Source organism: Chamaea fasciata, unplaced genomic scaffold, assembly GCF_029207755.1.
Source record: "Chamaea fasciata isolate MVZ Bird 193981 ecotype frontalis unplaced genomic scaffold, bChaFas1.0.hap1 SCAF_4, whole genome shotgun sequence".
Lineage (NCBI taxonomy): Eukaryota > Metazoa > Chordata > Aves > Passeriformes > Sylviidae > Chamaea > Chamaea fasciata.
The window spans coordinates 83,744,878-83,815,483 of record NW_027094089.1 but is presented as its reverse complement, the minus strand read 5'-3'; the positions used below and the strand labels follow the sequence as shown (position 1 = coordinate 83,815,483).

Here is a 70,606-nt window from a genome sequence, read left to right as displayed (position 1 = left end):
ACAGGAGGAAGCTAATTTACATGTCCCAGCCTGGCTGCTGTCCTTAATAGTCCCTCTGCCAGTTGTCCTGACTGGGAGAGGAACACAAACAAAAGTCAGGATTACTAGCTCCAAGAGTGACTGCACTTCTTTACAAACCACATGAGGAATGATAGGCTGGTAAGTAAAAAATAGTAACCCCTCCCTTCAACATGTTTAAAACCACATGAGCAGGACAATTTAGTACAAGTCATGAACATGACATCTTTCTGAATCATGTAAGGACACACCCAGACTGTGCTAGGCACTGCAGAATATGTAACTTTCTAGTTTTAACTTTTAAATTCCTCAATTTTACACTTATGTTTGAAGCCACTAATTCTAAATACTTTGATTACATTTCAACTGGAGTAATAAAACTCAAAGCAGTCTGTAAATATTCAAAGTATTCATTTGAATATTTTCTTTTGAATCAAGCTTGTTGTCTATAGCCAGCACCTTTCTGATTAGTTTTCAACAGAGGTGGTAGATTATTCTTTCACTTTAAAAACAGAATAAAATAAAATAAAATAAAATAAAATAAAATAAAATAAAATAAAATAAAATAAAATAAAATAAAATAAAATAAAATAAAATAATCTCTTTTTAAAAAAACAGCACAATAAACAAATTTCCAAATATCAAAATACATGTTTGGAATTTGTAATGCAGCATGAAACAGTTTCCCAAAACTGGGATTATAGCACTGAGAAATACAATCACACATTTTTAGGGAGTTTCCCCACCTTGTCTTCACAGCATCTTTTTAATACATGGTGCAGGGACTTTTCTTAACTTTTAGCTTGCTGTTCCTTTCAGTTTCCTAACTTTTACCTTGTATTACTTCCATCCCTTTGAAATTGGTGGACTGAAATTGATGGTTAAATATGACCTAGAATTTAGAAATAGCCCCCCACTCTGAGGTAGATCTCATGAACTGAAAGAGATGCGTAATAGACAATTGGTTGGTGATTGTAAATGGTTTTGAGCTATTATGTTTATTTTATGGTCCACTGTTTTTGGATATTCATCTCAGTAGGCAGAACTGATCATTGTGACAGACAAAAAACTGTGAAATGTCCCTTTTCCTCCCCTCTTTCCTCTTCCATGTCCTCCAAACCTGTTCATTCATTTCAACAAAGATGTGCTGGAAGGAAGCTTGGACTGCCAGGAGAATTTTGCCAGAATTCTCCCCAACTTCTAGGAAAGCTTGTCTTGTCCCTTTTCAGCAGTGAAAACTAGAGTTTAGAAAACTACTGCTCAGCAATCTTCCAGGATAAATTAGAAAGGATCAGTGGCAAATACCTTCAAAATCAAGGGATGCAGCTTCCACATCATTGCATAAAAGAAAGATGTGATTTATTCAATAGCAGACAAAGGCAGAGCGGATGACCTCAGTTCACTCAGTAAAAGGGCAGCTCTTCACATGTACTTTTTCAGAAGGTAGTTGTATGTGGAAAGTACATGTAAGAGAGTGTAAATAGTGGAATGTATGTTCCTTATTTTCCTCTTGAAAGAAAAGAACTTCAGAAGAACAAAAATTCAACTAAATTTATTTCTTGCATAGAAGTAGAAGAAAAAAATTTTCCTGCATATTAGTCCTTGTGTTTTTTAATCCCATAGTATATTAGTTCATACAGAGTGTAATATCAACTACAATAAAAAATTCCTATTGGAGGGTATGACTTTATTTTAAATGAATGATGGAACTTTTGAGGAGGGAGATAAAAGGGAAGCCTTGTAGATATTAGATTTGGGCATGGATCTGTTTTCAAAATGATAGGCAAAAGTATATGTTAATGAAGATCTTTTCATTAGATCATTTCAAATTTCAGAAACAATCTGGTGACATACAAACCCTCAAAAATCTGTATTATTAACCACTAGCTGTTTGAGCAACAAAGTCAGAGTTGAGTGTGCTGAAAATAGAATGCCCCACTAGCATGCTTATAATATGTACAGCATTATATACATGAAGTATGCAATATATAAAAGAATCAGTTGCTTTATACCAACTTTCATTTCAAAGTCTATATTTTGCAGCTGAGTTCTGCAAAGCTTTCAAAAGCTGTCTTCCAAATGGAAGTACATCTATATCTTCATATGGAAAGCAATAAAGGCACATTTTCTTATGTAAAGAATGTGGAAACAGGTTTCATATTCTGGGTTGTCTGTTTTGACTAATTTTATTTTCCTTTCTTTACTACCTTTATATATGCAAAGCATAGAGAATTGGCAGAATATTTAGAGACAGCCTCATTTCTAATGGTGAACTCCCACTAGGCTTACCCTCTCCCTAAAAAATACACAGAGAAGATTCCTGAGGTCACAAGTGCTATCCAACAGAAAGGGGACAAATGGACACTCTAAGGAATCCTTGGCAATGGCAGCAGTAAATTGTAGTTACAATTAAAACTTCATTTTATTAAGAGAATACATGGTTAGTAGAGCACAGAATTTATGTTTATGGCACTAGTTCCCTACAAACAGATAGAATATAGTACAACTTATAACATTACTGGGTTTCAAGCTGGGGAAGCATGTCACAGGCAGGTGCCACTCATGCAGATGAGGTCAGTGCTTTGAAGACACATCCCAGAGACTCCTGAAACCTCCTTGGCTGTGATCCAATCTTACCTGTGAGCCTCTGTAAGAGCTAGGCTGAGCAGATGTGAAGTACCATGGATGTCCTCTCCAAAGGAGTGTAAAGGACTTCTCTACATTTTTCATCCTTAAAAAAAAAAGGAGAAACATCCTATGCATGGGATACAGTGACAGAACACCACCTAGTGCACTCAACCGGTTCAGTTTTACCTCCATTAGCTCTTCCCTCTCTTTCAGAAAAAGAAAATACAGTACATGAAAATACAGCAACCCTTCATCAAGGAGTATCTACTCCACATCCCCTGAGTTTCTGGCACACACAGCAGGACCTAGGGAAGGAGTTCCAATCCAGAATGTGCGATTGCACAACTGAATTTGGGACAAGGCTAAACAATCAGAGGTTTCAGTTTCAAAAAAGCGGTTTCATCATTTTCTCAAGGCAGAGAGAATACTCAAATTGCCCTTCCCGATAGTTTCAGTAGTTTTTTGATTTATTAAGGTCCTTAGACAAAAATGAGATTCTAGAAAGCGCTTACCTTTGTGTCTCACCATCTTACAGTGTCCACAATACTGACAACAAAGGAGCAAGGAAAACAGCAAATTTTGATTGATTTACTAGCTATCTTTCAAGTTACCTGAGTGCTCCTTTTCTGTTTGGCTTGACATACATGATCATTGAGCATAATATAAAGGCAAAACATTAACCTCTTTTGCCTTGTGCATGTCAAGAATCAAAGTTAATAGGACTAGAACCAACGCCAAATAGCTGTTCTGATACGTAAAAACATTATTGGCACAAAGAATTGACCAATATGAATATTTCTGGGTTTTATTTGCTGAATACAATCCTCCTCAAAGAAGAGATCTTCTTGGCAAGAATTCCCTTAATAAATAATCACACTTCTAGAGCTTGACATTTTTGGCTTCAGTTGCAGGAGACATTTTTCCATTTTTGAGGGGGAAAAGTCACCCAGCCCCCATATTTTCTCAGTCAGCAATGTTTTCTCAGACTCCTAGTAAATCAGCCTTCCCATGTTCATGTGGTTCTTACAGACAGTATCTCATTGTGTCCTGATTGCAGACAATTTATACTAATTTTTTCATAGATTCTGGAAAGAAACCCTTGTGTGACTGTGTAACAGGAGCAGTGGAAAAGGACTGGAATTTGCAGGAATTGTGAACAATTCTCTTCCAATTACACTCATGTAATTAAGAGTGTAATTTGAGGCACAGCTATTATGACCCAGAGCAGCAGGTTTGCTTTCTTACCTGCTTAGGTCATTTCCATCCCTCACTGTGTTTTGAAGGTTTATGTCAGAACATCGAGTGCACGCATAGACAACCATTATCACCATGCTACTTGAGGATATTTTGCTGCATCCCACAACCCCCAGGTACAAAATGATGATGCCCAGGTTGCTTCTGCAGACCCAGTTGCACTTTTGGAAGCATGTAATATTAAAACAGATCCCACTGTCCTGCTAGGCTGCACTGTCCAGCTTGCAGAGTACATAGCAACAAGTGGCCTGTTAAATGATGAAAAATCCTTTAGCTCCTGGCTTTAGATCTCTGGCCTCCCTGCCTGTACCCAGGGAGCAGTCTGGGGGGAAGTCTGGGAAAAGAAATTACATCAAAACCAGCTGTTACATTAAAGCTATTACCATTAAAGATGGACAACATGTTAACCAAAATAGGGTCTTTTTACAGTGTGGGCTTTTGCAATCACTGAGAGTCCAGAGCTGCTTCCTCCCCGTGCACACCAGCCGTCCCCCGCCCCCCCCCCTCCCCCCCGGTCCCCGCTTTCCCACTTTATGGAAACAGCAGTAAATGTCATTCTAAGATGTCCTATTGTCCCTCAAATTATGAGTACATCGTGTTTTATTGAAATCTCTTCTTTCTTCTTTTAATTTACTATGTTTCTCAGCTCTGAGCATTATGTCTTCCCAGCTTCACAGCACAGAAGTGATTCAGCACATAAGTCCTGCTTTTCAGTTGCTCTGACTGACATTTAGAGTTTGCTTGTATTGTAATTATGAATGATAATAAAATCTCTGATTTTCTTCTGGAAATTTATACACAGGAACATAGGAAATAATGTCTACATTTGCCTTGCTAGTTTCAGTGCTGGCACCTGAAATTATCTTAGGCACAAGTTAAAGTGGATTGTGCCCAACAGAGGATGTCAAATTTTACCATGGGAGGTTTCAAACACCCACTGTGCTGTTCATACACACCTGCATCCAAAACAGAGAAAACCAGCAAGCATCTCAGAATTGTAGAATTACTGACTCATTTATGTCGGACAAGACCTCTAACATCATAGAGTCTGTGCATTTACGCAGAGCTCACAAGCCCATCACTAAACTGTGTCCCCAAACAACACATCTACACATTTAGATCACTCTGGGGATGGTGACTTCAACATTGCCCTGAGCAGTCTGTGCCAGGGCTTGACAACCTTTCCAGTAAAGAAATTTTACTTGATTTCCTATCTAAACCTATTGTGGCCCAACTTGAGGCCATTTCCTCTTGTTCTATCACTTGCTGCTTCAGGGATTTGGCTGTCGTGCATAGAGGAGAAAACAAGGGAAGGAGCATGATGGTGGTGGAGAAGCTCAGAGAAGAATGCACGCTGAGAAGCACCTCTTAAGAGTCCTTCAAACCCAAAATAGTTGTCTGTAGAATATTTGAACGAGAGTAGAGATGGAAAGGACAGCTCCTGAGAAGGAAGTTCAAATTTTTTTCACCACTTCTATTTTCCTCACTTTCACCACTATCATCTCAAGGTTTTTCATCAAATCTCCACTTGTTGCTGTTTCCTCTAATACTCTGTGCGCTTTCTATGCCATTCCCTATCGAACCCAATTCTCCCTCTAATCAAATTCTATGCGGTAAACTAAAGGAAAAGAACAGTATTGGAAGTTCAACCAGAAATTTCAGTGAAGACATCGATTTATGGCCTTGTAAATAATCATTTTAAAAAGGTATTACTTTAGGTGACAGAGAAGAGTTGTTTTCAGCGAATGTTTGTCTAAAACCACCAACTGTGTCAGCTGTTGACGTTTGTGAAAAGTAGTTAAAAGTTGAGGAAATCTGGCAAGAGGAGGCAGCTACAACAGTTCATGTGAAGTCACATGATATTCCCAAAACACAGAAGAGACTGCCTCCTGCTGGTGAAGAAGAGATGGAGAGCAACATTTAGTCTGGAGTAAATATAACTGTTAATATAACTAGAGACCAAAATTAAGCCTATCTGTAGGTGTCTAGTAGCTGTCTCAGCAGTCTACTTACTTTTCCAAACCTGTCTAAGCTTACAATACAGCAATGTGCTCAGAGGAGCTTGATCTGTAAGAAACAGGCTCTTACTTTTTGTTATTCATTAGAATACAGGACTAAAGAGAATACTGTTTAACAGGACTTTGTGGTACTCCACTTGAGTAGCTGATGGGTCCTTCACTGAGATAGCGCAGGTCCACTTTTAGGAAGGATGACAGCCTACATTCAAAGAGAGATTTCTCATTCCTAGGTAAGCTGGGTGAAACTCCTCCTCTTCCAAATCATGATACTAAATTTCGAAAAATGAATATGTGAGTGGAGGATAGACAGTTTGATGGCTTTACGGACCAGTTGTGGTGGGTACGTTTTTGGAATTGCACTGGCCTGAGATCCTGCCCCTCATTTTTGTGAGTTCTATGCAAGCCAGTTCACTGGCCTAGGGCCAAATCTCTGCTACGTGTCACCCAAAAGTTGCCTATCCTCCTGTCCTCTTTCTTACTAATCCTAAGGATCTTCCTTTTCTGCCGTTCTACTAGGATAGAAAAGGAAGGGGCTAGGGGGCTCTATTACAACGAGTAACCAGGAAGATGGCTTTCAAAAAAAGTGGTCAGACACCAGTTTCTGTTACTGTTTCTATTTTTCCCATCCTTAAAGGAGATGAGTTCTCAGATCATTGGTATTTCCTCTGACTCTCTCAGTAGGCTAACTGGAGCCTCACTTAAATACAGTTAAGCCCATTCCACACGCTTACTTGGAAATTTGGTATTTTGTTGGGAGGAATGGATGAGCTCTGAGTGTATGCACTAACATTTAGGCAAAGCAATGCACTATGGCTCACTCAACAAACAGAAAAGAGTTGGGCAAGAGAACAGAATTAAATTTTAGGGTTTGAAATGTATATATTATTGAGCTTTACAGATCTGAGTAGAAACAAAAGGTGTTTAGGTACCCAAAATTATTTTCTTACATTTCAAATCTCCTTGTAGGATCCAACTGAGCTGCCTTCACAAAGGACTCTTATTCTGTGTTTAGGATGACACTTCAGTAGGTATATGCATACATGGATTTTTCTCACTTTGTGAGAAAATGGATAAGAATACTTTCAACTTTTCTACCTACCAAGGAAACAGTTCTATCTGTAACAGCTAAAAGATATGCAGCTCCAGCTGGTTTGCAAAGTTACAAAGTGTGAAGGGAAGTTGAAAAACCCTATATGAGTTACATGTGGAAGAGCAGAAAGAAAGAAATGGCAACTTGTGTTCATTTAAGAGAAACTTTAACAGCAAAAGGATAATTGTCTTGAGGTTTTCCTTCCCCAAGCTCGACATTTAACCGATTCTCTTCCCTTTTTTTAATTTTATTTTTTTCTTTTTTTTTTTTTTTTTTTTTTTTTTTTTTTTTTTTTTTTTTGTGGTTTTTTTTTTTTAATCATAGAAACCAAGACTGAGAAATATGCTTTCAGGAGTATATGTGCATATTTCCCAACAAATCAGGTAGTAGTGTCACTCCATTTTTTATTTGTTTTCAATCGTTGTAAAAAATACCTTCCTTCTGGAAATGTGAAGGATAGCAAAATGATTGGCCAGGGAGACCAAATGCCCCTGTTTTGGTTTAGATCATTTATTTGAGGTTCGTTTTTGGGTACAGGAAGGTTTGTGAGCCATCTTCATTGTCACACCTCATAGAATCATGGAATCATCATGCAATCACTGAAACACAGAATAGTGTGGACTGAAAGGAACTATAATCATCACCTCTATCCAACCCCTCTGTCATGGGCAGGGTCACCTTCCACTAGACCAGGATGCTCTAAGCCCCTTCCAACCTGAATTTAAACATTTCCAGATGTATAAATTCCCTGTGCCAATGTCCCACCCTCCTCACAGAAACAAATTTCTTCCTAAAACTCCCCTCTATTATTTCAAAACCATTCCCTCCTTATTCTATCACTATTTTCCCATGTAAAAAGTTGCTTTTCACCTTTTTTAGAAACTCTCTTTAATAACTGAAAGACCATATCTATCTTACTTCCAGTTTGCTTCAAAACTCTCCGTCAGCCCTCAGAGTCCAGCTACCTGGTGCATCACTAAAAATGATGCAATCACAAGACCAGCAGGTAAGACCTGCTTTCTTCCCCCAAAGACCTGTGATGACCTCTGACACAATGTCGGGCTCACAGCTGAAACTGAAGGCCGAAACAATTTCATTCTGTAAGAGGACAATGGGCACAAGCACTGCTTCAGAGAAATGCTTCTGCCTAGATGCCAAAACTGTGAGAACCTGTGAAGAAGCAATGTCAAGGCCAAGATGTATTGCTCTGCTGAAGCTAAACAGGCCCATTAATACTACTCCTGAAGTAATAATTAATAATAATTAATATTTATTACTACTCCTGAAGTCTTCTAGCACCTCTTTTCGTCCACAAACCTGTCCACTTTCAGAATGTGCTAAATAATACGAAAGACAGAATTTTCCAGTGGCCTCCTTGGTGATGCACCGGCTAGAGAAATACTCATCACAAAATTCTTAATTGTTCCGTGGACGTTGTTTTTGCAAAGCAATATTGGCAAATCTTTGATTTTCTTTTCTGTGCTGAACGACCTCTGTGATTTCCCTATATAGTTTCTAATCATCTAAGCAAAATATTCCCAGTGTTGCTCCTCTTCCTCATAGGAAATTTAACTTTCTGAGGTGGATTAAAAAGTCAGTAGTCCGTGGAAGTCTAAAGTGGTCAGCTAAGCATTAGCATACACAAGTGGCAGAAAAATAATTAAGTAATCCATTGCAGAAAAAAGTCAACTAGGATTCTCTAGTTGAAAAGCAGAAAAAACCCCAGTTCTGACTCAGTACACTGAAAGTACTGAGTTTTTCTATTGATGCCACCAGATAAGAGCTCTAACTTATTTATTTAGCAAGGTCATGGGGTAATTGCATATTTCAGACTGATGTCAGCAAAGTCAATATCTGTCTTCTGAATTCACCATTGTTTCAATTCACTCCTGTCTAATTCATCTCAGAATTGCCCACACATTGTTCCCAACTCGTCAAGAAATGCAATTAACAATTAAAAGGGGAGTAGCCTCTCGACAAATAATTCCACTTAACCATGTTAGACATAAGCTATTAATCGTATTTGCAAAATAGTGGGTGATGAACTAATGAAATACTTCATTCTGTCATGTAAGACAAAATTTCATCCCAGTTCAAGACAGGAATATCGTCTCAGAGACCGTGCTGCCAAAATGGAACTTTTCCTGATACGTAATGATTCTGTGACAGTTCTGTGTTTCCAGTTAAGGTACTGATGCTTTGGAGTGGCTACCTGGAACAGAGTAGGGGCCCAGAACTGGCACAGCACTCCAGCTGTGCCCGCAGCGCTGCCCAGCACAGGGGGACGGTCACTGCCCTGCTCCTGCTCTTCCCCTATTGCTGACACAGGCCAGGATGCCCTTGGCCTTCCTGGCACGCTGGGCTCACATTCTGCTGCTCTTGACCCGCACCCCTGCCTCCTTTTGTCCCACCCACCTCTCCTGGCACACAGGTGCACGTTTGCTATAAAATACAGCCTACAGGATTTCAACGTGTCCTTCCTGTTCTTAGCAACACAAGACAACAGGCAAGGACCTGCAGCTTCATCCCCGCTCCAGGCTCCAATGCACTTTTCAATGCTGTAAGACTTCACCACAAAATGGAGCAACAGAGACTTGCTGCTTCTGCCTTTTGCCTTACGAGAAGGATTCAGAGCCATATGGTTGCTTTCTTTTGTCACACGGGACAAAAGTGGCCCCACAGCTTCATGGACAACACAATCACCTCCTTGCAGCTTATCAAAAGCCAGAAGACTCTGTAGAAGTGAAGAACGACTCGAGAAAACTGCAGAACACTTCCACAAGTCAAACACAGGTCCCAAATGGGAAAACAAGCAAACAAAACCTTGTGACCTCCAGAAGGAGCCCCTGCACCCTTGGGCTGTTGCGCTGCAGAAGACATGACACAGAGCTTCACTGAGCCAGATGCTCACATGGAGCACCAGCCCTTTGGTGCCTCAACATGGCAGATCAAAGCCCATTGCCCAGCTGTCACTGGCTGGGGCAAATGCTAGGTCCTGGCAGGAGTGCAGCACTCAGCATCCTTAGCCAGCAGCAGCAAGTGCTGGCTGGGCAGAAACTTGCACCTCTGCCTTGCACTAAAGACAGCACCCTCCAGAACTGGCATTTACTATCTCAGGAAAATCTGACTCTGCTGTCACCACAGCTGTAGGGTTGTGGTAACTTTGCTCATTTTGCTCCTCTTTGGCCTCTTCTCCAGCAGAAGGGAGAGCCATCAGCACAGCAGGTGGCTGAGGAGCTACCAGTAACTGTAGCAATGGATCTGCAGCAATGGATCCGCACAACTTGGAATACAAAGTGCTCCAGCCCAACTACCACCTAGAGATATTAGTTACAAGTATCAGCTCTTTGGGAATATATCAAGGCCACAGAGACACAAACTGTTCTAAAAAGAAGAGGAGCCTGGGAAATTGAATACCAGGACAAGAAGAATGAGATAGAGGCCATGAAGGCTCGGAATTATAGCCAATCAAATTGCCTAAGGGACGTGTGCTGAGCAAACAAAGCAGACGAACCGATCAAGAAAGGCATGAAGGTGTGAACAGTGGTCTTACAATCTATAAACATAGTGTAATGTAAATATGAAATGGCTTCTGCAGAAATCTAATTGGTTCTGTTGTTCAGAGGTACCGAGCTCCCACAAGTATCATTCAGATGTATTTGCTGGCAGCCAGAAATGAAAATTCAGAACTCAAGCTGAAGCCCCAAAGAGCAGGGAGATGCTCGAGGAGGCACCACCTTTGTTTCAGCAATTCAGCAAGTGAGCAAGTCCTTCAGTGAAAGGAGCCACTCCCCTCCTTGCCTTCCTTCTGGCAGCTGAGAAGGACAAAGACTGTCCCAAATGCAACTGGCAGGCTGCCACAAGTCTGTGCTTCTTGTGTCTTTTCAACACAGCTCTAGCCAAAGCTGCAGCTACAGCTGACACAGAGAGGAAAGCCCCCGAGAGCAGCAGAGTCTGTGGGGGCTGTTGACATTTACCTCTCCTCCTGTGGCAGTGTCGAGTGCTCTACAAACCTCTCCAAAAGTCCTAGAAACAAAAGAGCAGCAAAGAAAGGAGAAACCGTTTAGACCTTGGAGTGAAAGCCAGCCCAGACTGGAGATCTCTGCTGGAAATGCCTAGAACCTGCAGGATGCAGAAGGGCTCTGTCAGAAGGCAGATGATGCATTTTGCTCTCAAGTGCATGGCCACTGGGCCTGAAGCATTGAGGATTACTGCCTCAGCTCAGAAAGAGGGTTTCTTCTTTCTTCTCAGGTTTCAGTCTCTAACTTATGCAGTTCTAATCCTGACCATGGAGGATTTCCTTCAGCAAACTCTTGGAAAGAAGGCTATGGCAGAGGGTAGGTTTCTCTTTCAGGCAAGCAAGATCCTTCTCCCTCTGGTATTGTGGCCAGCTGATTATAGATATACAAAAATGCAAAGGAAATTAACACAGAGCTGTCCCATGCTTGAGAGACCAGGAGATCAACCAGGTCATATTCCTTGCTCCAGGCAAGGCCTTGGCAGTGTGACAATTTGACAATTTGACAATGTCTTCTGGTCATGCTTACAAACTCTGACTGATTCTGAGAGATGGGACAATATATCCTCAGTGTCTGAACATTTTTGCAGCTTGCCTGACTTCAGACTTGATAGATATTCTACCAGGAAAACACCTGGCCCATGGTTTTGTGGTTGGACTCATCCACTGCTGATATTTTTGACTTTGATTTATTCTGTCATAGGATTTTCCATGCTCACAATTGTCACTGAGGAAAACAAAACTCAAGATGCTGACTTTCAAGCAGAGATCCCAGCTTCCAGGAGACACCTAAAAAGGCAGCCCCATTGCTGGGGCTCTGAACCCTTTGTGGTGAGCTGGGTAACAACAACCAAAGAACAAGACAGACAGATCTGAAGCAAAAATGGCCAGCAGAGACTGATTTTCTACACAGGTTCCTATGGGGAATCCTAAATGTCCCTGTGATATCAGACTGAGGAGGAACATTTGGTCCAGCTACGCTGCCACGTGCACACAAGACACCGTCCCTCAGACAAGAAATACACAAGACGTACTCAGTAGCTCCAGGGAGTCCTCCTCGATCTGCTGTTGCTGAGCAGCAGCTGTGTCAGCGCTGCAGATGAACCGACTGCCCGGGCTCACCTTCTCGGCTTGGGGAGCAAAGGCTCCTTGACACAATGCTCCTGCTGCAGCAGGTTTGCTGCAAGAGCCTGTGTAGATCTGGGAGAAGAAATGAGTTTGGTTCAGAAAGGTGGCTGGCAGAGATGACCCTGAGATGCCGTTCCAAATGCAAGCCCTTAGGAAGATGCTGTCAGCCTGCCACACGCAGGGCTCTTAAAATGGATTTTTTGCACGTCCACTTCCCTTTGACTGGATGGCTCAAAGTCAAAGACTGGTTTTACTGGAGTTCATGGCCAGATTCATCTTCCATTTTCAGAGATCTTCTGAAGGACGACTGCCACAAGGACCATTCCACTTCATCCCAAGGGCTCTTTCCCCCCTCCAAGGGCTGCAGACACACTTGCAGCTCCCGGTTCAAATGTTCTACCTCCCCCCACGGAGTGCTCTTGTCCTCCAACACGTTCAGGTCATTCTCAACCGGCAGCACTTCTGGTGGAGGCAGTTCCTGCGGCTCACGCCGATCCTAGGGCTCCTCCTTGTCACTCATTTGCAGGAGGCCTTTGCAGGCTGCCTGGCCAGATGACAACACTTCCACCTCGAGTCAAAGAGAACAAAGCAGTCAGAGACTACAGCTTGTCCCTCTTAGCCAAGAGTCATCAGCTGTGAGCAAAGGGAAAGAAGAGATTTACAAGGGCTACAGACAGCTTGTTTCCATCCTCCATCGTGGGCACCATGTTCTACTGTTAAAACACCACAAGAAACGAGGAGAGCGAGAAGAGGCCAGCAGGAGTCAGTTTGGATGACTGCTGGCCAAAAGGCCAAAGGACTACTTCCATTGTCCAAGGCAGCAGTCGAGATTCAAGATACCAGGAAATGTCCTTCAGAATGGCTGCCACAGACACTACAGCAGGATGGCCCTCAGAGGCATCACCCCAACCCCCTGCACATAGTTTCATATATTTAAATCACTTCCACAAAATTAATTGCATCAGAATAGAGGTCGCTTTAAAAGTCTCTGGTGGTCATTTGGGAAAGATCTCATGCCTCAAATTCTCCTTTGATGGTCAAGAGCCTCTGAAAACAAATTTCTTCCCCTTAAATACATTGAAGCTATCTTTTCAGCAGGCCCACTCTCTTTATTCTCCCACCTCAGATAACCACTTGCACTGCTAAGAGGGAATACAGGACTAAGAACTGTCTGGTAAAGCTTAAGGAATTCACAGTTTGTTATGGTCAAACATTTCCCCAATCTTTTCCACTGCACTCTCTTGCCAGCAGACATAACCAACCTGTTCCATTCTCCTTGCAGAACCCTGTACCTGCTATCCATGGGCAGCCAGGAGCAGAGGCAGTCACAGAGGAGACGCACCTGCCACAGCAGGCAGCAACCAAAACCCTCTCGAGTCACAGCTGCAGGCCTGTAACTGCACAGAATGCTCTGGCTGCCCCACTCCTTGTGGGCTTTTGGCTGGAAATGTGTTTTCTGCCTCATGTAGAAGGACCAGAGCTGTGCAAACAAGGGCGGATGGGCCATATTCCAAAGGCACCGCAGTGTGGAGGAAGTGGTGCCCTAATGACTGAAAAATAAAACAACCCACTTTTGCCACATTACTATAGCAGGTAATATCAAATCTGGCCTTTAACTGGAGGCCTCCAGGGGCAGGTATGGAAAAACACCCGCCCCACATAGGGCAAATGTGGTTTTACAAGTGTGGAACATTAGCATAATTGACAAGAATTCTCAATTAGCAGCACAAGAAATGAGGAAATATCCCTGCTTTGTTCCCACCTCCTCTGGAGCCCCTCTTTCTTGCTACTAGCTGTACTGCCTATCAGTACTGCTGTTTCAACCTTTGCTCCTAGAGGAGGCAAGATCAGATAGGAGACTTTGGAATGTGTTTTGTCTTTCTGCCTATCAGAGGAGGAAAAGTACTGAAGTTACCTAGGAACTATATAACTATACAACAGTAGTCGGCAGAGGTAGGAATATATATGAAGGAAATAGAAAAGCAGAAATCGTGTTGGCATTAGAAGGAGACCATTCCACAATTCCTAACTGAACCAAAATCACCATCAACAGGATTTTCCATCTTGAAAAGACAATGGACAATTCAGAAAGGTCATGTAGACCTTATTCACAGGGTGACAAGGAAGGGAATCTTCCAATGGAGTTGAGGTTTGATAGAGTTTTTATTCTGACTCCCACTCAGGTCTTGAACTGGAGAGAGTCATCCTGAAATGGTCGTCACCACCTACTGAACTGCCTGCATTGCTTCACTGCAATGATCAGAGATGCCCATCTGGAGAGAGGCTCGGCTGGCATCAAATAGGGATGCAGCACAAAGGGAAAACAACAAGAACAACAACAGCAGCAGCAACAACAACAGCAACAATGGAACCATTACTTTGCAAACTCAGTGCCTCATAGGATCAAGAGGGATTCCCTGGTTCCCAGAAATACGCTGAAATAGGACTGGCAGGACACTCTGCACCTCTGCCTTCATGTCCAGGACCTTGCTATCACAGGCTCATATGGCCCACAACCCCACTAATCCATTCATTGAGGTGTCTTGAGCAGCAGCAGTGGCGCAGCTGAAAAACGTCAGGCAGCAGTTCCCATTTCCTGTGCATGCATGGCAGTAGGGCCAGCACTGCCACGGCCAGGGCCAGGGCCAGGGCAGAGAGCACAGGCAGCACCAATGCCGAGGAGCCGCTGCTCTGACACTGCCGGTGGGACTTCCACTGAGATGAGGCATCTGGGCGTGCCATGAGCACTGAGATGGATTTTGCAGTGCGGCGAGGCAGCTCAGGTGCCTACCTGAGCCTTGAGTAGGCAGCAGCTAGCTCAGCCAGCAGCACCGAAAGGCCAGAGAGCTGCTGTGTTTCAGACTCACAGCAAAGCCCACGCAGCAGGACAATTTCCATGTCAGAACTGCAGAAGCGCTTTCCTCTTGTTACCTTGGTGCATCCCAGAGCAGAATTTTGGACTCCGTGACAGAGAATCTGCTCACCCAAGAGACTGACGACTCCGCTCACAAGGAGTGCAGCACAACCAGAGTGTTGGCAATCCCTGTGGGACCAGCTGAAGATGCCATTGCAGCCGAGGGGACAGCACCACTGCCTGTAAAAAGACAATTCTGGTGAAGTACTAAAAACTCAACAACAGGCCCTAAGCCAAAGCTAACCTCCGGACGACCCTTCCAACCAAACATTGTATTTATATTGGCTCATAAACAAAACAGGCAGGACCGTTACCGGGATGATAGATGAATCCGGTTGGTAGTGCAACAGGTATTTACCTTTCCGCACTTAGAAGCCAGACAAGGCCACGGAATCAGATCTGTGTGGTCTTGTTTGAAGATATATGGTCAAAGCAAACTGCCTTGGTTCCTCTCTGAGCCCGGGCCAAGAGAAGGATGAAATCAGATGTTCCTGCACTAAAAGTTTTGGTAGCTTGTTTATTCAACAGAATAAAATCTGGGGTCTCTAACAGCAAAGTCTGCGGCCTGGCCTGTGGGTGGGCCAGCTGCATAGGAATCCCTGGCTACTGGGAGTGCATTTCCAATCCTTTGGTGTGACAGGGGCTCGCCAGCTGACGAGTGTGTCAGGAGGATGGCAAAGCATATGGGTAACTGTCGATGTACCTTTCTTAATCCCTACGGGCAGTCTTCTGCTGTAATAATCAGGTGCATTGCTTAGCTTATCCTCTGGTACTCCTTTGCTGCTTTGCACTCCAGTAAAAGCCGCTTACTCCTTACGCTGGTGTTGGCGTCTCTGGTGCTGACTGCTGGCAAAACAGCGACACGTTTGTTTCAGAGTTGGACTAGGTGGATGCACAAGATGGCAGCCAGGGCTGAGGCAGCCAAGAACAACATGGCGGCCGGGGCTGGAGCAGCCACGCCCAAGATGGAGGCCAGAGAGCAGAGGCAGCCACGCACAAGATGGCGGCTGGGGCAGGCCGAGCCCTCAGCCGTCTGCTGAAATGGACATTAACAGACACCCGGGAAACGGAGACGGCGTGGCACCTCTGCTCTGCGCACACCAACACAGACCAGCCAGTTTGGAACGGCGGCTGGCAGTATTTGGATGTCGAGGCAATTCAAATAGGTGAACAGAGGAAGAAACTCCGGGGTTTGAATGTTTTCAAATAAAAACTTTTCTTTTTTTTCCAGGAGAGGGCCAAAAGCATTTCCTGTGCAGATGGACTTGGTTTAGCATCAAGAAGCATCACAAGTGGTTTCGTCCAGGCAGGAGTCACAGTGACTGTGAGGTGATGAAAACGGAGATGGGATCCGCTTGGGGCGGATGGTGCAGTGGCTGCTCACCTGCCATGTGTATCCCTCGGGGTACCTCTTTATTTAGAACACTGTGAAGACCCTATAGAATTGAAACACTAATCAAAACTGCAGCAGGAAGTGCAGTGCAGCTGAGGTTGTTCTTAATGGGATTCTTCAAGCTGAGCAGCGACATTCTGTTCAGCAGACGCACAGGCAGCGGCTTCTTGGAGCGCTGCTCTGGCGCCCATTATTTGGAGTAGGGGATGACAGGAGGAAAGAAGAGAAGCCCCTCAGCTTCTGAAGAGGAACAGTCACTGACAGGAAGCAGTGGCTTAAGAAATGTGAGGGGAAAAAAAGGCAGCAAACGTGAGGTGACAAGTGTGAGAAATGTGAATGAAAAAAGGAGGGAAGTGTGAGGGAAGAAAAGGGAAGGAAACCTGAGTGGGAAATGGTGAAAAATGTGAGCGAAAACAGGAGAGGAAGGTGAGAGGAGGAAAAGGCAGGAAATACAATGGGAAAATTCTAAAAACATGAGGGGAAAAGCGTGAGAACTCTCGGGGGAAAACATGGAAGGAAATGTGGGGGGAAAAGAGGGAGAAACTTGACTGGCAAAGAGAGAGAAAGGGGCAGAAAACGTGAGGGGAACATGGTGAGAATCCTGCGGGGAAAAGAGTGAGAAACCAGAGGGCAGAAAAAGGCAGAAAACATGAGGGGAAAGAAAGGTGGGAAGTTTGATGGGAAAAGTGGCAGAAAACAGGAGTGAATAAAGGGCACAAAATGCAAGAGGAGAAGTAAAAGGAACGTGACGGGGAAAGAATGCTAAACGTGAGGGGAAAAGTGTGAGAAATGTGAGAGGAAAAGGGCGAGAAACCGGAGGGTGAAAGTGAGAAACGAGAAGAGAAAATACTGAGAAATATGACGGAGAAAAGAAGGGAAACGTGAGGGGAGAAAAGGGCAGGGTAAGTGAGGGAAAAACGGTGAGAAGCATGAGGGAAGAAAAAACCAGGCAAGAGTGGGAAGGTGGGAAAAGATGAGAGATAAAGCAGGAGGAAAGTGAGCTGAACAGGGTGGGGGAAATGAGAAAACTGGGAGGGAAACACGACAGGAAAACTGTGAGAATTGTGAGTGGGAAGGGGGGGAAATGTGAGATGGAAAAGAAGAGGAAATGTGAAGAGAGAAAAGGAGAGCAGGCAGTGTTGGCACAACAGTTGAAATGATTCCTAACACATTCCCCCATACATTTGCCCACTTCTTGGACAAGCCCGGGCTTTCTCTGTATGTATGTCTCTGTCTCCACCTGGATTCCCACTTGGAAGCGATACAAGGGGCCAGGTCTGCCCCCCACCAGCAGCAGCTGCTCCAAGCCGGGAACGCGACATGTGGTGCTGCTTTCCAGAGGCTTCTGTGTCCCAGGCGAAGCCAAGGCAGGAGTGGTTTGAAAGGTGCTGGCACTGCTGCTGCTCTGTGCCAGAGTGCCCCGGCCGGGCAGGGCACGGCGCCCACTGCGCTGCGGGCTCTTTCTCCTGCCACAGCTGGGCACACCTGGCAAGAAATCATGATGGCTTGTGGGGAAACCAAGGGCTTTGTGGAGGCTGCATTGCTCTGCACACACCCGGGCCACCTGCAGCACAGAGCTTTGGCCCCCAAGAATGGAAACCAGAGGGAAACGGCTGGAAGAAGTTTCATTCTCACCTTTCAATAGAAGGGACTAAAATGGAAGTTCCCAAGCAGGGCCCGGTCCCCGGTGCCAGCTCAGTGTGAGAAAGGAGGCATGACTTTATTTCAGTGCTGCCTGTGTGGGGAATCACTTCTCTAACATGTGCTCACTCAGAAATCTCACCTACTGATTTGTAACCATGGAAATAAGACCTACTCATTACTTTTGCAGAAACTCACAGGCTAAATATTCCCTCAAATTATTGGACAAATTTAAATCACGTCTCAGAAGTGAAGAACGAGAGAGTAGGGCTCTCTTAAGGATCTCTGGTGGTCATTCGGGGAACATCCCATTCCTCAAATTCTCCTCTGATGCTCAAGAGCCTCCTAGAACCACTTGCTTCCCCTTGAATGCATTCCCGCTACCTTCTTAGGAGGACTACTCCATTCTCAAGGCTAAGGTAGCCACTTGCACACATTAATCAGTGCACTGGAGGAAATAGACAGCTCAACTCTCTCTGTTAATGCTAAGGGAATTCATGATTTCTTTCAGTTCAAGATTTTCTCAGCACCTTCCTTCTCTGGGAATTGCTCCCAAGCATTTTGTCACTGCACCTTGAAAAGCTGTTTGCTGACTGAAGCCACGCTGTGTCTTTCCTTCAGAAATTAATCAAGAAAACACCAGTCACCTACTGAAAGCCTTCTGCTCCCATCCAAATCAGTTCCCTGCTCAAGCGCAAGCCACAGGCTCATCCCCGATTCCCTCTGTGAGATACAGGGTAATATTTTGCTGCAGCCGGAAGATGATTACAAAAATGAATGAAAATTGTTGGTTCTAGGTACTGTTATTTATGGCTTGGATTTGTTCTAGTTAATTTGTTGGCTTTTGCTGGGAGCTGGGAGAGGGGCCAGCTTGAAGCCCAGACCAAAAGGGAAGTAGTAGAAGAGGGGAGGGGACAGAAAGGTAGGCAGTCAGGAGAGAATAAAAGTTCCCCAGTACCCAGCCAAAGGGAAAGGGCACATGGTTCACCCTGGGCTGGGAAAGGCAATAAAAAGCAGCATTCCATTGCAGTGGGTGTGTGTGTTTGGCCCTTGGGGCAAGCTGTCCCTGCCGCCCGCCAACCTCGGTTCCCTCGGCAGAAGCGCCGTGCCTGGAGGACACTACTCTGTGCTGGAGCCTGCGGAGCAGCCCGGCTCCCTCCCCTGTGCCCGGAGTGCTGCACACACTGCTCCCCTTTGCCAGGAGTTCCAGGGCAGCCGGCACAAGAGTGGGAATCCTCAGCCAGGCCTGCAGCCCTCGGCTGCCGTTTGCCTTTCTCTGCTCCTGTGCAGACTGCAGACGGCCGATGCCACCCATCTGTGCTGTGCCCAGCTGGGCTACGCTTCCTCTCGGGAGCGACCGGCTGCCAGCCGGGCTCTGAGAGCGGAGCATTCGCCTGCTCCCAGGCTACAAGGGCCTCCTTGCAGCCTGCCTCTGCCCAGGCTCAGGCTGCTCCGGGCTCTGCCAGGGGCCTCCGCCCTGGGCGAGACTGCGTCCGCTCTCACCTCACAGACGCTGACAGCTCTGCACCAGAGGAAACCTCTCAGAGCACTCTCACTGATCTTGCTGATTTCTCACTTGAGCAAGACTCTCCTGCAGCCAAAGAGATTGCACTTCGGGATACAAATCCAAATGGCACGAACCCAAACGCTCTTGAGTCACAGCTGAAGACCTGCATGTGCACAGGATCTTTTGGCTGCCCCACTCCTCCTTTGGTTTTGCCTGCCAATGCCACTGTCCTTTCTGCCTCAAATTGAAGTACCACAGGTGTGCAAAATACGGTCAGTGGGCCGTATTCCAAAGGCACTGTGGTCTGGAGAGGATGACTGAAGCGGAGCCTTCCCCACTTTCAAGGCACACCTAAGAAGCTGTCAATGTCACTCTGCACCTTCAACAGACAACGGAACACTCAGACAGAAAAGCTGCACTTATTGACAGGGTGAGAAAGAACGGAATCTTCCAGATGAGCTTACGTTTCAGCAATTTTATTTCCTCATAACCCTATTCTATATAGATAATATAGAATATCAAACCTATAATCCTACTCTACAAGCCTTCTCTAAGGTGGTTATTGAGATAACCAGTCATTACATGAATGTCACATTCATGTCTACTCCTTCTTCTTTATCTTCTTCACTGCCATGATCAGCGGTGTCAGGGTGAATGCTGAATTTCCTGATCTTACAAACGGATGCTGTCCACAGGAAAGAAAATAAAAAACACAAACCAAAAATCAATGAACCATGACTTTCCAAGCTTAGTGCTTCACAGGCTCAATCAGGGTCCCTCTGGTTTCTAGAAAGAGCCAGAAACACGACCAGTGGGACAATCTGCACCTACAGCTTCGTATGAGGACCTTGGCATCATAGGCAAACCTGGCCCAGAATCCCACTCATCTGTTTATTCTGGTGTCTTCATCTTGATGGGACTTTTGCCCTGCCGCTGCTCTAGAAATTTCCCTGGGGTTTCCTCTTTCCAGGATACCTCTATGACTCACATAGGTCCCTCTCTTTGAAAGACAGGCACTGTGCTGATTTCCACAGGGACACGGAACAGTGCCTACCTTTCCATGCCCTGCCCCTCCTGTGCTGGCTGGCACCTTGCTTCCCAGCAGGGACAGCCGAGCGGCACTGGATCCTGCACTTCCCTCTCTGCCACACAAGCTGGCAGTAAACCCTGGGGCAGTTGCCATCGGCTTGACTGTGCCAGGCAGCAGATGGGGCTGGGACCAGTCACCCTCAGCTGTCCCTGTCTGCGTGGCAGAAACATCCAAGAGTGGAGGGGGGGTACAAACCAGAACCCCTCAGAGGCTCCCAGTGAGCCCTCCACAGCCCCTTCTGCCCACGGCCAAATGCCTGACTGCTTGGCTGGGACTGGTTTCCCATGCTTCCTCCACCACTATTTCATGCCTCTGTTCTCCACATTGCTCTGCTTCAACTCTTTTGCCATTTGATAGAACTGAGCACCCCACCAAATTACAAAACAGGGCAACAGAAACAGTCAGAGGACAGAGCACCTGTCCTCTGAAGACAGGCTGAGAGACCTGGACTTATACAGCCTGAAGAAAGAAGAATGGACCCCAGGGAGACATTATTGCCACCTTCTAAAACTTCAAAGTGGCTTCTGAGGGAAAATAGAAGATTTTTTTACATAGGTCCACTTCCAATAGCAAGTGGGCTAATACTTTTAAACAAAATGGGGATGGAGTCAGAGCAGGTCTAACAACAAACCTGTTTACTCAAAGCATGGTGCAGCACTGGCACAGGTTGCCCTGAGAGCTGGTAGGTGCATTGTCCCTGGAACCATTCAAGGTCAGATGGGACAGGCCTCTGAGCAACCCGATCTCTTCAAAGATGTCCCTGCTCATTGCAGGCCACTTGGACCAGATGAACTTTACAGGTCCCTGCCAGCCCAGGCCACTCTAGGATTCCTCAGCGTTCTCATTTGAAAGCACCAAGTGTGGAAGTGAGGAGGAGGGGAGCTCATCTGATGCCTTGCACTTCAGTGCAGGAGGAGCCCGTCCCTGGGACACTGTTTCCCCTGCGGCCCCTTGGCATTTTACCTGCAGCAGCTCCTTGGCAGACCAGCGCCGTGCCTCGTCTGTCTGCAGGCAGCAGCTCAGGAAGTGACGTGTGCGCGGCAAGAACAGGTTGGGCTGCCACAGCCTTGGTCTCCCTCCAGTGGCTATCAGCAGTTGAGGCTGGAGAAAATGGAAACACCCGGCTCCACCTGCTTCTTTCCCTGGAACTGCAACTGCCCTCCCAGATCCCATTGTTTAAGCTCCACTCTGCAGCGACAGTTTGTGCCCTGGCCGAGAGGCAGAGCTGACTTTCCTGTACCAACAAAAACCCCAATGCCCATGCAGCCACAGATTTCCAACATCCAGCAGATCTTGCTTTGGCAGCTATTTCATTGACTGACGTAGTTAGTGGGAACTCCATCAGCAAAAGCATGTTTCCTTCTCTGAGGATTCACAGCAGCCTGACAGGCTTTTTAGAAGAGGCACTTTGCTAGTCTAACTAACCCTACTATTTCCAAGGATTATTACATGAAAGGCACCTCTGCACTGCTTGTTGGTCCCTTCCGCACAGCTGCCATAAAACAAAACTCATCAGGCCTTTTGTCCTGTTCCAGAAAACAATGGGAATTGGAAGAAATGAAAGGAAATCCACCAGGCGTTCCTCGGGGAAGGAAACAAACATTTGGAATCTCCTATTCAACACAGACACAAAAAGATGCCTGCACCAATCTTTTGCCATGAAAATGCCTCTTTGGGCACAGAGGAGACACCTACAGCTCTGTCTGTCCGCAGTCTGCAAGTTTCAGCTTCTTTATGTGGCAAAAGGAAACCTTCTCATGGTCAAATCAGAGGAAGGAGAAGTGCCATCCCTATGATAAGCCAATGCTCATTTGGATACTCGAGTCAATGCACTCATGGTGTGCCCAGCGCAGAAAGTGCCGGGCAGAGAACGGCAAGTTTCGGCAGGCTCTGCGCATGACACCAGGAGGCTTCTGAGCTGGTCTCTGTAAAAATGCCCATCACAATACCAACAGCTCTGTGCTGCTGGCACTGAAATAGATGGTGACCAAAGAGACTTTGTTATTATCTTCTTCAATCCAGAGAAAAATTTCCAAACCTAAACCAGCAAACAAACTCCCCTTGAGTGCAAATACTTATGGCAGCTTGCTTTCCTTTTCTCACACCGCCAGAGGTGAGATCAAAGGGGCTTTGATCGTGTCCCTCTGCAGCTGAGCTCAGCCACTGGGCATGGTGGGGAGCTGCAGTGCTCCCTGTCATTACAACTGTGCAACCCAGGGCTGTCCCTGCTCCCACGGTAAAGGAACAGCAGCGGCGTCAACCGCACCCCTTGGATCCCAGCCACGGGCACCTGACTGCAAGCCCATCAACTTTTTAAAGTACCCAGAAACAGCTCAGGGTCCGGCATACAATTCTAACTGCAGTTGGGGAGCAACACATCCTGAATTTAGAGAGGCCACCCAGACAGATGTCTTGAAAAGCTGAAAATCTGGATAACTCACAGGATTTGGGAAAGATGCTACAGCATGGAGAAAAATTGTTGTGCTGTGGTCAAAAAAGGAAAAAGGAAGCACGACTGCTTTGGGATTTACTTGGTGATTGTTTCTTTTCTCTTTTGATCTTTCTTTTGGCTTTTCTTTTTCTCTATTCTTTTGGCTTTTCTTTTTTTTTTCTTTCCCTTTTTCACTTGCTTTTGCTATTTTTCCTTTTTCTTTTTCTCTGGGGTTTTCCTTGGCTTTTTCCTCTTTTCTTACTTTGTCTATAAAATTGAAACTGCGAAGATTAAACCTCCCTTTCCAAGGGTACTAAGAACATATCTAACCATTCCACAGTAAAATTCCTTTCCTTCAGAGACAGAGCTCCAACATGGTTCAAAAAGCAAATGTCAGGCATGGCTGGAGGGCAAAATGGCAGGTTTCTGAACTGCTTGACCTTCCACTTCCCTTCTGATGCAACCAAAGCTACAGCAGATGCTGATGTGCTGCAGGGGACACTTTTAGGAGGCCACCTTCTAAAAAGAGCTGCAAGTGGTGCCAGCAGATGGCAATGGGATTTTGTCCAATGGCACACACAACATGGGACAGCTGAGAAAGACAGCGGGATCGGTGAGCATTTGCACCTTACCGAGACAGGAGTTTCATTCCAGGAAGGAACTTCTCCTTCCACCATGTGAATGCCCACGATTCCAAGCGACCAAATGTCTGCTTTGGGGCCATACGGTTGGTCTTTCATAACTTCAGGAGCCATCCACCCAGGTGTCCTGGCCACTGAGCTCTGCCTACTTTGCTCAGGGAGGAGCTGAGCAAAGAGGCCAAAATCAGCTGTGGAGAAAACAACACACAATGAAAACCACCTCAAATTAGGAACCCAAAGAAAAGAATTCCCCGCTCTCAGTCTAAGAATGTGCTCTTGAATCTCCTGGAGCACTGTCCACACTCCTTTCCTCGGGGCTTAAGCCCAGGAAGTGTGGTATTGGCCACCTGCAAAAAAATGCCAGCTTTCTAAACACTGCTCACAGCAGTGTCCTTTATTCCCCTGAAGCTTTAGATTGTAGCTCTCTCCCTCTGGAAGGGACACAGACCCACGCCACTCTTGACTGCTTGTGGTTCCTTGTCACACCTCTGTGCATGTTGCAATTTTGCCTTCAGCTTGCAACAGGAGCCCCTGCACTCCCACCAGCACCATTTTTGGGGAGCTGGCAGTCACTCAAAGCAGCCCCACGCTCTGCGTGCTTGGAACGCCGCACCTGACTAAGAATACACTGACCCAGCTTGACAGAGCCGTCGCTTCCCAGAAGGATGTTGTGGCTCTTCACATCTCGGTGGATCACGTGCTTCGAGTGAAGAAAATACAATCCTTGCAGGCACTGAGAGAGAAAACAGAAACAGGAGGGCGAAACTTAGGGAAGTGATTTCATCACACAAGAAAGGAAACAGCCTAAAAATTCCCTCTCCAGGGGAATGGGGCGGCATGGCAGAACACAGTGCCAGCGAGAGGAAGAGCTTGCTGCTCCAAGACTAGCAGAGCAGCACCTTTCTAAGGAGAGGCATGCCAGCCTTTGGAAGAGCAGCAGCAACTGCCTTTGTAGACTGCCTTCTGCAAAGCAGCCAGAATGACTGCTGCTGCAGTGCATGTGCTCTCTTCATGCAGAGGTCAAACGAGGGTTGCCAAGAAAGAAAATGTCCCTCCCTTTGCTGTCAAGTTGGATCACTTTTGGCTGGGAGGCTGCATGACAAAGGTTTTATTGCTGGCCTCAGCACAGACTTGGAAGTATCACAGCAGTTCCCTTCCATGAGCAGAGAGCATTTTGGCTGCACTGCTGTCCTTTTCAGCTTAGGACTGTGAGAAATGAATCTCTCTCTTTTGTTTGCACTTTGTTTCAAATCCTGCTGCCACCACCTTGGCTTTTACAGGCAAGGAATGCAGTGCAGACAGGCTTGAGGTAAACATTTAAAGAGGCAAGGCGGAGAAGGGCAGATACAAATACAAGAAACAGAGCGAGAATACAACAGCAGGAGATAAGAGTACAGGATCAGAGTCCAGTGAGTGCAGAGGCCCTGGCAGGCAGTTGTCTTGAGATGCTCTTGCCTGCCCATAGCACACCAGCAATACTGAAACAAAGGCTGGCACATGGAATCACTCCAGTTCTGAGCCCAGTTTCCCAGACCACCCTGCCCAAGGCCTGAGAAGTACAGATGGGATCCCTGACCTCACGACTGATTGCTGCCATCTCGTCTTCAGAAAGGCAGACCTTGCTGATGATTTCACTCAGCGTGCCTCCATCCACGTACTCCATAACCAGCCAGAATTGCTCATTGACAAGGTAGCTGAAAGAAGGAAACAAGGGCATAGACATAAACATGCATGGCTACCTTGGTCTCGTGCTTGATTCTTGTTTCCAGGTCCCTCTGTGACAAGGAGAGAATAAAAGGAATGACATTGCCTCTAGGTTGTGCAGTGTTTGCAGTCTGTCTCAAGGAGAAAGGCAGAGCTGTGAAAAAGGAGATGCCAGCAAGTGAAAAATGCAGTTTAGGAACAGGCCAAATAAAAGACCAGTCAAGCTGCATGTTTCTGGGAAAAAAGCCCCTAGTCTTCCTGCCATGCAAAGCCATGGAAAAGAGGAGACACAATCCAAGGCAAATCCTTGTTTCGTTTATCCGCACCTAAGAAGATACTTGAAAAAAAATCAAGCCCCAAAACAACATGGCAGCACTGAACTTGCAGGCTGTTGATTTACTTAGATACGATTGATCCAGGTCTTTGAACACTTTTCAAACTACACATGCCAGGCACGACTCATGCAGGCAAGATGCACTCTCTTCCCATCCATGGCAGATGAACAGAGCAATAAGAATCAACCAATAATTAACAGCTCTATTTTCTGCCAGTGACCAAAGTGGGTTTTTACTTTGCGTCTCTGCAAGAGGTAACCAAACATTCATGGGACAGAAGCACAACAACTCACCTGTCTAAAATGTTGACCAGGTTGGGATTCCCATTCATCTTCATGACCAGTAATTCAGAGAAGGTTAATTCCTTCTTCCGCAGTCCTTGGAGATTGATTTTCTTTATGGCCACCTAAAATGACATTGAAAATCAGTCACTTTCCAAGCTGGTGGCAGGAGACCACAACGCTCATGCAGCGCATGGTTTTGGAATGGCACAGCTAAGCTGTGCCAAAGTGCCTTGGGATTAGACCAAGGAGTAATTAGCAACTGACATTCCAACAGCCCATTTCTCTGCTCCTTTGGGGGCCAGTCACAGGACACGTGGTCACTGATATTTTGTCTTGTCCACTTGGTAACAAGGGTGTCTCAGCTATCACCCACAGACCTCTGAGCACACTCTTTGCTGCTCTTTCTGGGATTCAGAAGTAATCCGCCCCTTACTACTCTGTGGCTACCTCTTGGGCTATGGGCAGGGCTTAGGGCTTTTAGGGATGCCTTGCAGCTCTCTCCCTAAGGGCACTTCCTAAGTGCAGCACTGCAGGTGGCTAAGGGAACTACCAGTGACATTCAGATGTATTTGCTGACAGTCAGAAATGAGAACTCAGGACTCAAGCTGTAGCCCCAAAGAGCAGGGAGATGCTCGAGGAGGCACCACCTTTGTTTCAGCAATTCAGCAAGTGAGCGAGTCCTTCAGTGAAAGGAGCCACTACCCTCCTTGACTTCCTTCTGGCAGCTGAGAAGGACAAAGACTGTCCCAAATGCAACTGGCAGGCTGTCACAAGTCTGTGCTTCTTGTGTCTTTTCAACACAGCTCTAGCCAAAGCTGCAGCCACAGCTGACACCAGAGAGAAAAGCCCCCGAGAGCAGCAGAGTCTGTGGGGGCTGTTGACATTTACCTCTCCTCCTGTGGCAGTGTCGAGCGCTCTACAAACCTCTCCAAAAGTCCTAGAAACAAAAGAGCAGCAAAGAAAGGAGAAACCATTTAGACCTTGGAGTGAAAGCCAGCCCAGACTGGAGATCTCTGCTGGAAATGCCTAGAACCTGCAGGATGCAGAAGGGCACTGTCAGAAGGCAGATGATGCATTTTGCTCTCAAGTGCATGGCCACTGGGCCTGACGCATTGGGGTTTACTGTCTCAGCTCAGAAAGAGAGTTTCTTCTTTCTTCTCAGGTTTCAGTTTCTAAACTGTGCAGTTCTAATCCTGACCATGGAATATTTCCTACAGCAAACTCTTGCAAAGAGAGCTATGATAGGGGCTAGGCTTCCTCTTTCAGGCAAGCAAGATTCTTCTCCCTCTGTTAGTGTGGCCAGCTGATTAGAGATATACAAAAATGCAAAGGAAATTAGCACACAGCTGTCCCACACTTGAGAGACCAGGAGATCTACCAGGTCCTGTTGCCTACTGCAGGCAAGACCTTGGCAGTGTGGAGATGTCTTTGATAACGCCTTCTGGCCAGGTTCACAAATTCTGACTGGTACTGAGAGATGGGACAGTCTAGCCTCAGTGTCTGAACACGTTTGCAGCTGGCCTGACTTCAGACCTGATAGATACTCCACCAGGAAAACACCTGGCCCATGGTTTTGTGGTTGGACTCACCCGCTGCCGATATTTTCGACTTTGATGTATTTTGTCATGGGATTTTCCGTGCTGACAACTGTCCCTGAGGAAAACAAAATTCAAGATGCTGACTTTCAAGCAGAGATCCCAGCTTCCAGGAGACACCTAAAAAGGCAGCCCCGTTGCGTGGGGCTCTGAACCCTTTGTGGTCCGCTGGCTAACAGCAACAACAACAAGCAGACAGACAGACAGACAGACAGCTCTGAAGCACAGATGGCCAGCAGAGACTGATTTTCTACACAAGTTCCTATGGAGAATCCTAACTGTCCCTGTGATACCAGACTGAGGAGGACCACTTGGTCCAGCTACGCTGCCACATGCACACAAGACACCGTCCCTCAGACAAGAAATACACAAGACGTACTCAGTAGCTCCAGGGAGTCCTCCTCGATCTGCTGTTGCTGAGCAGCAGCTGTGTCAGCGCTGCAGATGAACCGACTGCCCGGGCTCACCTTCTTGGCTTGGGGAGCAAAGGCTCCTTGACACAATGCTCCTGCTGCAGCAGGTTTGGTGCAAGAGCCTGTGTAGATCTGGGAGAAGAAATGAGTTTGGTTCAGAAACGTGGCTGGCGGAGATGACCCTGAGATGCCGTCCCAAATGCAAGCCCTTAGGAAGATGCTGTCAGCCTGCCACACGCAGGGCTCTTAAAATGGATTTTTTGCACGTCCACTTCTCTTTGACTGGATGGGCCAAAGCCAAAGGCTGGTTTTACTGGAGTTCATGGCCAGATTCATCTTCCATTTCCAGGGATTTTCTGAAGGACGACTGCCACATGGACCATATTCCACTTCTTCCCAAGGACCATATTGCACTTCCTCCCTCTTTTCCCCCTCCAAGGGCTGCAGACACACTTGCAGCTCCCGGTTCAAATGTTCTACCTCCCCCCACGGAGTGCTCTTGTCCTCCACCACGTTCAGGTCATTCTCAACTGGCAGCACTTCTGGTGGAGGCAGTTCCTGTGGCTCACACCAATCCTGGGGCTCCTCCTTCTCAGCCATTTGCAGGAGGCCTTTGCAGGCTGCCTGGCCAGATGTCAACACTTCCACCTCGAGTCAAAGAGAACAAAGCAGTCAGAGGCTACAGCTTGTCCCTGTTAGCCAAGAGTCATCAGCTGTGAGCAAAGGGAAAGAAGAGATTTACAAGGGCTACAGACAGCTCGTTTCCATCCTCCATCTTGGGATCCACGTTCCACTGTTAAAACACCACAAGAAACGAGGAGAGCGAGAAGAGGCCAGCAGGAGTCAGTTTGGATGACTGCTGGCCAAAAGGCCAAAGGACTACTTCCATTGTCCAGGGCAGCAGTCGAGATTCAAGATACCAGGAAATGTCCTTTAGAATGGCTGCCACAGACACTACAGCAGGATGGCCCTCAGAGGCATCACCCCATTTGCCTGCTGCTCTGCAGTGGAAAGGCAAGAAGGGCAGAAAGCACCAGCTTGGTGACTGTGGCAGTTATTGCTGTTTCACTCACTTGCTTTTGAAGATTTTGACGGAGGGCATTGAGTATGTCTCTCATTGTTTTCATTTCTTGCTCCATCCTCTTCTCTTTTGCCTTGACCCTAGCCTCCATTTCCTGCAGCCCTGCTTGCAGCTGTTCCTTGTCATTCTGAAAATAAAGTGAGAGAGGATGTTTCCTCATTGGAGTAGCTTCACCTCTCTCACTCACCTGAGGTTGTTGATGTCCCCTCTGCTGATGGAGATGCATCTCCTCTTGAGGATGAATCTCCATCATGTCTTCTGTGTTCCTCCTCTTCACTGCCTTGATGTCACTCTGAGCTTCAGGCAGCTCTGCTTGTGGCTCTGCCTTGAGATTCTGCACACACAAACGCAGAGCAAGTGACAGGGAGCTGCCATCAGGCTCAGCTTTTTCCTCTTTCAGCCTCAAAATCACATTCGCTCAGCCACTTCTTTCTGTGTCCCTGCCCACCTCTGCTTCCACTGCCAACCTCCTTTCCCAGTGCCGATCTCTGCACGTGACAAGGCTGGGCACAACTGGAGCGCCCAAAAGACTCTGTAGAAGTGATGAACGACTCGAGAAAACTACAGAAACTTTCCAGAAGCCAAACACAGGTGTCCCAAGTAGGAAAACAAACAAACAAAATCTCTTGACTTCCAGAAGGAGCCCGTGCGCCCTTGGGCTATAGCTCTGCAGAAGCCAAGACATAGAGCTTCGCTGAGCCAGATGCTCACGCGGAGCACCAGCCCATTGGTGACTCAACGTGGCAGATCAAAGCCCATTGCCCAGCTGTCACTGGCTGGGGGGAGACCCTAGGTCCTGGCAGCACTGCAGCACTCAGCACCCTCAGCCAGCAGCAGCGAGAGCTGGCTGGGCAGAAACTTGCACCTCTGCCTTGCACTAAAGACAGCACCCTCCAGAAGTGGCACTTACTGTCTGGGAAAGTTCCAGCTGTGGTGTGACCGCTGCTGGAGGCCTGTGGTCATTTGGCTCCTCGTTGGCCTCTTCTGCAGGAGCAGAGGGAGCCAGAGGAGAGTCTGCTCTTGCTTCTGTGATCTGTGGACAGAGAGGACGGTGAGATACAGGCTCATTTATAAGCTTCCTTCTCTTCAGCCCTCAAACCGGCTGTACTAAGCACAAATCATCGACCTTAAGAGCAATGGGATTCTAAGTCACTCAGACTAAATTCAAATAGGCTGATTCAACTGTGCTGCCAATTGCTCTGAATTAGATTTTCCCCCCTTGGCTACTATGTGGGGGCAACTTTCTCCCTGCAAAACTGGGCTTTTAGCTCTTTTAAAGCTCTGCAATGGAAAATGAGGAAATGGAAAATTAGGAAATAGCCAGTGACGCCTTTGCTCTTGCTGCTGCAGACATGGAAATGGATTTTCTTGCAGCCTGCTCATCTGGTCCTCTGCACTCTACTGCCACAGGCCAAGCTGACAGCTTGCTGCACAATTCTTAAACGCCAGGAACATCAAATGTTCCTTTCTTACTCACCTCAGGATCAGAACCTCTGAACACTCGGCTCAGGTGACCTGCAGTGGGCAAGGGAAAATAAACCAGATTTTTTGAGAACGCTGGAGACAACCAGAGCATTTTTACAGCACCTTCCAAGAAGGCCTCCCAGTCCACATTTTCAAAGTTGTCCCGCTTGACCCAGCAAAGGGAGGAAATGACAGACTCTGCTGCCACACACTCTCTCATGGAGGGAACACAACCCCTGCAGGCTCCCTTGCAAATGCTGCCCGCACAGCCCTGGCTACAGACACCCCCTTTTGAGCTGAACGTGTTGACAGCGCTTCACCCAAGCGGCATCCAAATGGCCTTTCTGTTTCCAAATCAACTCAGTCACTAAGAAAGAGCAGGAAGACATACAAAAGCCCGGTTAGGTGACACCCAGGGGAAACCTCTACTTACGTGCCAGCTGTGTCAGGAAATAGCAGGAATATCCGACTCCATAAACAGAGAAAACTACACCTGCAAGCTGCCCAATCATTGTGGCAGCTGCTGTGCAAGTTTGCAAACTCTAACACTAAAGAACAGCAAGGCTACTCTCCGTGTTCAGCTGCCCACTGACAAAAGACTCAAGCGCAGGACAAAAGCTCCTGTGCTGAGCAAGCTCAAGAGCTGCTCTGACACCCCTGAGGCCTTCCGTGCACCAAGACAACCTCGGATGTCACCACGACCACGTGGCAACCGTGCCCTGACATCACAAAGCAAACGCTCTGTGATGGTCTGTGAATTGATACCGACGGAGAGACTGATGTCTGTGTAGGCCTAGGCTGCATTTTTACCTCTTTCCCTCCTCGGCTGCCTGTTTCAGCTCTTGTTTTTCCCCCTGTGCCCCCTGTGCCCCCTGTTGCTGTGCCCAGCCCCAGCTGGCGGCCGGGCCGGGCGGAGCAGCAGTTCCAGCCCCGGGTGTCCCTGGAGCGTTGGGAGCTGCCGGTGGCCCCCGGCGCTGTCCCCTGAGGAGCTGCTGAAGGACGGGGAGACACAGGGGGCTGAGGGGGCAGCTCTGCCAGGCCGTGGAACCAATTCCAGAGGCTCCACTTTGGCCACGGCTGCCCTGCCGACCTTGAGGACAGGCAGGGACTGACAGGAGGCAGCGGGGAGAAGCTGAAGGCCACCAGCTCCAGCAGTGAGCAGGGAGCTGCTGCTGCTAGCCCCGAGCCCGGGTGAGGCCGCAGGGCCGGTCAGGCGGGCTGGACTGAGGGTGCCGCGGGGCTTTGGCCCTGGGCCGTGCAGCTGCCCCGGCCGCCACAGTGGCTGTCCTTGGGCAAGGCAGCTCTGCCCGCAGGGCCCGGGAGCTGTGCCCCTCTGAGGATCGTTTCCTGAGGCAAACTCCAACTCTAACCCCGAGCAGGAAGCAGAACCCCTCACAGTGCCTTTGCAGTAGCTTGGAAGGGGAAGGGCCAAGGGAGGAGTTTTGGGGGCAGGAGCCAATACCAAAGCAATAGGGGCAGGGTTCAATGTGGAGTGACAAGGTTTGAGCCAACCAGGCGGAACATCACAACACTGGAGGACTTTGTCCCTGCAATTCTCCAGCCATGCCCAGCACATGCCCCACTTGCGCCCTGGCTGGGCAAGGCAGGCACAGATTTGGGATGGCAGCAGAGCCACACGTTGGCTGAGGACTCGCTGCAAAGGCTGCTGAGAAAACTCGGGGACTCCAGAGTGTAGAACTCCAACCAGAAGCCAGCTGGGCAGGAGAAATCCTTCACCAGGAAAGAAAAGAGAGAAAATGTGTCAAAACCGGTGTGAGGATAACTCTGAGAGTCACAAAATGCTCTAAAATCACCATTGCCTAGGCATGTCTTCAGCAAAAATAATCTGTTAAAAACTGAACAGCTTCCATGAAAGATAGATTGCACTTTCTCTTTCACTTCCTTTGCTATGATAAGTGAAGATGTCCTTATCACTGATAATTTTTGCCCTTCAGCACCTCCCACACATTCAATCAAAGGTTCTGTGCTGCCACATGGCACCATAAATGGAAGCAGCCCTGCCCTTGTACCAGTGTTTGCAGCCTGTTCCTTCTCCTGTCTCCACGTCTCAGAAACTGAACCGTCCCCCTCCTGTCCAAACTGTGCCTGAGGGGACTGGGGCCTCCAGGAGCTCAGGAGGCTGCAACACCACTAGAGGTGGGAAGGTTTTGCAAAGGTTTCCTAAGCATGGGTAAACTCTGGGTTTGCCAGTCTTCCCCTGGAACATGTCCTACTCGTGAATGGTCTTGGAGGACACTGTGCCCAGCTCACTCAAGAAAGTTTGTTTTCTTGACGGCTTGAATAGAGGAGAATGAAATTTGTCATTTTTTAGAGTGAAACTTGGGGTTGGGTGCACCTGGGTATGCTTCATTCTTTGCTGCCAAAAGTAGAGGAAAAGCTTTAAATTGCCAACAGAAGCTGACTACCAGCCCACACAGAGACCTGAAGGAGGCCCAGGTGTGCTTGCTGCTCACTGGTGCGAGGGAAAAGCTGGAACAAAATCCCCTTTTATTGCGGATTGAGCCTCAATGCAGTGTTGTCTCCAGGGCTGTCTGTGGTAAGACAAAGTAATCCAGCCAGAAACTGTGCATGTGTGAGTTCCAAGAGCAAGCTGCTTCTCCAGAGTGAGGGACAAGGCCAGCCCAAAAGCCTGAAAGATGGTTGGGTACTGGAGAAGGCCAGGCTGTCCTTGTGCAGAGACGGCCCTCAAAGAGGACCTTCACACCTGCTGCTGCTGGCAAAGGGCAGCTGGTGGCCTTCCACAAAACGCTTCTTTTCTCCAGCTCTTCAAAATGTTCCAGCCAGCAACATTCCTGCTGCTCACACCAGCCAATTCCAAGCAGTGCTCCCAGCTTGGCTCTCTAGCTGTATTCCCAAACCTGGGCATTCCCACTGAGCCTGACCTCATCCTAAACCCACTGCAATTAGCGTTTTACAGAATTCTCCTGTTACGTGAGGGTCGTGGGTTGGAGACAGGCACATGACACAGCACGCACCAAAGGTTGTCAGCAAACAGCTCCTTTTATTGTTCACAGCTTCTTTTTAGAGGGGCTTTGAATTTCCCAGGCTTGGATAGCTGATTAGTTGGGATCTCTGCACTGCCCAGCTCTCTGGCCAGTGATGTGTTTGCATCCAGGGCTCGGATGGGGTTGTCTGAGGTCTCTGCTTGAGTTCAATTGTTGACCTAGGGATTTGTTTCTAGAACAAGCCAGGTTAGCCCAATTGGATTTATGACCAGATTTATTTTGTCCAGCTACAGACCAGCTGTGCTGCGACATCTCTGTGTTAGAGACGGTCTGAAGATCCCTCATCTGCCTAACGACTATCCTCAAGGACAGAGATTGAAACCCCTAAAAGGGACTTTAAAATCTCAACACAGGAGTTCTGGCCTGGCTGAGGTGGGATGTTGACCAAGTGCTGCCTGCAGGTGTGTTCGATGGAAAAACCCAGCATCCATATGGGAACATCAGAACCTGAGCAGAAACACTGGGCAAGTCAAGGTGAAGTGACTGCGCCTGCTGACTTGTACTGGTTGTCACTGTACCTGCTGACGGCCGACTTGTTCTGAGTTCTCTTAATGAACACACTGCAATGATTTCCCCCACCTGTTTGGCCAACTGCCTGTCGCTTCGGAGAGGACTCTAAGGAGCCCTGAGTTAACCACAGACTTTGTGATCACCCCACTGGAGACACTCGCGTCTATAGGCATCTTCAAAAGCCTCGAAGACTTGACCCTCCACGTTAATCCTAGCTATAATCCCTTTCCCCTCTTTTTCTGTCTTTCTTACTGTTCTCTTTTCTCTCCCCATTATTGCCTTTGTTGGCACTAAATAAAGGTGCATTTGTGGTTGAGTAAACTGAGTTTGTCCCCCGCTGTGTCTTTTGCGCTCTGAGATCCCTAAAACGGACCATCACGAACCCCGCTTCTGTGAGCGGATCGTGACATTAAATTGGTGTCACGGACAGGGTCTTGATGGACAGAGGGGTTGCGGGTTTTATATCGTTTGTAAAAGGGGAAGGACCCTCGTCTCAGCAGCACCTAGCACGCCACTTCGATGAGCGCTGTTAGAAAGCAAGGGGGGCGAGGGAAAATTCCCGCAAACTGTATACACCCAGGCGAATAGCACTCCCTGTCATCAGGATTTCTCAGAAAGATCTCATTGTGCAAAAGATGGGACTGCAGTTAGTTTTTGTGTTTTGGGCTGCTTGGTGTAGTTGAGGAGACAACTATTTGTAACTAAGGTGAACCTCCCAGGCAGTTTTGGTCTCCTCGCCCATTCCAGGGAAGTGAAGGGAAACACCGTTTTAGCTGTGCCTTTGGTGTAACTTGAAGAGTACCTCCCTGAGAGTGGTTTTGGTCCCTTCACAAAATGAATGAAAAAGATAAGTATGCATTTTATGCCTTGTTAGCAAAACATGGTGCTAGACTTTCTCTAGACGGAGAAAGGTGGGCACAGAATAATTGGTTTAACTTTGAAAACATTGTAGATAGAATATATTCTTTGCAACATGATGCTAGATACAAACTGGGCAGAAATAAAAGCATTCTTTGCTCAGTTTTGGGGGCCTGCCTTTCGGCAGCCATAGAAACCCGTTTTGAACGGGTAAGTGAAGAAAAAACAGTAATAGAATCCCTGCTAAATATGGTAGAAGCTTTGAAAGAACAATTAGAACAGGAAAGAAATCAGAATTATTTGCTGCAGATTTCCCTTGCAGAAGGGCGAAGTAAAAACTTAAAATCTGCAGATTCACCCACAGAAATAGAAGGAAAGGAGACATACAGCCTTAAACAAATATATCCTCAGAAAGAATTAGTACACATGCAAAATTGTGGGGAACACTGTTGCTCCAACTTGAGACCTCTCATTAAAACAGAATATAATTATATAAATGAAGAGGATCATGATCCCCACATAACCACCAAAGAAATACCATACACAGCCACTGAATTAGCTCAATTAAAGAAAGAATACTCCCGCCTCCCTAGTGAATCAGAGACGGAGTATGTTTTTAGAGTCTCACTCACTGTGGGTGACCAAATTAAATTAAGTGAACAAGAAGCAAGTGGCTATTGGGGACATGGAGTTTTCTTAACAACAGGAAATACGCCTGCTCCATGGTCCCTGACACAGCGCGCAGCTTACTGGGCAGGGGGGTTAAACCCCCTTGAGAGGGGCGACCCTCTGGCAATAGTTGGCGCCTCAGACCAACTCCTAGAAAACATACACCAAGCGGCGTGCTTGCAAATGATACATGAATGGAAATTAATCCCTGGCTATGAGTCACCATTGCAACAGCCTGTAAAACCTGAGATTATGACCCCCCCTAATTGGAGGTTTGCCAGAGTCTCTTAAACCAACAGCAATTCTTCAGAAAACAATAGCATCTATCTCTCCGGTAGATAGACTTGAAAGATTTCTTGGACATACAAGAGATCAAACTGGTTCCACTGACTTCTCACCTTTCACAACTCCTAGATCACAATGTAACAGCAGTCATAAAGTTGGGACATGGAGTGAGGTAGCAGAAGAGTTAATAAGTTACAGTAGAAAATATGGACCAGTGAAGTACTCAGAAGAAAAACCCAGAGGAGTCAGGCACATTGCTTCTCCGAATGAAAACCCAGAAAAGGGAAAACAAATTTGCAACCGGCAGCAGCTGTGGTTGCTAGGACTGAAAAGGGGAGTTCCACGAGAGTAATGGATAAATAGCCGTATGATAAATTGGCGAAAATAATTTCTAATTGGCCCTGTCCCAAACCTATTGTGTCGGAATCATCCAACCGACAACCCAGCGCACCTCCTCTTCCACAAGCCTTGGGCAACAAGCCACAGCACTCCCTAGCACAAGTTTTAACAATAAAACACAGCAAGTGGGGGTGTTCAACAGAAAATAACTTCCCACTTAGAAAGCCTTGGTTTGCAGGTCCCCTTAGAGAGACTACAAAAGCCTTTTCAAGAAGTAAAATTTCAGGGTATCCGGTGGAAAGGAGGTCTGACATGTATCCCACCTGACACCCTAACCTCCTCAGATCAAATTAAAGTGCCTGAGTCCAGGAAAGATCTACAGCATGCCTTGGGATTATTAGTGTTTTGGGGAAAACACATTCCAGATTTTTCCATAATTGCCAGACCTCTTTATGATTTGTTGAGAAAGGGAGTAAAATGGGACTGGAGCCCTTCTCAGGAAAAGGCATCACAGTTGTTGATTTTTGGAGCCACAGCTCATCAGGCCCTAGGCCCTATCCACCCAACAGATCCTTTTCAGGTAGAATGGGGATTTGCTTCCTCAGGGTTGTCAGTACACATATGGCAGTGGGGTCCTGAGGGTCCGACATGGCCTGTTGGTTTTTATTCCCGTGGTTTCAGAGATGCTGAAAAGAGGTATACTACCTGGGAAAAAGGCTTGTTTGTGGTTAGCCTAGCTCTGACAGAAGTAGAGAAGATTGTACCACAACAACCAATTGTTTGGAGAAGACCTTTCCAAGTTTTTAAGTCAGTCACTACTGGGACTCCCCCACCTGATGGGGTGGCCCAGACAGCCTCAGTAAGAAAGTGGTATGCTCAGATTGAACATTATTGTAACATCTTCTCAATAACTGAAGGAGCTGTGGAAAAATGGCAGTACAAGAAGCAGAAAACTTGGATAGCATCCAAGACAAACCTGCCTCAGTTATAGCCCCTCCCTTTTCCCCCGAACAGTCAGCAAATCCTTGGTTTACTGATGCTTTTCCTTTTGGCCCAACAGCTCCAAGCATAGTTCCCTCACTACGGGGACCAAGTGATTCCAAGAATCCAGCACGTTACCCTGGACAACCTGTTTTGGTGGACCTCCCCACGGAGGGAGAGGTACCACTAGTGCTAAAAACCCCTCTGAATAAATACACATGGGTAACCTTTGATGCTCTAGGGAAAGAGTATTGAATAAATGCACATTGGAGAATTTCCATTATTCTAACTTTCTGCCTTCTGGTGGCAGATTCTCTTGTGCTTACTTTTTACAGGAGAACTCCGAGGGACATGAAGGCCATATAAACCATGATAAATATCTTAAATTGGGAATTTTGAACAGTATTGATTTAGAGGTATTAATGAACAAATTGGCTTCTACAACTAGGGATTTGACCGAATTACAACAACCATTGCAGTTGTCCTTATTGGTTTTGGGGACACATCAGTGGTTGCTATCAAACACATTATCAAATTGGGAAAAGGTGAATGTGAATGATCACAAAATGTTAATCGATGCACTTGGTGCTACACAAAACAATGTTTCTTTGGCTCTTAGCTGCACCCAGACACAGCTTTGGATGCAGACAGTTGTTGCCTCAATCATAAGGGAAGGAAAAGAAGGCACTTTTCCTACTGAAATTCAGAAAATAATTTGGGACAATGCAAATGATTTTGAAAAGGAATTCCAATCCTGGTGGAAGTTGGTGAACTTTACTTGTAACCCCAATACCAACAGTCACAGCTTTTGTGTTAACCATATGTAATGCCTTTTTGCACTCGATATTCCCCATCATTGCATTAGGACTGAATCATGATAGAGCTGTCCTCTATCTTTCCGAGCATAGGGAATAGGCCTATCAAAATGGTGAGAAATGGCAAACTGTTAATTTAGAGTCATGTATTGTCTGTGAAAAACAAGGGTTCATCTGTGAGAGTAATGCAATCATAGCTCAAGACATTTGTTTGGACACAGAGCAAACTATTTGTCATTTTGAAGTACACCCTAACGAAAGTCCTGAAAGAGTGCTTGTGTATATAGGCAATGGACGTGCTTGTGTAAGGACTGCTTGTGATGTAGTGTTTGTAGAAGAAATAGGAGTGAATCTTAAAAATCACTCAAATTTTTGTGTCTGCAATTTTACCCCAATTACAGGATGTGACTTTTCTTGCTCAGCCCCAGTTACATGCTATCACATTTTACAATCACATTTTACCCTGTTTCACCGGATAACATCTGCCCCCATTGGAATGAATCTGACTTTAATTAAGCAATTGTTGCTTCACGAAGACTTAGTAGGAATTTTGGAAAAGGTCAAGAAAAATGGACAGAACACTTTGGTGACAGTCCATCATGATGTGAAAGAAATACATTGTGTTTTAGAAAGGGTCAAAAAAGATGCTGAATACAGGTGGTGGGATATCCTTTTTGGGTGGTCACCTGCTGCCACAGGTATCCTGAACAGAGTATGTCACCCCCCTGTTGTTCTTTCGGTTTTGGTTTTGATTGGTTTTGTCTTAGCAATCATTTTATACATCCTAAATTGGAAAATGATGAAGAAGTTAACCCACTTGGCATCTATAATGGAAGCGCACAGTTTAATCAATACCCCTTTTGCAAGAGACGCTCCCAAAGTTATTGACACAAGACGTACTACCCTAAGAGTGAAAATTAGACCTCCAACAGCAGCTTAATTTGAACTAGTTGGTTGCTTGTTTTGATTATTGTTGTTTGTTTTAATTATGTTATATTGTAATCAAAATTAAGCTTTTGTTTGAAAATTGTTATAACTTTAAGGAATTTGATGATTTGTTTTGATTATTTTGATGAAATTGTTTTAATCAATATTGATTGATTTGTTTTGTTTCTATTTCCTTTTCCTATTTCTCCTCTCTCTCTCTCTCTCTTACTCTCTCTCTCTCTCTCTCTCTCTCTCTCTCTCACTCTCTCTCTCTTTCATACACGCTCTCTACTGTCTCTGTTTTTTCCAGGATATGCTACTAACATGGATGAGTCCTGAAGACTTTGCAAGACTACGGAACCCTGCTGAAGGAGCTCTCTTGACGACAATTGTGAGTCACGGGGTGGTGTACGAGATGGCCTGAAGTTCCCTCATCTGCCTCACAACCATCGTCACGGACAGAGACTGAAACCCCTAAAAGGGACTTTAAAATCTCAACATTGAAGTTCTGGCCTGGCAGAGGTGGGATGTCGGCCAAGTGCTGCCTGCAGGTGTGTTCGATGGAAAAACCCAGCATCCATATCAGAACATCAGAACCTGAGCAGAAACAATGGGCAAGTCACGGTGAAGTGACTGCGCCTGCTGACTTGTACTGGTTGACACTGTACCTGCTGATGACTGACTTGTTCTGAGTTCTCTAAGTGAACACACTGCAATGATTTCCCCCACCTGTTTGGCCAACTGCCTGTTGCTTCGGAGAGGACTATAAAAACCCTGGAGACCCCCGCTCACTTTTGAGATATCCCCACTGGAGAAGATCACGTCTATAGGCATCTTCAAAAGCCTTGAGGACTCGAACCTCCATGTTGGAAGCTATAATCCCCTTCCCCTCCTTTCTGTCTTTCTTACTATTTTCTCTCCCCACTATCGCATTTGTTTGCACTCAATAAAGGTGCATTTGTGATTGAGTAAACTGAGTTTGTCCCCCACAGTGTCTTTTGCGCTCTGAGACCCCTAAAACGAACCCAGCTTGTGTAAGCGGATTGTGACAAGGTGTGAGCAGGAGCATCTCTGTCCAGCTGCCAGCCCCAAAGCTGTCTTGGAGAGCTGTGAATTCAAAGGCCTTCCAGCACACACGTCTCACATCTTACCTGTCTGCTGTGCTTCAACTCTTGGCAATATGCATTTGCTTCTTGCTTGCTGGAGGCTGCTGCGGCCCAGAGGGCCAGCACCGAGCTGGGCTGTGTGGGCCAGGCAGCAGGGAGAGTCTTGGCTGCTCTTGGTGTGTGCGTGGCCGCAGAAAAGGCTTGGAAGCTTTGCCTCCCAAGGCACCCTGCTCCCTGCCTCTTCCTCTGCATCTTGGAGAGAACAAGGCAGGCATTTCTGGCAGCTGGGCATTAGCAGGCCTTCAAATGGGGGCGTCTTGTGGAGCAGGCCCAGCTGAGACACCCTGAGAGGAGCCCAGCGCTCCTTGCCCCTCTGCGCTGACACGTGAGCCTTGTCTGCTTTCGGGATGACCCTGGCTGTGTCAGGGGCTGCTACGTAGACACGAGACAGCCGGTCCTGTCCTGCTGGGTCCCAGCAGTGCCTGGCAGCGGTCCTGCCTCCCCGTCAGGATGCCGGCCAAGAGAGGTCCTGGAAGCTGAGGGAGCTGATCTGAAGCTTGCGCGGGTGCCTACAGCTCAAGGCCAAGGGCCTTCCCTCAGGATAGAGCAGTCCTGAGAGGTCTCTAGAATTCAAAGAAATCAGCAGACAAATGCATTGTCCACCAAGAGCTCTTTTATTGGCAGGAGGTTAGGGCTCTGCACCCCAGCACAAGGCTTCTTCGCCACGTCCGAATTTCAGTGGGTTTCTGTAGGAATTCTATCAAAAATCCCTTCCGTCTTTAGACTGCTGAGGTGATTCCATAGGCAGGGGCTTAGAAGGAAACACATTGCGTCAGAATCCTAGGCCTGAAGCTAATGTCCACCTGCTGGCCAGGAGGAGTCTCAGCGCACCAAAGCAGCCCATCTTCCTCATGCCTTCCCTGCACAGGGCTGATTCTGTAGCTGCCCTTAGGTCTTCCCGAAGGCTATGTCTCAAGCTTTTTGTCAAGTCACTCTCATGTCAAGTTAGGCTTCCAGGTTTTTCTGATGTTACCTGGTGCTAAGGACTTCTGGATATCTGTGCTAAGTCCTCTTCACTTCTGTCAATTGCTTGTGCTTCCTTCCATCGAACAAAGGCCTTGTTTCATTCCTCAATGTGCCTGATGCTGGCCCAAGTCTTTTGGCACTGCTTGCTTTCCTGTGGCATGTTCTACCTGCCCCGAGAGTAAAGAGGGAGCTGGAGAAGGAGCTTGCCGGGCTGCTCTCCATCCTTTAGCAGCAGTCCTGCTGAAGCGGCCAAGTCGGAGCTGAGCGCAAATGGACCAGCGGTGCACGGGAAGGGTGGGTGGGAAGGATGATCCAGGAACCGTAGGCCTGGCAGCCTGAGCTTGCTAGCGGGGAAGGCCTTGGAGCACATCCTCCTGAGTGCCATGCCACGGCACGTGCAGGGAACCAGGGGGTGGGAAAGCTCTGCGCAGGCATGGGGACAGCTGCGGGTCTTGGCAGGGTGTTGAGCTGGGGTTGCTGTTGCTGGGCGTGTTGGGGAAGGAGTTGTCTGGAAGGTGAGAGGTCTAGGCTGGAACTGGGGTCACTTTGAAGGCAGCACCTGTGCTATGGCACAGCTTTGGTGATGGAGGACTGAAGGAATAGCTGGGACTTTTTCTCTTAGTCATCCTGCTTCTCCTGCAGAAAAGAAGAGGGGAGAGCTCTACTTTCTTGGCCACTTTGATATCTGGAGCAGGGGGAGGATTAGCCCTTTTGCAATCTACTCATTTGTTTGGGCTACTTTTGTAACACTGAGTGGACTTTCATTCCTGGAGAGCTTTGATTCCTTAAGAGAATTAGGCTCTTTCCATGCCTTCCTAGAAAAATGTTTGAATCCAAAGTAAGGTCTTTATTTTTCCTCTGTGTGGTCTTCTGCTTTGCAAAGCGACATTCAGTGGATGACCTTAAGGCAGATGTGTTGCTGCTGTAATAGATACAAAGTATTAAATTGCTGGATTTAAATTGTGTGTCTTAAAACTTTGCAGTGGAAGGTAAAATCCCCTGAATTGCTGGAAACACTTCCAGGGCCTCTCTTTGCATACCACAGTCTTTTCACAGTCCAAAGGTGTTACCTGGACATCTGCCAGAGAGATAAGCGGGAAAGGTCCCATGAAGCATGGGCTGACCACATCTTCACAGCTCATCAGGAGATCCCATACCAATCTGGGCGGAGGGCGGCAGAAACCTTCTGACAGAAGATTCGGAGACTTTTCATGCAGACGTCTTTTCAATTTCTCAGGAAACTCTTTCAGATATCCCTTGCGGACACCAGACATTTCAATGATTCTCTTATGTACACGGTGTCATGTTCTTCGGGTTCTTTGTTACCATCTTGTTTTCGCCTCAGGGTAGAACAATGGTCGAAAACACCTCCCCCGAGACCCCGAATTTGTGGGCAGTACTCCGGAGAGGCACCCTTTTCTGCTCCCGGATTGACCACCCAACATTCGATCCATGTTGTCCTGATTTATCGTAGCATTTCCCGAAATTGCTTTTCAAATTTGTTAACTAAATCTTTGAGTTTGGAAATTGGCTCTGATCATTTCTAACACTGCTTTGAGATGGGAAGGAAGCTTGCAAATCTATCAGGTTCTCAGGCCATTGCTATAAATTTAGGAAGTTGGCAACTTTTTACAACTACTTGAGTTGAGTAACGGGAAGAAAAGCTTTCCTGAATTGAGGATTCTTAAATGCCAGCTCCTTCTATGCCTCTGCTGCCAGGGTGATTTTGTGCTTCAGGAAATCACTCCAAGTAGAAAACAATTTCAGCATGGAGTAAGAGCTTCTGACAGAGACCAAGTGTTGCCAGCACTTGCTCCAGGTGCTCCTGCCAACATCCCCTGTAGGAAGGAGCCCAGCCGCCAGGGCCCGTTGGCTTTGGCTGCCCTGTGGCAGAGAAGCGCCCCGGGGCACAGGTCTCTGGGGCAGGAGATGGCACCAGCGTTGCCAGGGCTCGGCGGGCGGCAGCTCTGCTTGGGCGGGGGCTCCGTCACGCCTGCCGATTTCAGCGCTGCCCTGGCCCCAGGGGTCAGAGCAGCGCCCGTGCCCCGGCCCACAGGTTCCTCATCTGTGTCACACCCGCGGGTTTAGGACGGCCACCGGCTGGGACGTGTCCCAGGGAGGCCGTGCCAGCTTCTGTGCGAGGCCCCGTGCCCTTCCCGCTGCGGCTGCGTTGGCGGCCATGGGGGCTCCTTCTGCTGCCCTGAGCCCGCAGAGCAGGGCAGCGTTTGCCCATGGATTGAGCCGCTGCGAAAAATGCTGTCTCAGGGCTGTCTTAGACACTTGGGGTGAGGGGTTCCTTCCAACCTGGGCCACTTTGGCTGGGCTGGGAGCGGCCCCAGGGCAGGTGGCAGTGTGTGCATTGGCCCTTTGTGACGCGGTGCAGCAGCGCGGTCACCGTGGCTTGGAATGGCACAGGGTGTCCAAGGACCCTTTGTGACACGTGGTGACATAGGTGGTGGCGGTGACGCAGCCAGGCCACATTCCTTGGAGCAGACGGCGGGACAGGACGCGCCAGAGCGGTGCTGTGAGGAGCCCCCGCACAGCGCACTCGTTTGTGCCTGACCCAGAGCTTCTACGAGGAGTGACTCGTGCAGCTGACCTCAGGGCGAGACTGCATGACTTGGTGACTCGGAGGTTTTCCAAGTCATCTCTTATCCCCGTGGCCTGTGGCCTCCAGGCCGGACTGTGGGATTTGGTGACTTGAATCGTCTACGAGGAACCTCCTGTCATCGTGGCAGGAGCCCTTGAGACCAGAGTGCAGGACTTGCTGTCCTGCAGCCTTCCTGAGGCTTCTTCTGCCACAGGTGCTTTCAAGGCGCAAGTGCACAACTTGTTGCCTCAGTGCTTTCCTGAGGCATCTCTCTTGAAAGGTGCTGTGGCATGGCGGGCAGATTTCTTGGCCTGTCCAAAGTGTTCAGGGGGAAAAAAAGCAAAGGCCCTGGAGCTACCCCAGCACAGGAGCCTGAAGAGCCCGAGCGGATCCAGACACTACAGGATGGTGAGTGGCACAGCTGGGCCACAGGGCTGATGGCTGCAGCCAACGTGGCCCCATCCCATCCCGTCCCTATCGCAGCCTGGGGAGGGCAGGGCTGGGCTGTGTTCTCCGGCCTCTCCCGCAGCCCCTCAGCTCTGGCTGCTCTCGCTCTTTGCCAGATGCAGCCACGGACGGCACACAAGAGCAGAGGCCTGCCGGTGGAAGCTTCCGCAGGACACTGAAGGTACCTGCAGCCATCCCCGCCTGGGCTGGGCCTGCTGTCACTGCTCAGCCGAGCACCGCGCTTGGAGCACTCCATGGAACACGTCTCTCTTCCCTGTCCTTTGTTCTCCTGCAGATGATCCGAGAATTCCTGCGCATACGGCGTAGAAACACCAGCAGCACGGCAGCTGAGGGCTCAGCTGAGCCTGACTGTGGGACGACGGAGGCCAGGGCAGAGCCTGATGTCAACACGGATTTGGCTGAGCCAGTAGAAAATTTTGACACTGCATTGAATAATCAAAGGGCAAAGGCTGACAAGGCAGTGGCTGAGGATGTGGCCCTCCAAACGGCTGACACTGGAGAGACTCAGGGCATCAGAGATACTGGCGCCACGGCCACTCCCACTGCCATTCCTGCTCCCGCTGTGGATTTTATCCAGAAGAGTGGTATTCCTTCTGAGCAGCAGGTAAACAGCCTGGGGCCGGGGCTAGAGGCTTCCCAGGATTGTGTGTCATCTCCAGCCACGGCCACTGGGCCCCCTCAGCCTTTGAGGCTGGCACAGCGTGGCAGGAAGGGAAGCGATTCTTGGGGGAAGCTGGTGAAGTTGCTCTCCTAGACAGCGGCCCAAGTCTTCCCCATGCCCTTTCCAGGTGCCAGCCATTGTAAAGAAGATGCACCAGAATCTTGCATCGCATGGAAATGTGGATACCAGGCTGCCCATGAACATCGTGAGGCTGGCTGAAGAACACCCAGCTGACGTGGTGCTGACCCTCCTGCGCTGTGCCCCAACATGTGACAGGTATGGGCCCACCTCCCTGGAGAGCTCAGGCCTCCTCGGCCTTTAGGGCCATGGCCCTGCACGGCCCGTGCAATGGGCTCTGCCAGAGCGGCAGACAGGTCCGGGACCCTCGGGCCCCTCTGTTTCCCGAGCCTGCTGCCGTGCTCCCTCCCTGCCCTTCAGGGCACCGGGGCTCTGTCACCCGGCCCCCAGAGTCGCACAGGGCATGGTAGTGTGGCTGAGATGTCCCTGACACAGAGCTCTGATCCCACAGAGCTGCTGCAATGATCTGGAGAAGCATAGGCTCATCGAGTCCCACAGTGGAGAAGGTTCTGCCAACACTGCTCTGTGTGATGGAGGATTGGCCTCTGCACAGCACATTCACCTCGGATGGGGACAACGATGGCGTCTTTGCCCTGGCTGTGAGTTTCTGGGCATTTGCTCACCCCCAGGTCGCCTCTCCAGCAGCTCTCCATCCTCTCCCTGCCTCAGGCCCTGGGCTGAAACCTGGCCTAAGGGCAGGCTCAGGGGGCACCAGGCCCGCTGCTCCCCCTGCGTCTCCCCTGGGGCCCTGCCACATGGACACCTCGCACTGAGCGCTCTCCTTGGCAACTTCTTTTGCAGGCAACTCTGGTGGTGTGGGTGATTGTCCAGGTGCCTGAGTGCCACGAGGCAATGATCCTTTATTCCTCCCGCCTCTTTGTGGCTTTGCTTTTCCATGTTGTCGTCACCACACAGCAGATGCCACCACAGGAAGTCGATCACTTCTGGAGAGCGTGCCGAGAGGAACACCACCTTCCCAGCGACCCCAACAGGTCTCCGTCCTCCCGTCCTTCCCATGTCTTTGTGGCCAGTGCCAGTGCTCCCAATGTGACCCGGGCTTTGCTCTGCACACAGGTTTGCAGTGCAGGTCATGAAGACCCTGCTCTGCCGGCTGCAGTGTGAGAATGAGGTGATGGCTGTGGAGTCCAAGCATGGCTGGGACACCATGCTCTGTGCTCATACCCAGTACTATGCTGTGGCTCTGCTGGCCAGGTGAGACCCCCTGCTCCCTGCTGTCCCTGGAATTGGTGCCCTGTGCCCGGGCTGCCCCACACAGTCCCTGTGGTCAGTGGCCAGAGGGCCTCGTCTCTTTAGGGACGGCCGAGCAGACTGGAAAAGGCTGGGAGAGGAGGGTGCACAGGAGTGGCCACCTCCCAAAGCACCCACGTCCCCTCCAGGGATGCTGGGGAAAGACTGCACCTCTGGGAGTCAGTCCTGAGAAAAGTGTGCCCCCCCCAGCTCAGGCTCTTTCTTCCTTTTTGCCCCTGACAGGGAGATGCGCCATGTCTTGATCCCTTTCTCTTCCTGCATCGCAACCCGCATGCTCCGACTGCTCAGCATTGAGAAGCCAGGCTGCGATCTGCCTTTCCTGGCATTCCTTGTGGAGGTGAGCCTGAAGAGCAGCGCTGCCTGGCTGAGCTGCCTCCCAGCTCTCTGCCCTCTCGCAGCCGCATCCCTAGCCTCCTGGGATGGCACCAGCGCCCTGTGCTGCTGCTGCCTGGGGCTGGCCCTGTGCAGTTCTGGGCTCCTGCCAGCCGGACCCTGTACCACTGCCCTGTGCCTTTCAGGTTCTGGAGTGCCTGGACTGGACTAAATGTGGTGGCTGGGTCCTGAGGGTCGTGTCCAGGTACCTGCGGATCGAGTGCAGGAAGAGGTGTCGCCTGGCGCTCAAAGGCCTGCTGGTGCTCAGCAAGGATCCCCTGATGGTGAGAAGGGGCCAGCAGCTGAAGCTGCACTGGGGAGAGCAGCCCAATGGCCTGGCTGGGCTTCAGGAGCTGAGGCAGCTGCTCCCAGCTCTCCTGCCTCAGCTGCCCGAGTGCTTTGGGACAGGCCTTTGGTGTCTGGGCCCTGCGGCAGCAGGCTGGGCTTGCAGTGCCTGGGTGCTGTCGCTGGTGCAGCTGTTCACGGCTTCACAGCGCAGCCTTGTGTTCCACACAGGCCAGAAGAATGTGCTGCCTGTCTGAAAGCTTTGTGGATCTGCTGGCGGATGAAGATGGAGTGGTGGTTGCCCTGACCCTCCGTGTCTTTACTAATATGCTGGAGAGCGAAGACATCCTGGTATCCAGCACCACCGCCCCAAAGCTGGCTGAGGCACTGCTGGCGCTCTTTAACAATGTAAGGTTCTGCAACCCGAGCCACAGGCATTGGGTGCTGCCCAGAAACCTTGTGCTGTCTGCATTTTCAGGCCTTTGCCTAGGTGGGCCTGGAGTAATTGATGCTTAGGTTTTTTCCTTTCCTCTAGGAAAATAGCTACATGCAACTGCTCTCCATTGACCTCTTCTGTAAGGTGATGGAGTTGGTAGTGAAGGAGGGAAAAAAGCCCCTGAAGGCAACTGTCAACAAGAGCCTGTACCTACTTTTATTCTACTGCCATGATGAGAACCGGCGTGTGGCAAATGTGAGGTTTTGTGCATCCCTGGGACGGGGGCTCAGCTGCCTCCTGCCCTGCTGCAGGAGGAGGAGGGGGCTGCGTCCTCCTCCAGGCCATGGCACAAGGATGCGGGTCCTTGTGTTTTGGGCTGTGGTGCCATCTCTGCATCTCTGCTGCTCTTCAGGCCTCTCGGGAAACCCTGCATTGTGCGGCCAAGTTCCTGAAGAGGAGGGATCTTGAGGAGCTACTGACAAAGGAACATCCCTTGACTATCAATGACTGCAAGGTAAGGATGGCTTGGAGAAGTGGCAGCCTCAGCCTGGAGAAGATCCGTGGCCGCGGGGCTGGCAGCCGTGGCCCCTGCCCAGTGCTGCACCCGGGGGCTCCAGCCTGCGCCCCACACGCCGCTGCCTTCCCTGGGCCCCGCGGGCTCTTCTCCAGGTTCCTGCGGCCCCGAGCCGGGTGCCCGTGGAGTCCCGGCCCAGCGGGGCTGCGGGCACGGGGCGGCACCGCGGCTCCCCGGGCAGCAGCCGGCCCTCTGCCCCCTCCAGAGCCCGGCGCCAGCGGCTGCTGGCCGGGCCTCAGGGCCGTGCGGGCAGGGGAGGCCGGGGCTGGGCGCGGCCAGAGCCTGGCCAAGGGGCTGAGCCCGCGCCAACCCTTCCCTCCTGCCGCTCTCTCCAGCTGGCAGACGACAGGATCCGAGCAGCCGAGCACCTGCGCCGGGCCCTGCCCTACCTGGAGAACCCACAGGAGTCCCTGCCAGAGGCGGCCATGCGGTTCATGGGTGAGCCATGAGCCCGGGCTCCCTCCCCGGCCCGCCGCAGCTCGGCCCCGGCCCCGGCTGCTGCTGCCCCGGCTGCAGCGGCATCCGGGCCCGGCGCCGTGGAGCCCCGCCTGCCCTCGGGGCTGCTGCCGCCCTCTGGCAGCCGTGCCCTGGGGCGGCAGCAGGCGGCAAGGGCCCGGGCTGAGCCCTGCCGGGGCAGGAGGCCGTGTGGCCACAGGGCTGGCAGCGACGCTGGCAGGGAGCCGTGCCGCTGGGGCCGTGACACGCTCTCTGAGGGGGCAGCCAGGACAGCTTCACCTTCTCAGTCAGGGTGAGTGAGGGCAGCGGGCCGTCAGCGGCTCTGGCGGGGGAAGCTGCACTGCCCGGGCAGACAGCTGCAATCCCCGGCTCTGGAGGCCTCTGCTCCCTGTGTGGATGAGGGCTGGATGGGATGGCCCTGGCAGGAAGATCTCCTAGGATTCCCACAGATCCAGCCTCTGACCATGTCTCTATTCTTCTCTCTTGCAGCCCATCAAACCCAGAGGCAAGACAACAGCTTGTCATGCTCTGAACCTGCAAAATGAAGCCCGCTTTCCCCAGAAAGCGAAACAACTGGGGACGTCTTCTGAATCCAGCAAACCGGTGTCCCAAGAACACACCAGGAGACACTGAAGAGGACAACATCTCTCAGTGCTGCTGGAGATCCACGCACAGCTGAGGCTGAGCACAATTCTCCTGGCTTCACACCTCTCGCTCTTTGTACTTAGCTCCCTCCCTCCAGCCCTCAGACCCTGCCCATCCCCCCTTATTCCTTCCCAGCTCATCCCTTTGCTTGGCCTTGAATTAATAAACACTTTGGCTTCTTCACTTCACCTGCGTCTCTGTGGAGCTGAAACGGTGTAAAATCTGAGCCCTGGCACACACAGGCCCCTGCTGCCGTCCTCTTGCGCGCCGTCTTTTGTGCAGAGACACAGAGGAGCGAGGCCGCGTCAGGCTGGAAAGGTGCCTGTGCTGAAGGTCCAGTTCCACAACACTGTGCAGTTTAAGGTCCTACTGAGCAGCCTGAAGCTCTGGATTTTGGGAGAGCCAACCTGAGGACGCTCTGAAGCCAGCTGTGAGGGATTCCATGGCAAGCATCTACAGAGGGCAAAGGAGCTTGGAATGCTGGAAGCTTTCAAGAATAGCTTGCTGAAAGCACAGCAGTGCTCCATCCCTGCACAGGGTCGGGGAGATGGCAGAAGCAGAGACCATCAGGCCTTAACAGGGAGCTTGGGGTGTGCCTAAGGGCAAGTGAAGCAGCAGCAGCAGCAGCACGGTGGCCGAGACTCGGACGCGTGACCCAGCCAACGGCCCCAGCGCCGTCAGGCAGTGCCGGGATCCCGGCTGCGGTTCTGGTGCCCAGAGCTGAGGAATCGCAGCCCCTGCCTCAGAGGCTGCCAGAAAGCCAAGCGAGTGAGAGCAGAGGGAGGGCAGCCTTCCAGTCTCTCCTGGGCATGGCCGCAAAGCAGCCCCTGCTTCTCCTTCCTCTGCCCGTGTTTGCAGTGTGCTGATGGCAGTGCCAGCCAGGTTGTGCTCTGTCTTCCAAAGGCTGTGGAGAGCGGGCATGAAAAGTGCTGCGTGCACAGCGGAGAGTCCTGGAAGGTGCTGGCGAGAGCGTCCTGCGGGAACAGGGCTCTGGTCTCTGGCCGGGAAGAGCCTGCTTTTGCTGCTGTGAGCACAGGCAGGAGTGGAGGCAGCGGGCAGCTTGTGTTTGTAGAGGGCCTGGGGCTGCATGTGTCAACCTCCAGCTGGAATCACACTGGGGGAAATGCCAGCTAGAGCTGGAGCGCCTGTCCAGAAAGGACCAGAAAGAAATTCAGCCTTGCCAGGGTTTCTTAAGAGTGTCTTGGCATTCCCCAGGAAAGCTTCCAATCTGGGGAAAGGCCTCTGGGGGAGAGGGGCTTGCTGCTGAAGGAAAGCGCTTTCCTAGGAGCTCCCAGTGATGTAGGAACAACTGTCCCCCTTTGGCTCTCTGTGGTCCTTTCAGTCCTTGAGGCCTGTTGCCCTTGGCAGACGGACAAGGGAAGGGAGAAGGCTGTGAAGAGCAGGTTTGGAATCCAGCTGGACCTGCAGAGACCAAGGCAAGCACCTGCAGCAGGGTGTGTTCCCCCCCTTTGGACACAGGTGTGAGCAGGAGCATCTCTGTCCAGCTGCCAGCCCCAAAGCTGTCTTGGAGAGCTGTAAATTCAAAGGCTTTCCAGCACACACGTCTCACATCTTACCTGTCTGCTGTGCTTCAACTCTTGGCAATATGCATTTGCCTCTTGCTTGCTGGAAGCTGCTGCGGCCCAGAGGGCCAGCACCGAGCTGGGCTGTGTGGGCCAGGCAGCAGGGAGAGTCTTGGCTGCTCTTGGTGTGTGCGTGGCCTCAGAAAAGGCTTGGAAGCTTTGCCTCCCAAGGCGCCCTGCTCCCTGCCTCTTCCTCTGCATCTTGGAGAGAACAAGGCAGGCATTTCTGGCAGCTGGGCATTAGCAGGCCTTCAAATGGGGGCGTCTTGTGGAGCAGGCCCAGCTGAGACACCCTGAGAGGAGCCCAGCGCTCCTTGCCCCTCTGCGCTGACACGTGAGCCTTGTCTGCTTTCGGGATGACCCTGGCTGTGTCAGGGGGTGCTACGTGGACACGAGACAGCCGGTCCTGTCCTGCTGGGTCCCAGCAGTGCCTGGCAGCGGTCCTGCCTCCCCGTCAGGATGCCGGCCAAGAGAGGTCCTGGAAGCTGAGGGAGCTGATCTGAAGCTTGCGCGGGTGCCTGCAGCTCAAGGCCAAGGGCCTTCCCTCAGGATAGAGCAGTCCTGAGAGGTCTCTAGAATTCAATGAAATCAGCAGACAAATGCATTGTCCACCAAGAGCTCTTTTATTGGCAGGAGGTTAGGGCTCTGCACCCCAGCACGAGGCTTCTTCGCCACGTTCAAATTTCAGTGGGTTTCTGTAGGAATTCTACCAAAAATCCCTTCTGTCTTTAGACTGCTGAGGTGATTCCATAGACAGGGGCTTAGAAGGAAACACTTTGCGTCAGAATCCTAGACTTGAACCTAGTGTCTACCTGCTGGCCAGGAGGAGTCTCAGCGCACCAAAGCAGCTCATCTTCCTCATGCCTTCCCTGCACAGGGCTGATTCTGTAGCTGCCCTTAGGTCTTCCCAAAGGCTATGTCTCAAGCTTTTTGTCAAGTCACTCTCATGTCAAGTTAGGCTTCCTGGTTTTTCTGATGTTAACTGGTGCTAAGGACTTCTGGATATCTGTGCTAAGTCCTCTTCACTTCTGTCAATTGCTTGTGCTTCCTTCCATCGAACAAAGGCCTTGTTTCATTCCTCAATGTGCCTGATGCTGGCCCAAGTCTTTTGGCACTGCTTGCTTTCCTGTGGCATGTTCTACCTGCCCCGAGAGTAAAGAGGGAGCTGGAGAAGGAGCTTGCCGGGCTGCTCTCCATCCTTTAGCAGCAGTCCTGCTGAAGCGGCCAAGTCGGAGCTGAGCGCAAATGGACCAGCCGTGCACGGGAAGGGTGGGTGGGAAGGATGATCCAGGAACCATAGGCCTGGCAGCCTGAGCTTGCTAGCGGGGAAGGCCTTGGAGCACATCCTCCTGAGTGCCATGCCACGGCACGTGCAGGGAACCAGGGGGTGGGAAAGCTCTGCGCAGGCATGGGGACAGCTGCGGGTCTTGGCAGGGTGTTGAGCTGGGGTTGCTGTTGCTGGGCGTGTTGGGGAAGGAGTTGTCTGGAAGGTGAGAGGTCTAGGCTGGAACTGGGGTCACTTTGAAGGCAGCACCTGTGCTATGGCACAGCTTTGGTGATGGAGGACTGAAGGAATAGCTGGGACTTTTTCTCTTAGTCATCCTGCTTCTCCTGCAGAGAAGAAGAGGGGAGAGCTCTACTTTCTTGGCCGCTTCCATGTCTGGAGCAGCGGGTGGATTAGCCCTTTTGCAATCTACTCATTTGTTTGGGCTACTTTTGTAGCACTGAGTGGACTTTCATTCCTGGAGAGCTTTGATTCCTTAAGAGAATTAGGTTCTTCTCATGCCTTCCTAGGAAAATGTTTGAATCCAAAGTAAGGTCTTTATTTTGTCTCTGTGTGGTCTTCTGCTTTGCAAAGTGACATTCAGTGGATGACCGTAAGGCAAATGTGTTGCTGCTTCTAATTACTGAGATGATATCTTGGTGTTCAAGATGTTCTGCATAGGGGAATCATAGTTCTTTGCTGTATGTTCAGAGGATAATTAATGTTGTCTCGTGGTGACTTTAAAATCTAACTCATTATCTACTTCCATTTAGGCTTGTTTAAATTTGTTAAAACCCAGGACTGATGAGAAGCAGCTTTGCTACGATGCGGTGGTAAATTTCTTTGTTAAAGGATCTAGGAGATCTGCTACTAAACTGCCTTGATAGCTTTGAAAGGGAATTTTTCTATTCTTTTGTAGATCAAAGACATCCTTGAAAGCCCTCATTTACTGACAGTGATCAAAATAGAAGAAGGTGGCAATGAAATTTTGAGCAATGCCATTTCCTTTGCTCTGTACAAAGGCAAATAATTGTTTTTCTGGGTTTGTTTGGGAATTTAATAATAAATGGAAATGGGATGGCTATTTATTCCCTAGAGGAGGTTTCCTTAGAGCAGTGCCATCTCCCTAGAGCTAAGCTCCTGTCACAATGTGGAGCCTGTCTTCTTCTGCTGAAGGGGTGTGGGCAGGCTACAACAGCAGTATGGGATCTCTGAGCGTGGGAAAGATCCAAACCAGGTAACTGGGAAGGCATTTTGGAGAGTCTTGGGGATGCTGGTCGGGCCCCACTTGGGAATCCTGCAGAATCTCCCTGGTGTAGAGGGTGCAGGACTCTGAGCAGCCTGAAGAAAGCCTTGTGCTGATCTTGGTTAGGAAGTGCTCCTGGACCATAAACACATCCCTGAGCCTCCAGCAGCCTCCAGCCCCCAGTCAGGAAGATGTGCATGAGTCTGGGGAAAAAGCCACTTGGAAGAAGTCTTGTCCTGGCAGTGTGAGAAGCAGCGATGATAAATGTGCCTGGTTGTTACTCAGAGATTGTTCCTCGCCTGCAGCTTTCAGCACCAAGGAACACGACAGGGAGAACTGGAACGGGCAGCTGAAGCTGCTGCTGGAATGGAACCAGCTGGACCTGGCCAGCGACAAGATCTTCACCAATGACCGAAACTGGCAGGTGCAGCCCCCTTCTGAGGGAGTGCTGGGAGCTGTGGGGAGGGACACATCCCAGCAGGAGCCACTGTCTCAGCACCTGGGCCTCTGTGTCAAGAGAGTGTCTATTGCTCCCGCACTGATCGTCACATTCCGTTCAGCCTGGAGAAGAGGAGGTCAGACCTCCTTGGCAGCTGCTGCTTCCTCACAAGGGGCAGCTCCCATCTCTACTGTTACAGGGACAGGACCACAGGGAATGGCTGGAGCTGTGCCAGGGGAGGCTCAGGCTGGAGACCAGGGAAAGGTTCTTCTCCCAGAGGGTACAGGGCGCTGCCCAGGCTCCCCAGGGAATGGGCACGGCCCCAAGGCTGCCACAGCCCAAGGAGCATTTGAGCAACACTCTCAGGGATGCATAGGGTGGCATTGTTGGGGTGTCTGTGCAGGGCCGGGGGCTGGACTCCATGATCCTTGTGGGTCCTTTCCAACTCATTCAGTCAGGATAATCCATAGAGCCAGCTCCATCATTCGCTGATGATCCATCCATTCTATCATCACTGGTTAGAAAGGTGATCTGCCCATGCCAGAAATGCTCTGGGCCATCTAGCCAAGGCAATTGTGCACAGAAAAAGCCCCCGGCCTGATTCTGATGAAAGTGTGACAGTGATTGTGTATCAGGCCATAGATGAAATTTACATGTCTCACATGTGATCCCTCACATTTGCTTTTCCAGTTCTTCCTAGGCTGCTGACCTTCAGGATGTGACGTTCACAGCCCTGGTGAAAGACAGGCCCAAATTTGTCTGGCTCTTCCTGGAGAACGGCTTGAATCTGCGGAACTCCCTCACCCCAGGGGTCCTGATGAAGCTATACACCAACAACTTGAGCAGCCTGGTGTTCTGGAACCTGCAGTTTGCCAAGAACTCCTACAACGATGCCCTCCTCACCTTCATGTGGAAGATGGTGGAGGATTTCCAGAGAGGTTTCAAAAGAGATTACAAAAACAGCAAGGAGGAGATGGAGATACAGCTTTCAGTGAGTGAGGAGCATTACCACATAACCATCACCACATAATAAGTCATTCACTCTTAACTGCAAATGTCAAGATTAAATGAAATATATGATTTGCAATTGTTTTTTGCTTGTAGCTTACAAGCTTTTCTTGAAAATGTCTTTGTTTCACATTAACTTTTTTGATTAACCAATTCCAGGCAGTAGACAGAAAGGTGGTTTGGGCCCTCTATCCTTCACATGTTGTACCTTTAGAGTTTGTAAATTTCTGCAACCAGCTCGATTTCTAACTCATGACTTGTGATGTAACTCCTTTCAGTTTTTATACAGCAGATATCATTTCATATTTCAATTGGAACTTCATATTGTTTCTAACACAATTAGAGGAACTCTAAACATAATGGTAAAATCTTTGTGTACCCAAAATAACCTCTAAATGGTTTCAGTATTATGGAGCTTTTTATTCAGAGCAACAACAAATGGCCTTTATATTCTTGATTTTAACTACAGAGGAAGGGGAGGAAGAGTGTGTGCAGTCTGCTCTGCTAGATATGATTGCAGGACCTTGCTCATCAAACCATCTGTTTACCATGACAGCAAAAGCTGCTGTGCATAGTTAGACAAAGGGGCCAGTGGGGTTCAGCAGAGGCCAGTTAAGAACGGAGTCAAAGCAAGGCAAGCAGATAGTAAGATTTTGCTTCACGGGATCATTGGACAGTCTGAGTTGGAAGACACCCTAAAGATCTCCCCGTGTGACCCACATGCCATGGGCAGGGACCCTTTCCACTAGACCGGATTCCCTAAAACCTCATGCAAGTTGGCCTTGAGCACTTCCAGGATGGGGCATCCACAGCTTTTCTGAGCAACCTGTGCCGGTGCTTCACCACCTTCACAGAGAGGAATTTCTTTCAAACATCTAATAATGCCCTGGCCTCTTTCAGTTTGAAAACATTCTTCCTTATCCTATCACTCCATGCCCTCATCAAAAGGCCCTCTCCAGTTCTCTTATAGCACTCTTAGTTGCTGGAAGGTACTCTGAGATCTCTCCAGAGCCTTCTCTTCTCCATTCGGAACAACGCCTGTCAACCGTTTCTCACAGGAGAGCTGCACCAGGCCCTATGACCTGCTCTGGACGTGATTCAGCAAGGTGATGTCCTTCTTATTCTGAAGGGCCCAGAAACGGACCCAGTGGGGTTTCATGAGAGGATAGTAGAAGGACAGAATGCCTTCCCTCAACCTGCTTTGGTCCCATTTCTTTGGCTGCCGCCAAGGACAGAGGCTTTCTAATCTGGGAGCTCACATGTTGGGCTTCTCATGCACCAACACTCCTAAGTCCTTCTTTTTGGGCTGCTCTTAATCTAGTCTCCTCACAGCCTGTAATTTGTGCTTGGGATTGCCTTGGCTCAAGTGCCTGACTTTGTACTTGGCTTAGTAGAACTTCAGAAGGCTTTTTCATAAACCTTCTAGAAATATAATAGCTTCAGACAATGCAGTCTGCAATGTCACTGAAAGAATATTAGGAAGGAAGATACACAGATGCACAGGTGCAGGCATGCCTCTTAACCTGTGAAAACATGAGCTTTGTCTCTTTGGACAAGTAGGTAAGAAAGAAATTTGAAACTAGTCTCATCTCATGTCTCTCTTTCCCACTGTCGACTCCATCTGCATGGCCAAATTGTCTTTTTTGTTTCTTTTCTCACTTGAGATGCATCAGTTCAACAGCCAGTGAAGAATAGATGTAAAAAACCACCTTAATTTTAGAAAATGGGTAAACCATCCTCCTTTAATTTTCATTGAGGAGGATTTTCTTAAGAACATCTCCTTGGATGCCACTCTGACTCTGAGGTGAGGTTTGGTTTGCCATACACATCCATTCCTCATTAAAAATCCAGTACTTGCCATCTGTCTGAGTCTTCCCTACTGGCAGAGGCAGTAAAAATAGACAACGTGAAAGGCAGAAGGGGACGCTAAAATAAGCAATGGGGAGAATGCTCTCCATCTTTTCTTGGTGGTCTGGATAGATAATAGGCAGCATTTTGTGCCTCCAAAAAAGCATGGTAGGAAGGGGAGAAGATATTCTGAAAGAGTATCAAAGGCAAAATGTGCAGAGGAAAGGCCTAGGAGGATCCAGGAGGATAAGAGGAGAGAGTTGGTTTGGGTTTAAAAGGTACAAGAGGTTCCTTGAAGGAACAAGTCAAGTGTGAGAAGATTCCTAAAGGATCTGAAAATTCCATTGCATTTCTCACATCAATTTTAAATTCTTTAGCTGATTTCCACTTTTGTTGAATTAACTTCTTTCTAATCAGACTTGCCCTGAAATAATATGCCCTTGATCTTTGCTAATATTTGTAATGGAATCAAAATCCCCAAGGATAAAGACATTAGGATTCAGAGGCAAATCTATCTTCATTTTTGTATCTACTTTTCCATTACTTTTCTTTCGAATTAATGCTCTTCCTAGCCTGGATTCACCCTTGAAAGTCCACAAGGACAACTACAGAACACTCCTCCACCCTCTCCCGCATTCCTGACCCTGGAGGCAGCAAATTCCTCTTCAGAGAGACAAGTTCTGGTGCAGAGTCCCATTAAGCCTGTTCCTGAAGTTTCAGATAGAAATTGAAGTAGTAATTCTTTCTTCTATACAGACAGATGAAAAAAGCTTGTCTGTGTTTCCACTGTGAATTTTTAAAACTTTTTTTCCTGTCTTCAGGCCTAAAGAGCTGGACTGACACTTTGGCACAGTGGCCCCCTATTGTCCTGCTCTGGGGACTGCTAAGTCTTAACTCTCCAAAAAAATTATACTTTCCTCCACTAAAGCAATTCCAGTTCCTATGTGTAAAATGAAATCAAGGTTCAAAATTCTGTTGATGTCTTTCATTACAATTTGTTTCCACTAATCTTTTAATTCAAAGTCTCCAGTTATTCTCAATCTCACTACTTCTGGTAGCATAGGGCTGGAAACACCTAATCAAACGGTGGGGGCATTTATTGGTATAGTGATGAGAGAAGGGATGGGTCACAGGAAACTGGAAATGTTCAGCTTTTCTGCAAGGGGAAATTGTTCGTAATGTCTTTAACTTTGGGCTGAAAACAAAAGAAGGCACAAAAGAAAGCACAACATCCAGAAGTTGTGTATGGGACAATCCTGAAAGGTCTTTTAGCTAAAATCGTTTCTACATTAGTTCTGAAACATGTGTCTCATAAGGGGAACTCAAAGTTCTCACAAAAGCCTAGGATGGGTCATCTTTCCATGTCTTGCCATCTCAGAGGATGGGGAAGATGGCAACACACCTTCATTTCCCATCTGTGGGTAACCACTCTTTCCTGCTCAGCTGTCAAAGGAAGGGTAGCAGGAGACGGGAGGTTTCATGTTCAGGGTGTGAACTGCTCTTGCACCTGCTGGTGCCCAAGACAGTGCTGGAACAAACTCAGTGGGAAAAGGGAAAAATGCAACAGAGGAACAGGCATGAAAATAGGACTCTCACGTTTTTGGGGGCATGAATCCCAGTATATCACAGCAATTTCCTAGACAACTGCACACCTTCCAACAGAAAGAGAGTGTGCCCTTTATTGAGGTGCTTTTCATGAAGCGTTTTTCTGAGGCCATGGCAGACCTGGCAATAGCTCACTGTAGATCTTCCCACTGAGTTGATTAATGAGCAGGCATTTGGATAAACATGGCCAAAACATCCAAGGACTGTTAATCTCCACGTGCAAAATTGTCTATTTCAACAGTGTGGTAAAAGCAACTTTTAGCCTGCTCCTGCAGCCAGGTCACATGAAATGCTCTTGATGAGTGCATCAGCCCATCCATTGAAGTGATGACCAGCAGAAAGATGGGCAAGCTCACAGGGCAGCGTTTCTAGAGCTCAGCCTCCTTTTCCTACCCCAATTCAGTTTCTCTCATCTTGAGAGTAAGAAAGCACATGCAGGGGCTTGACACACAGGCAGCAACTGACAGGCAGCACAAAAGGACACAGTCTCAAGCTGTGCCAAGGGAAATATAGGCTGGATAGTATAAAAAAGCTTTTTACACAAAGGGTGATAAAGTATTGGTATGGTCTGCTCAGGATGGTGGAGTCACCATCCCTGGATGTGTTTAAAGAAAGACTGGGTGAGGCACTTGGTGCCTTGCTTTAGTCGAGGTGTTAAGGCTGGGTTGGACTCAATGATCTCGAAAATCTCTTCTGACCTAGGGATTTTGCGATTCTGTGACTTATCACTTTGCCCTGTGGATAATGAAATCCAAGGTTCAACATAATTTGCACCCACACACCTCAGCCACAAGGTCCAGGGCAAGGCTGCTTCGTATACGGTGAGTGTATGTGTGTATGTGTGCTGCACTGAGTCTGACAGGTAATATCAAGGCCAGTGGAGGAAGGCCACTTGTTGCTTCTGTCATTGCTGAGGCGATTGTCATTAATCCTCTGTGCTTTCATGTATATAGGGGCTGTGTTCACTGGGGATTCACTTTAATAAATAGCACTTAACGTGAATGCAGGCTTCTGTCATTCCCTCCTGTCCACGTCCTGCTTTTTTCTCCTATTTTTCAGGCACCCCCTGAAGAGTCCCAGGAGCTTTCATAGGGGGCTGCACAGCAGGGAAGAAAAGGTGCTGTGCTATTTTTCTGAGGCAGCTTTTCTGTGCCCAGGACATTCCTGTAAATGACAGGAGTATTAAGACTCTAACAAAACTCAGATAAAGGGAAAAGATGAAGGGACAAAAGGAATGAAACTTCCATTAAGCATAATGTAAGCAGTCTCTTCATGATAGCTGAGGTTATTCAGGCTGACAAGTAAGCAATTCTCTTTTCACTTTACAAAAGCATTCCATCTGTGTGCAATGCAGTGGAGCCACAGAAGATCCATGTTTAAATTAAATAAAGCAGGAAAGAAAGCTCTTGACCAGTTCAGTGAGGAAAATCAGTGAGTTTGCTTTCCCAGTTAGCATGGTTAGAAGTGCCCCTTCTCCCTTCTGTTACTCCAATGAAAAATGCTTTCTTTCTCCAGACTATTGCCCTCAAGTGCTCTTGCACTAATTCAAGTGAAAAGTTTTACATTCCATCAGTTCAGAATCTTGCCATGGGAAACATGGCCAGCTCTTCTGTCATGATTCCTTTTATTTCTGATTGACTGATTTGGGGATTTAAAACAGCTCTCACTTTCAATGGCTGCTCAAAGATTTTCTCCTGTACTCATCGAGTCTTCAGACAGAGGGTTCAGGTGATTCTTCTGTCATCTCTGGTGATGAGAAATTCTTAGATGAGAGAAGGAATCCAGATTCAGGTCTGCCTGCAGCCCTTCTGGAAGACAGCAACTCAATGACCGCAGTTCTTGCAGTTTGTGAGGAGACATTAATATCTTATCGGACAATTGGTCATGAGCAGAAGTTCTTGCAGTGAATGTTGAGGCATTTCATGTCCTCCCAGGCCAGACCAACACAGTATTTTGGAGGCCAAATCCACGCTTAGAGCCTTCTTATGCATTGGTTAGGCACTTTGGCACTGTAAGAGGGAAATACAATGTTTTTATGGAGCTGGGGAAGGGGAGAAGGAAAGCAGGAGTAAATTGCCCAGTGACTGCTAATAACTTGAGGTTAGAGCCTCTCCTAGATTTATGCAGAACAGTTACAATGTAAGGAGTGGAAAGAAGGCAAATATTAATTCCTCCCTGTAAATTTAAAAGCTAGGCTGAAGAGAGCTGGATTGACAATTCTTCGGTATTTCTGCTTTCTCTGCAGATCTTGCAGAGCCTTGGCTTCATGCTCATTTTCTGTAGTAAAACAAATGACAGTACATCAGAGGAAAATCCCTCACATTTTAGCAAAGTACTCAGTGGTACATGAACTTAGGACAGTGGTTAAATACTGCCATGTAACTGGATGCTTCCTTCACAAGCAATTTTACACTCTAAAATCAGCAACAAGCGATCTCTGGGTTCAACGGACCTGACTTTTAGAGGCTGAATATCCAAGATATATGCCACCTTGTCTGAAGCTTTGATCTTGTGTTAGAAAGAAAAATAACATTATTATCATGCTGTTCAGCCCAGCAGAAAGAGGATTTTGTATTTCAAGAATGCTTTTAAGATGCCTAAATTGAGAACAGAAGGATGTTCTATTCCTCACTAAATGGAATGAGAGTTGTAGTTTGATCAACATGGTGTTGCCGCTGAAAATAAAGCACCTAAAACACAACAAAGCTAATATGTGATGAAAGAAGATGAACGTTGAGTGATTGGCCAAATCTCTACCTGACACAGATAACATAATCACGTTTCTTCATTATAACATTGACACTTGCAGGGATGTGTGGGTCTGTCAGTTCCCAATTCAAAGTAATGCAGCATTGTCAAGCATCAGTGCTCGAAAAAAGTGCTCTGCCATTTATTCCCCTCTCACAGGCAAGATGTTAAGTCATCACATTATTTCTATATAGATATATTTGTGGATATAGATGGAATAAATGCACACATACTCAAATTTAGAGATACACATGTGTAAACATGTATTTGTACATACATGTGCAGATGTTGGGAGTTAGGTTTGTTCCTTCTTTCTCTAAAGAATTTTTTCTCCAGAAGTTACCAAGGAGACCAAGTGTTGGAGAGTTGGAGAGTCCTTAACTGAAACAGAGGTGGACAAAGTTGGAGAGGGAGATAAGGCAGGTAAAAGACAGAGCTTGAGGCAGCTGCGGGCTGTTTTTTTCCGGCGTTCGGCGTTCGGGGAGAGAGAGAAAGGCTGTTGCTGGCTGGAAGAGTTTCACTGTGGCCAAAGGGATCCAGTCCTGGAAATCTACTATCACCCGTTCGGCCTGAATCCAGAGTTTTCTCTGCCACCCGCGGGAGCTGGGCCGGCTCTGCCTCGCCTTCAGCTCCTTCGGCGCTGCTCGTCTTGCTGCAGTGTGACCCTGCACCCCCTGCGCTGCCGGGACATCCTGCCCCTGCCTGCCAGGACACCCTGCCATCCCAGCTACCAGCCCGGGACTTTTCCACTCTGTCAGCTTGGTGCTCTGAGGATCCTGCAGGAACACCGAAACCAAACTGCCCTGGGTTTTGTGAAACAAAGCCCTCAAGGTTCTTAGTACTGTTTTTGTTTGTTACTAATGCTGTAGTTGTTTGGTAGGGGTTTCTTGTGTTTGTTTGCTTTGTAATACATTCTAGTAAAGAACTGCTATTCCTATTTCCCAAATCTTTGCCTAAGAGCCTCTGATTGTAAATTTATAATTGAAAAATAAGAAAAAAGGGGTGGAGGGTGTAGTTTACACTCTCCATTCCAAAGGAAACTCCAGTTGTTTTCTTTTTATTACCTGGCAGATGCCTGTCTCCCCAAACCAAGACAGCAGATATATATAAATACATTAAAGGAACTCCTCATTTCTCCACCTCATTTGTAAGCTATCTTTATGTACCTGCTTCTCAAGTGCGGGACTATTTTTGTTCAGTCTCTAGGCCAAGCAAAATGCCTTTTTTTAATTTGGGGGTTCTTAGATTGTGTTGATTTGTTGGGAGGGTTTTTTGCTGTTATTTTTTATTATTAACACAGCTGGAAAAACTGCTCCTGTCACCACATCATGTTTACAAGGACTTGAGTGCTAAAAATAGAAGTTTAATGCTATGTTGACTTAGTCAATTATCTGGTTTGGATAAAAAATCCCTGCAGACTGTTCAGAGGAATGGGAAATAATTCCATTACCTTTCCCAATTATTTCCATGACTGTGCAATAAATTAGAAGAAATCAAACTCTTTTATTCTAGAAATCCCAGCAAGGGATGTTTCAGCAGGTAGATGTCCTGTAAAAACATTCACTGCCCAGACACAATCAAGGTGAGCTGTTACAAGACAGGTATAGTTTTTGCTACAAACACCGAGAGCAAAGGCTTGGACCAAGACTGCTGCTGGGATGAGGCAGGACTCTGTTTAGCTGTGGTCTCACCATGTCCACAGGTCACATGCAAATATTTAATCTTACCTATAAAAATGTAGATAATATTCCTGTCAATGTGGCATTTTGGAAGGGCCGTGTAAATGAAAGATGTGTGGATCCTTTTTTTTCTAGTAGACAGGTGCACAAGTTAGAATAAATTGGCTGCCAGCCCAAATCACTGGAGTGGTCTCTGGAGTTCATGCGAGTCTCATCTGATGGTGTTGCTGGTGCATCTTAAGGTGAAGGTTATGCCAAGTGGAAAGTTTTTCCTAGGATGTCCTGAAATGGGTTCTTGGTCTTACACCAGAGAATTTCTAAAGTACAAATGAGTGTAATCTCTTAGAGTGACCACAAATTTGGCAAGTATATCTGCTCATTGAAGTTTTATTTTTAGCAAATCCAAACCTGGAACTTGCTTGCTGTCTGCCAGCATCTGTTTTAACTTTGGTTTTAATGTCTGGTGTAATTATTTTAAAAAGTGAAATATGAAGGGAAATGAGATGGTGCTTCCTTTAATGTTCCTTTTAAAAGATAAGGATGTTTCATTCTTTTTCACTTAGTACTGGCAGAAAAATCTTGATTGAAATTAAGTTCCAACAAAACCAAGGAAAATATTAAATCTTTGAATGAATATTTTATCCTAACTTAAACAAGGTCTACTTTCTTTGCACAGGACAGACAAAGAGAACCAGAGGTTCTTTTTCCCTCCAAAAAAAAACCAAAATCATTTCCTATACACTGAAATTATTACTTCAAGTTAAAACAAAATAGGCACGTTCATCTTTTAAGCATTAAAAGGGTGATTAAGGAAGTATCTGAAGCTTTAAATTGGTTTTATCTGCATTCCAAAATGTTCCTCGTTTCATAAAAATGTAGTCACTTGTTAGGAGCTTTAGAAGCTGTTGCAAAAAAAAATCAAGGTAGGTAGAACAAACCATTTTACAGAAATTTGGTAAACCTGAATTTCACTTCCCAACAAGTAAAGAATCAGACAAGGTAAAAAAAAAATGATCGTGGTCTGAGTCAAGATAGAGCAGTTTGGACAGGCCAAATTCTCTGATCCATGGCCGAGAGTCCGTTTTAAGATTTATTGATATCTTCCCACTAGAAGTTTCCAGGAGATAAATGGCTGGTAGTGAGACCCTATTCAACAGCAGTAGGGAAACCGTGACTCCCTTACCAGTGTGGGTGCAAGGTCTTGTGGACATGAGATTTGCCAAAGCAATACACTAATGAAATGTACTTTTCATGGGGCATTCCCTTAAGAAACATTGCCGGTGGGAACAAAAGGAACATGTCTTTGTTCCTTGAAGGCCATGTCCCTAAGAATTGGGGCCCATCTGCCTCCTTTCTACCTGACCCTGAACTACATCTCAGAGGGTGCAGAAGTTAATGCAGATCCTGCCTACCATGGACTTTCTCACAATTAGTAGAAAGTACTGTACTGTAATTAAGGGGTGAAGTGGGGCATGATGAATATATGGAAAGGAAGACCCTTAATAAATGATAGAGCCTTGAAAAGAAATTTCTAATTCGTATGCATTTGATGTGTAATGTACCACTTTTAAGACTTTGCCTGGAAGAAACTGCTATGGTTGGTCTTTGAAGGAGTGGTGAGATTAGCATTTCCAAAGGGGGCAATTTCCTGTCTTGGCTCTGTTCAATGGAGGAAATAACTTCCAAGACTGAAGCAGTAGTCAGCCCATCAATCATCCTCACAGCTGGGAACAGGGTCCCAAATGCTGAGATGAGTTAATCTGTCACTTAATAAATACATAGTGGCAGCGTATGGTGCTGACACACTCCACACTGTGGCAAAGGACAGAACTGTTTACACAGGCATGCTGCTTTCTCAGGTACCTCCCCACTGGCAGACCCTTTTGTTTGGGAGGATCAATTTACTTTGCACAGTAATTTGACTGAACGGATCAGTTCAGAGAACCTAAGTGTTGGCTAATCCTAGGTAATTCTGTTCTACCCAGATGGAAGGAACAAAGGGTGCTGGCAGCAGGCCAGTTTTTTCTTCATTCTGGAGGATGCTGTCTCTGGGCATGATGAACTTGAATTAAAGCTGATGGTAGGCAGATGTGTAGCCTGTACCCAATGGGTGTCAGAGATAACAGGAGGAAGCTAATTTACATGTCCCAGCCTGGCTGCTGTCCTTAATAGTCCCTCTGCCAGTTGTCCTGACTGGGAGAGGAACACAAACAAAAGTCAGGATTACTAGCTCCAAGAGTGACTGCACTTCTTTACAAACCAAATGAGGAATGATAGACTGGTAAGTAAAAAATAGTAACCCCTCCCTTCAACATGTTTAAAACCACATGAGCAGGACAATTTAGTACAAGTCATGAACATGACATCTTTCTGAATCATGTAAGGACACACCCAGACTGTGCTAGGCACTGCAGAATATGTAACTTTCTAGTTTTAACTTTTAAATTCCTCAATTTTACACTTATGTTTGAAGCCACTAATTCTAAATACTCTGATTACATTTCAACTGGAGTAATAAAACTCAAAGCAGTCTGTAAATATTCAAAGTATTCATTTGAATATTTTCTTTTGAATCAAGCTTGTTGTCTATAGCCAGCACCTTTCTGATTAGTCTTCAGAAGAAGTGGTAGATTATTCTTTCAATTTAAAAACAGAATATTATAAAAATAAAATAAAATAAAATAAAATAAAATAAAATAAAATAAAATAAAATAAAATAAAATAAAATAAAATAAAATAAAATAAAATAAAATAAAATAAAATGAAGTATTCTTTTTTTAAAAAAGTAGCACAATAAACAAATTTCCAAATATCAAAATACATGTTTGGAATTTGTAATGCAGCATGAAACAGTTTCCCAAAACTGGGATTATAGCACTGAGAAATACAATCACACATTTTTAGGGAGTTTCCCCACCTTGTCTTCACAGCATCTTTTTAATACATGGTGCAGGGACTTTTCTTAACTTCTGGCTTGCTGTTCCTTTCAGTTTCCTAACTTTTACCTTGTATTACTTCCATCCCTTTGAAATTGGTGGACTGAAATTGATGGTTAAATATGACCTAGAATTTAGAAATAGCCTCCCACTCTGAGGTAGATCTCATGAACTGAAAGAGATGTGTAATAGACAATTGGTTGGTGATTGTAAATGGTTTTGAGCTATTATGTTTATTTTATGGTCCACTGTTTTTGGATATTCATCTCAGTAGGCAGAACTGATCATTGTGACAGACAAAAAACTGTGAAATGTCCCTTTTCCTCCCCTCTTTCCTCTTCCATGTCCTCCAAACCTGTTCATTCATTTCAACAAAGATGTGCTGGAAGGAAGCTTGGACTGCCAGGAGAATTTTGCCAGAATTCTCCCCAACTTCTAGGAAAGCTTGTCTTGTCCCTTTTCAGCAGTGAAAACTAGAGTTTAGAAAACTACTGCTCAGCAATCTTCCAGGATAAATTAGAAAGGATCAGTGGCAAATACCTTCAAAATCAAGGGATGCAGCTTCCACATCATTGCATAAAAGAAAGATGTGATTTATTCAATAGCAGACAAAGGCAGAGTGGATGACCTTAGTTCACTCAGTAAAAGGGCAGCTCTTCACATGTACTTTTTCAGAAGGTAGTTGTATGTGGAAAGTACATGTAAGAGAGTGTAAATAGTGGAATGTATGTTCCTTATTTTCCTCTTGAAAGAAAAGAACTTCAGAAGAACAAAAATTCAACTAAATTTATTTCTTGCATAGAAGTAGAAGAAAAAAATTTTCCTGCATATTAGTCCTTGTGTTTTTTAATCCCATAGTATATTAGTTCATACAGAGTGTAATATCAACTACAATAAAAAATTCCTATTGGAGGGTATGACTTTATTTTAAATGAATGATGGAACTTTTGAGGAGGGAGATAAAAGGGAAGCCTTGTAGATATTAGATTTGGGCATGGATCTGTTTTCAAAATGATAGGCAAAAGTATATGTTAATGAAGATCTTTTCATTAGATCATTTCAAATTTCAGAAACAATCTGGTGACATACAAACCCTCAAAAATCTGTATTATTAACCACTAGCTGTTTGAGCAACAAAGTCAGAGTTGAGTGTGCTGAAAATAGAATGCCCCACTAGCATGCTTATAATATGTACAGCATTATATACATGAAGTATGCAATATATAAAAGAATCAGTTGCTTTATACCAACTTTCATTTCAAAGTCTGTATTTTGCAGCTGAGTTCTGCAAAGCTTTCAAAAGCTGTCTTCCAAATGGAAGTACATCTATATCTTCATATGGAAAGCAATAAAGGCACATTTTCTTATGTAAAGAATGTGGAAACAGGTTTCATATTCTGGGTTGTCTGTTTTGACTAATTTTATTTTCCTTTCTTTACTACCTTTATATATGCAAAGCATAGAGAATTGGCAGAATATTTAGAGACAGCCTCATTTCTAATGGTGAACTCCCACTAGGCTTACCCTCTCCCTAAAAAATACACAGAGAAGATTCCTGAGGTCACAAGTGCTATCCAACAGAAAGGGGACAAATGGACACTCTAAGGAATCCTTGGCAATGGCAGCAGTAAATTGTAGTTACAATTAAAACTTCATTTTATTAAGAGAATATATGGTTAGTAGAGCACAGAATTTATGTTTATGGCACTAGTTCCCTACAAACAGATAGAATATAGCACAACTTATAACATTACTGGGTTTCAAGCTGGGGAAGCATGTCACAGGCAGGTGCCACTCATGCAGATGAGGTCAGTGCTTTGAAGACACATCCCAGAGACTCCTAAAACCTCCTTGGCTGTGATCCAATCTTACCTGTGAGCCTCTGTAAGAGCTAGGCTGAGCAGATGTGAAGTACCATGGATGTCCTCTCCAAAGGAGTGTAAAGGACTTCTCTACATTTTTCATCCTTAAAAAAAAAAGGAGAAACATCCTATGCATGGGATACAGTGACAGAACACCACCTAGTGAACTCAACCGGTTCAGTTTTACCTCCATTAGCTCTTCCCTCTCTTTCAGAAAAAGAAAATACAGTACATGAAAATACAGCAACCCTTCATCAAGGAGTATCTACTCCACATCCCCTGAGTTTCTGGCACACACAGCAGGACCTAGGGAAGGAGTTCCAATCCAGAATGTGCGATTGCACAGCTGAATTTGGGACAAGGCTAAACAATCAGAGGTTTCAGTTTCAAAAAAGCGGTTTCATCATTTTCTCAAGGCAGAGAGAATACTCAAATTGCCCTTCCCGATAGTTTCAGTAGTTTTTTGATTTATTAAGGTCCTTAGACAAAAATGAGATTCTAGAAAGCGCTTACCTTTGTGTCTCACCATCTTACAGTGTCCACAATACTGACAACAAAGGAGCAAGGAAAACAGCAAATTTTGATTGATTTACTAGCTATCTTTCAAGTTACCTGAGTGCTCCTTTTCTGTTTGGCTTGACATACATGATCATTGAGCATAATATAAAGGCAAAACATTAACCTCTTTTGCCTTGTGCATGTCAAGAATCAAAGTTAATAGGACTAGAACCAACGCCAAATAGCTGTTCTGATACGTAAAAACATTATTGGCACAAAGAATTGACCAATATGAATATTTCTGGGTTTTATTTGCTGAATACAATCCTCCTCAAAGAAGAGATCTTCTTGGCAAGAATTCCCTTAATAAATAATCACACTTCTAGAGCTTGACATTTTTGGCTTCAGTTGCAGGAGACATTTTTCCATTTTTGAGGGGGAAAAGTCACCCAGCCCCCATATTTTCTCAGTCAGCAATGTTTTCTCAGACTCTTCTAGTAAATCAGCCTTCCCGTGTTCATGTGGTTCTTACAGACAGTATCTCATTGTGTCCTGATTGCAGACAATTTATACTAATTTTTTCATAGATTCTGGAAAGAAACCCTTGTGTGACTGTGTAACAGGAGCAGTGGAAAAGGACTGGAATTTGCAGGAATTGTGAACAATTCTCTTCCAATTACACTCATGTAATTAAGAGTGTAATTTGAGGCACAGCTATTATGACCCAGAGCAGCAGGTTTGCTTTCTTACCTGCTTAGGTCATTTCCATCCCTCACTGTGTTTTGAAGGTTTATGTCAGAACATCGAGTGCACGCATAGACAACCATTATCACCATGCTACTTGAGGATATTTTGCTGCATCCCACAACCCCCAGGTACAAAATGATGATGCCCAGGTTGCTTCTGCAGACCCAGTTGCACTTTTGGAAGCATGTAATATTAAAACAGATCCCACTGTCCTGCTAGGCTGCACTGTCCAGCTTGCAGAGTACATAGCAACAAGTGGCCTGTTAAATGATGAAAAATCCTTTAGCTCCTGGCTTTAGATCTCTGGCCTCCCTGCCTGTACCCAGGGAGCAGTCTGGGGGGAAGTCTGGGAAAAGAAATTACATCAAAACCAGCTGTTACATTAAAGCTATTACCATTAAAGATGGACAACATGTTAACCAAAATAGGGTCTTTTTACAGTGTGGGCTTTTGCAATCACTGAGAGTCCAGAGCTGCTTCCTCCCCGCGCACACCAGCCGTCCCCCGCCCCCCCCCCCCCCCCCCCCCCCGGTCCCCGCTTTCCCACTTTATGGAAACAGCAGTAAATGTCATTCTAAGATGTCCTATTGTCCCTCAAATTATGAGTACATCGTGTTTTATTGAAATCTCTTCTTTCTTCTTTTAATTTACTATGTTTCTCAGCTCTGAGCATTATGTCTTCCCAGCTTCACAGCACAGAAGTGATTCAGCACATAAGTCCTGCTTTTCAGTTGCTCTGACTGACATTTAGAGTTTGCTTGTATTGTAATTATGAATGATAATAAAATCTCTGATTTTCTTCTGGAAATTTATACACAGGAACATAGGAAATAATGTCTACATTTGCCTTGCTAGTTTCAGTGCTGGCATCTGAAATTATCTTAGGCACAAGTTAAAGTGGATTGTGCCCAACAGAGGATGTCAAATTTTACCATGGGAGGTTTCAAACACCCACTGTGCTGTTCATACACACCTGCATCCAAAATAGAGAAAACCAGCAAGCATCTCAGAATTGTAGAATTACTGACTCATTTATGTCGGACAAGACCTCTAACATCATAGAGTCTGTGCATTTACGCAGAGCTCACAAGCCCATCACTAAACTGTGTCCCCAAACAACACATCTACACATTTAGATCACTCTGGGGATGGTGACTTCAACATTGCCCTGAGCAGTCTGTGCCAGGGCTTGACAACCTTTCCAGTAAAGAAATTTTACTTGATTTCCTATCTAAACCTATTGTGGCCCAACTTGAGGCCATTTCCTCTTGTTCTATCACTTGCTGCTTCAGGGATTTGGCTGTCGTGCATAGAGGAGAAAACAAGGGAAGGAGCATGATGGTGGTGGAGAAGCTCAGAGAAGAATGCATGCTGAGAAGCACCTCTTAAGAGTCCTTCAAACCCAAAATAGTTGTCTGTAGAATATTTGAACAAGAGTAGAGATGGAAAGGACAGCTCCTGAGAAGGAAGTTCAAACTTTTTTCACCACTTCTATTTTCCTCACTTTCACCACTATCATCTCAAGGTTTTTCATCAAATCTCCACTTGTTGCTGTTTCCTCTAACACTCTGTGCTCTTTCTATGCCATTCCCTATCAAACTCAATTCTCCCTCTAATCAAATTCTATGTGGTAAACTAAAGGAAAAGAACAGTATTGGAAGTTCAACCAGAAATTTCAGTGAAGACATCGATTTATGGCCTTGTAAATAATCATTTTAAAAAGGTATTACTTTAGGTGACAGAGAAGAGTTGTTTTCAGCGAATGTTTGTCTAAAACCACCAACTGTGTCAGCTGTTGACATTTGTGAAAAGTAGTTAAAAGTTGAGGAAATCTGGCAAGAGGAGGCAGCTACAACAGTTCATGTGAAGTCACATGATATTCCCAAAACACAGAAGAGACTGCCTCCTGTTGGTGAAGAAGAGATGGAGAGCAACATTTAGTCTGGAGTAAATATAACTGTTAATATAACTAGAGACCAAAATTAAGCCTATCTGTAGGTGTCTAGTAGCTGTCTCAGCAGTCTACTTACTTTTCCAAACCTGTCTAAGCTTACAATACAGCAATGTGCTCAGAGGAGCTTGATCTGTAAGAAACAGGCTCTTACTTTTTGTTATTCATT

General features: G+C 47.3%; 2 protein-coding genes across 2 annotated transcripts; one reads left to right on the top strand and one right to left on the bottom strand.

The window, feature by feature from the left end:
- Positions 1-20,210: 20,210 nt before the first annotated feature.
- Positions 20,211-31,159, bottom strand: LOC136289071 (serine/threonine-protein kinase PAK 3-like). Its single transcript, XM_066182535.1, has 10 exons — positions 31,081-31,159; positions 30,661-30,698; positions 30,094-30,216; positions 29,176-29,517; positions 26,104-26,216; positions 25,348-25,465; positions 24,405-24,504; positions 23,763-23,959; positions 21,663-21,800; positions 20,211-20,294 (listed from the first exon to the last, which is right to left on the bottom strand). The coding sequence occupies exons 1-10, from the start codon at positions 31,157-31,159 to the stop codon at positions 20,211-20,213; spliced, it is 1,332 nt and encodes a 443-aa protein (XP_066038632.1).
- Positions 31,160-53,018: 21,859 nt separating this feature from the next.
- LOC136289069 (transient receptor potential cation channel subfamily M member 8-like) lies at positions 53,019-54,585 on the top strand. The gene is made up of 3 exons (XM_066182534.1): positions 53,019-53,070; positions 53,422-53,540; positions 54,256-54,585. The coding sequence occupies exons 1-3, from the start codon at positions 53,019-53,021 to the stop codon at positions 54,583-54,585; spliced, it is 501 nt and encodes a 166-aa protein (XP_066038631.1).
- The last annotated feature ends 16,021 nt before the right edge of the window (positions 54,586-70,606 follow it).

Excerpts from the sequence above, each read along its gene's own strand:
- LOC136289069 (XM_066182534.1), top strand. The coding sequence starts at position 53,019 with ATGTGGAGCCTGTCTTCTTCTGCTGAAGGGGTGTGGGCAGGCTACAAC. Across the intron at positions 53,071-53,421 it reads GTGGGCAGGCTACAACAGCA|CTTTCAGCACCAAGGAACAC; the intron begins GTATGGGATCTC and ends CCTCGCCTGCAG. Across the intron at positions 53,541-54,255 it reads CCAATGACCGAAACTGGCAG|GCTGCTGACCTTCAGGATGT; the intron begins GTGCAGCCCCCT and ends AGTTCTTCCTAG.
- LOC136289071 (XM_066182535.1), bottom strand. The coding sequence starts at position 31,159 with ATGATTGGGCAGCTTGCAGGTGTAGTTTTCTCTGTTTATGGAGTCGGA. Across the intron at positions 25,466-26,103 it reads CTGGTCAACATTTTAGACAG|CTACCTTGTCAATGAGCAAT; the intron begins GTGAGTTGTTGT and ends TCCTTCTTTCAG. Across the intron at positions 23,960-24,404 it reads CGACGGCTCTGTCAAGCTGG|CTGATTTTGGCCTCTTTGCT; the intron begins GTCAGTGTATTC and ends TTTTCTCCACAG.